We start from the raw sequence: 71017 nt of genomic DNA on the forward strand, positions 1-71017 counted from the left end.
CCCACCCCAGTCCCTTTCTTTGGGAACTTCTGCACATTCTTGGTCCCCAGCAAGGTGCCATGGTGAGGTCCCCAGTAAGCCGTGTCTCACAGCTGCTACAGGCTCACAGTCGGCTGGAGCCACAGCGTAGTAGACTGGAGGAGGACAAGGCTCTATGTCCAGCCAGCAGGTATGTGCGCCCAGGCACGTGGAGGTAGTTAGACGTCAACCTTGGGGGTCGCTCCTTTGGAGCTTCCACCTTGGTTCTTGCTTGCCGCATGCCTGGCTTTTAAATGTAAGTTCTAAGAGATTCAACATAGGTCCTCATGCTTTCATGGCGTGCTTGCTTCCTGACTGAGCCAGCTCACCAGCTCCCAACCAGTCGCTCTTATTTCCGGTCAACTGCCCCAGGGCCTTTGAGCCAGGCTGTACTCCTGAGCTCTTGGCTACTAATGTTCCTGATTCCCCAAAACTCCAGCTTGAACTCTAGACTGGGACCTGATTGTTCCAGAATCCAATCAACCTTCTTTCTGGGAAGAAAAAAAGACTCATTTCCCCTGTCAAAATGCAGGGACTGGCTATGCTACTGAACTGCTGGTTCCAGAGTGAAGGAATTGCCAGGCAGGGGATTCATTCAGAGGACAGGCTTCTACATCTGTGACCCTTTGGCAGCCCCAGAGAGTGTTGGGAGAGTGGAACTCTGTGCCCCAAGGCAATGGTGGGGAGGATGGTATGCGGGGAGACCAACTGGGTGGCCTCAGTTCTCAGCAGGCACCAGGAATGTTCAACTTACTTTCCTTCCTTTCTGTAATCCTTCCTGGGAGGCCTTGGATGTTCCTGTTTCATCAGGTGAAATCAATTGTGACCAATAGCTGCTTTGGCGTATGCTGGGGCCCCCAGATCCTAGGGTGGGAGGAGGGTGGGACATTCTGGGATCTTCCTGGCACTGCCTACTGTGCAGAGACATACCGGTTTCCGGGGTGGGGTTTGGAGAGAGGAGAGTATAGTCTGAGTATTCAGAAGGGCCCTCAGGCACAGAGGGTGCTCCCCAAACATCCTTCTTCCTTCTTTGCTTCCTTCTCTCTCTTTCCAGCTCCAGTTCAGCTTTCTAGCCCAGGGTGACTTGGCTGGCCGCAAGCATGGATTACCCAGCCCTGGGCCCCTCCTGCCATTCCTTTCCTCTTTAGCCATTGGCAAGCTTGGCATTTCAAAGAAAGTCTTGTAGGTTCCAGAGGTCAAGAAGCTCAAGGAGAGGACAGTTCACAAGGCTGAGGTCATTTGGTGTCTTCCCTTGGTGGCTTTTACAAGCACATTTCCAATCCATATGTAATATACATTTAAAATCACACACAGTTAATATTCCTATAGAAATGAATTGCACAAAGTGAACCTTAGCCGTGTAATAATACCCCAAGACAAGGAAAACAGACCCGAACAAAAAAACATTACCAGCCCACAGCTTGACTCCTCCCCAGCCCTGTCAATCATTTTCCTGCCCCTCCTTCCCAGGGAGGTGGTGTTAAACGAGCCAGAGGCTGCAGAGCTTGCTTCCCTCTGACCTTCTCTTGCTTGCATTCCTGCGGTTTTGAGGCTGCCCGAGTCAACTGTGGATGTCTGGTGGGGAATGATGATGTACAGTTGTTTATCTGTTCCTCGTTCAGGGGCCACCTGTGTCGGTAGCTGCAATCAGCCAAAGTGGGGCGTTTTCACACCACAGGAGCTGCCCACATCGATAGAATTTGATTATTTATTTATTTATTTATTTATTTATTTATTTATTTATTTTGAGACAGGGTTTCTCTGTGTAGTGTTGGCTGTCCTGGAACTACTAGCCTGGGCTGGCCTCCAACTCACAGAGACCCGCCTGCCTCTGCCTCCTAGATGCTGGGATTAAAGGTGTGTGCCACCATCCCGGCTAGTTTACTTATTCATTATGGAGATAAGATCTTGCTGTGTAGAAACAGACTAGCCTGGAACTCACATTTCTGTGTGCTTCTGCCTCCCAAGTGCTGGGATTAAAGTTGTATGCCATTGTGCCTAGCTGTTGTTTTTTGAGACAGTATCTCACAAAGTAGCCCAGGCTATCCTAGAATTTGTGGTTCCTGCCTCATCCTCTGCTGCCCCAAGCAAACACCTCCACACTCAGATAAAGCAATACTAGTAAAATAGTCACATCAAATTAAATTACAGATGACTTATTAAAAATCTACCAGTGCACACCTTGAATCATAGCACTTGGGAGGCAGAGGCAGGTGGATCTCTGTGATTCAAGGCTAGCCAGGTCTTCAGAGCAAGTTTCAGGACAGCCAAGGCTACACAGAGAAACCCTGTCTCGAAGCCCCCTCCCCCAAAAAAGAAGAAAAGAAAACAAAAGAAAAAGAAAGAATGTGTTGAAGAGATAGTTCAGTGGTTAAGAGCACTGGTTGCTCTTCCAGAGGATCCAGGTTCAATTTCCAGCACCTAAACAGCACCTCATGACTGTCTGTAACTCCAGTTCCAGGAGATCTAACACCTTCATACAGATATGTATGCAGGTAAATCAATGCACAGAAGAAGAAGAAGAAGAAGAAAGCCGGGCGGTGGTGGCGCATGCCTTTAATCCCAGCACTTGGGAGGCAGAGGCAGGTGGATCACTGTGAGTTCGAGACCAGCCTGGTCTACAAGAGCTAGTTCCAGGACAGGCTCCAAAAACCACAGAGAAACCCTGTCTCGAAAAACAAAAGAAGAAGAAGAAGAAGAAGAAGAAGAAGAAGAAGAAGAAGAAGAAGAAGAAGAAGAAGAAGAAGAAGAAGAAGAAGAAGAAGCACCTGCCAGCCCATCACCGCTCACAGCAGCCCCTTCCCCTTCCCTGCATCTCCTGTGAGGTCTTCATGCCCATAGACTGTCTTTGGTTTATTTATGGACCAGAACAGGTGGTCTTTCTGCTGCAACATCATTCCTTTCTTCATTGGGTTTCTTGGTATCTGTAGCCTTCCCCCCGAAGCCTTCTCCCTCCTCGTGACGTCACAGCGGCCTTTCTTTCTAACTCTCCACAGGCTTCTTGCTTCTAGCTCCCTCATGTGTAGCCCGTCATCTGATTTGGTTGCCACCTTCACATTCTTCAGCTAGGGTTTCCGGCCTGGCATATGGTGTCCTGTGCATTGACTTTGCGTGTGGACTCAGCTTTAGCAGGATTCCCAGGTAGATCAACAGATTCTTATTCTGAACTCCATTGAGGTAAGGAGCTTGGGGGCTCTTTGCATCTCTGGGCTTTTCAAAGTTCTGCTAAGGCCTGAATCCATTATCTTATGCCTGGGAAGGTTATAGTTACTCTTGAGGGAAGCAGCCTTGGGACATGCCCTGCTGTAGCAAATTTCAAATGCTCAGCTCGTGCATTTTAAGCAGCAGCACAACCTCCTGGTCTTCTTGCAACCTTCATCTTTAAACACCAAAGGCGGTCCAGAAACTTTCTCAGGGCAATGACCTTTAGACATGACCAAAGCTGCTGAGTCCCTGGCACTAATGTCGCTTTAGGTTTATATTCACTCTGTGGTGCCAAGGACTGCAAGTTTTATTTAGTGAAAACTTACAGCCTCCCAGACATCTATTTCCAAAGATACCCTGGCCAGAAGGGTGGGTCCCATCACTTCAGACTTTGAGGATTTGAATCACAGCTCTGTCAGCCCCTCAAGACTCAGCCCTGGTCTGATGACCTGTTAGTTCACTGATGACATATGACCGTCAATTTTATTGTTGTTTGTTTTTGAGATGGGTTTTCATATAGCTTAGGGTGGCCTCAAAATCACTGTGTATCTAACGATAATCCTGAATTTATGATCCTCCTACCTCTACCTCTTGAGTGCTGAGATTACAGACATGCACACAGACACAGTTTATCTAGTACTGGAGATCAAATCCTGGGCTTCGCTCATAATAGGCAAAAACTACCAGCGGGGCCACATCTCCAGCCCAGTGGTGGACAAGCACTTTACCCAGTGGGCTATCTATCCACGCTGCCACTGGTGAAGTTTTCAAACAGCTCAGCTGTAATTTGCATCCTGTCTCACAATCAGCAGTTGCGAAGTAGGCTGACGAGCATTAGCGAAACATCCTATGAGCATGCTCCATGCAGAGATGCGGCCCTGGCAGGTTAGCAGGGTGCAGGAAGAGAGAAGAGGTCATAAGGTGCCCTTAGCCTTCTCCAGGCGGGTGCTTAACTAAGATGGCCCTGAAGGCTGGTGTGGGGGAGAGGGACATAGATACTACAGCAGGAACAGCTGTGAACACTGTCAGGACAGGTATGACTGGACGGTGAAGCCTGCCAACAAATCTGGACACTGCCCCTGGCAGATGGGTCCCACTGCCCAGGCCCTCAGCGCCCCGCCTCAGCCTGACATGGGGTCTGAAGAATTAGTAAGCTTGGCAAGACTGCAAATGACCGGTCTCCAGACTGTTGGGCCGTGTGCCAAAAGACTCATTTCCAGTTCTGATAATGTGGGCTCACAGATAAGTCTACACGTGTGTACATCCTTTTACTAGAGTTGTTAGGGCCAGAGGCTGGGCCCTGGCAGCCCTAAGGAGCGAGTCTCTATCACTCTTCTGCAATAGGCCAAGGAAACTGACGGGTAATAGTGAAAAGCAGAAAAGGAAGATTTATTTACTGCGGCCCCATCAGAACAAGGAGCAGAGGCCCAGTGACTCCCTGCTGTGGTTTCGTTTTTGTTCTTGTGATAAAATACCGCAGTGAAGAGCAGTTTAAGGGTTGGCTTCATCTTACAATTCCAGGTCTCAGCCCATTGTGGCAAGTCAAGATACCAGTCCACGGCCAAGAGCAGAAAGAAGTGGAAACACGTATGCTTATTTGTTTACTGATTTCTGTACTCTTACTCTGTTTGGGACTCCCTGTCTAGGGAATAATGTCAACCATAGTGGGTTGGGTATCCTTATATCAGCTATCTTAATTAAGACAAGTCCCCATCCACAGACGTTCCCACAAGCCTATCCAACATAGGGATTGTACACAGTTCTTCACTGGGACTCTTCCCAGGGATTCTAGATCATGTCAAATCAATAGTTAAAGCTAAAACCACATGCCTCAAATCCATCTTCAGGGTCCTGTTATGAAGTTCGGGGTTCAAATAGAAGGCAGCATACATGGCTAAGTGGTCCTGGCCGAGGTGTCTCTGTTCTGATCTCTCATGCAAGATGGTCTGAAAAGCTGCCAGAATTATCTGAAATCTCTTGCTGAGAGGCAAGTCTCTGGGTGGCACCAGGTTTCAGCCTGTCTTCTTCCAGTATGGGATCATTGGGGAAATTCCACATCTGGGACTTTATTTTTCCAGTGGTTTGATAGCCAAAGGTCTTTATTCTTGCTGCAGCAGGAACAGCCTGGCTTCTGTTCCATGTCTTCTATAAATCATAACACTGCCCTAGGCAAGGCAGGGACATATTTGAGCTCGAACCCTGTCTTCATTTCTGGCATGGACAAATCTATTTTCTCACCTATATCTGCATCTGGGCTTTTTGGTAGAGCGGCAACCAGAGCTCCGTTTCATGCTTGATTGCTTATGCCTAGCTTTTTGTTCCTTGACACCTGCAGACAATGCAGACTGACCTGAAGAGCAATGATTAAAAGCTTACTGAAACCTGCACACACATCCTTCTAAGGTTTATAAATGTGTCCATTGTCCTTGGAGCCAGCACATCGGCTTCTTCCATATCCTCTCATACAAACACCCATTCACCAGCTTGCGCTGTGAAATCCCCAGGGGTGAGCTCATCACCAGATGTAGCCCACAAAGAGAAAAACCTCAGCCTAGCTCTGAGTCCACATGCAAGGACCGTGCATGAAAGAGGAGGTGAGCCATGGAGCTTAATTGGGAGGTTGGCCACACGTGCCATTCCCACAGGCATGGTGTGTGGTATCAGAAAGGACAGAGTTGATGTGAGAATCATCTATGAACATGATACAGACTGTGACCTCCCATATTACATAAACAGGAATCTGTATTTGGAGAAAGAGGACCCTGTGGTTGAAAAGAATTCAGCTAAAGTTCTGGGGTTCTCCTCTTGGCTTCTTTCTCAGTGTATGTGTGTGTCAGATACATGTATGGTCACAGAACTACCTCAAATGTCACGGCTCAGGCACTGTCCACCTTGTTCTTTGAGGCAGGATCTCTCTCTGGAACCTAGGGTTAATTCAGCTAGGTCCCTAAGGATCCTCTTGTCTCTGCTTCCCCAGGACTGGAATTACAGTGTGCCACCATGCCTGGTGCTGGGGATCAAACTAGGGTCCTTATGCCCATAGGGCAGTGCTTTACTGATAGACTTCTGGGGTGTCAAGGTCTGTTGTAGGAGGGCTGTTTGTTCCCAGATGCTCAGACCTAAAATAGCCACAAAGAAACTATATTATGTGCAATACTGTTTGACCAATAGCTTAAGCGTATTTTTGGCTAACTCTTGTATCCTAAACTAATCCATCTCTCCATTAATCTGTGTATTACCATGAGGCTGTGGCTTACTGGGTAAAGGGGTAAAGTTTCAGTCTCTGGTGGGGCTACATGGCTTCTCCTGACTCTGCCTTCTTTCTCCCAGCGTTCAGTTTAGTTCCCCCACCTACCTCTGTTCTGCCCTGCTCTGCTCTAGGCTCAAAGCAGTTTCTTTATTAACCAATGGTATTCACAGCATACAGAGGGGAATCCCACATCAGAGGTCTGGAATGGAACATCTGGTAGGCCTCTCTCCAAGCCGCCTTATTGTGTCTAGTTGTCTTCATTTTAGTCAGTGCATCTCCATTCTTCCAGTTTCTCAGGCCAAACCCTGGGTGTTGTCCTTGTTCCTGTCCTTCATACCCTACATTTCCTGCAAGGCCTCTGATAAGCAAAGCCTATGGTCTTCTCTCTTTCAAATATATCTAGCATTGATCTTGTCCCATCACCTCTCCACTGCCATGCCCTAATTTAAAGCACGTCATCTTTTTCCTAGTTGTCAGCTAAGTTTCCGCAGTTGTCTCTCTGTCCCCTCCATCCCTGCGACAGCTCTCGTCTTCCTCACTTGCACACGGGGTCCCATGGGCTCTGACACCTATAACCTCCCTCTTAGTCCATTGATTTCAGCCAATTCCCTGTTGTGAAGCTGCTGGAAGATGCTTGGTGAGGCAAGGTGGGAGGTTTCCTCCTCGGTGCGGGTCAGACTGCTGCAGGTGGGAGGCAGAAGCCCCCTCCTTGCCTGACTTACAGGTGTCATCCCTTATGCCTCTTCCGCTACTGTGGTGAGTATGTTCTCATGACCTGTGGTGGAGAGTGTATTTCCATCTGTTGCCCTTGAGAAGAGACTGAGTCTGACTCATAATGGTGCCTCCAGTGCCTGTCAGAGAACTGCCTTCTCTGTTCACGTAGTGTATGTGCATGTTCATGTGTGTGCAGGTGCATGTATGTACATATGCATGTGGAGGCTGGAGGTCAACCTCAGGTGTTATTCCCCAGACACTGTCCACTTTATTTTTGGAGATAGTGTCTTTATCTTTCAGTGGCCTGGACCTTGCCCAGTAGTCTAGGCTGGCCCACCGGTGAGTCCACCTGTCCCCATCTCTCAAGACTTGATTACACACATGCCACTATGGCCAGACTTTTTCTTTTCACATGGGTCTGGAGACTGACCACGCTTACACCTTTACTGACTGAGCCATTTCCTTAGCCTAGGATCTTTTAAATTAAAGACTCCCTACCCCCACCCTTACCCCCTTAGTGCAAGTACGGAAGCCAAGAGGCAGCAGTACTGGCCAGATTGCCCCTTCTGGTCTTAGAGATGCCACTTGCAAAATGGAGTTAGAGGAAATATTCATCTCTGAAGACTCTTGGATTTTCTTGGTTAAAAATTTCACAGGAATAACCTCAAGCCAGAATATTTCCAAACATCCTGGAAATTGCTCACTTTCCTGACTCTTTCCTCTGTGTCCAAATAGACACCAGGTTCTGCTTCACCTACCACGACCCCAGACTTTACTTCCTCATTCTACAGGCCCCCTTCTTCCCTTGGTTTCCATGTGGCTTCCGGTGCTTCTTCAACAAGGTGCACCTTCCATGATGAACCAGGCCAACCTGGCATTTCCCACAATTCCCACCTGAGTCTTCTTACAGGGTTAAGTGCTTCACCTGACCCTAGCTATCATGGTAGTGACCTTCAGCTGCAGGGGAAGTGGCTGGGTGGCAGCATGGTTCTGGAAGAGTCTGGAGGTTGCTGGTAGGGAGAGATGCTATGGAGCAGAGGTTTGACTGAGGCTTGGGAGGCAGTTGGTTGGGTTACAAGAGGTAGACAGTGCCAAGGGGAACACTGAGGTTGTGGGAGGGGCCAAGGGAAGAGGGTGTGGTGAAGAAAGAAGAGCAAAAAGAGTGGAATGGTTGAGGAGAGAGATGAGGAGGGAGTAGCGAGAGCAAGAGCGAGAGATTATAAAAGTGAGAGGAAGAGAGAGCCACAGTTACAGACACCAAGACAGAGTCAGAGATAGGGTGGGGACAGGCACCCAGGATCACAGATGCCTGGAGCATATAATGCTTGTGTCAGCTTCAAGAGGGTTTCTGTGGAAAACTGGTCCCCCTTCTAAGCCCTGTAGCGTGGATTTGACTTGGTCCATAGCAACTGCTCTTAGGAACATGACCCATCTGGAGCCCATGAGAAGTGGGCCTCTGCAGATCCTTGGACCTCTACATGGTCTGGTTCACAGTAGAGCTCAGAAATGTCTGGAAACAATTGCAATGGTAATGAATATTTGCTGAGGTTTCCAAATATTGTTTGACCTTACTCTGAATACCCTGCCATCACTCATTCTCCACTTATTAATAAACACTCACCAAGAGTCCAGGCTGTTATCTTGGACATAGTCAAGGAAGCCTCTACTTTTGGGGCACTTGGAATTTTCCTTCAGATACAACAGTCTGAATCTTGTAGCTCTCAGATAACACACCAGTGACCGGTGGATTGAGAAGTCATGCTGAAGGGTACCAAGATATTGGGGAGAAGAAAGACTTGAGAATCATGTGACTAGATGTTTCTAGTAATCTGCTTGTCTGTTCTTGGACCTGCAGGGGTTCCCATGGAGGACAGCAGAGAGGACTGAGGGCTTCACATCTCCTGGAACAGCATTTGTCTGCCGTTGTCAGCTGATGGATGTGGACACTGGGGATGGAACTCTGACTCTCTGAGGAAACAGTCCACATTGTGGAAGACTCCTAAGGATTGCTGCTGTCACCAAAGCAAGGTCAAAATGGAGTCCCCAGGCACCATACAGTTTAATGAAAGCTCGAGATCAGATGATCTCTCATATATATATATATATATATATATATATATATATATATATATATAGTAAAAATATATCTGAATCAGGGTTTTTCTGTGAAGCCCTGGCTGTCCTGGAACTCACTCTGTAGACCAGGCTGGCCTCAGACTCACAGAGATCCACCTGCCTCTGCCTCCATAGTCCTGGGATTAAAGGTGTGAGCCTCTATCACCAGGCAAGGAAAGCACTTTTAATATTCCTATTTTCATGTAAGAAAATTAACAATAAAGGTGCAGAATGATTTGTCTAGGTCTAGAAAATGGGTAAGAGGTAGAGATATTCTGAGTTTTAACTATTCTTGTGTTTGTACATTCCTAAACATATGTATATGTGCATGTATATACAATTGCATATATATATATGCTTATACAGACAAGAAAATAGAGGTAATAAATTTGAGAGACAGAGCAAGGGAGGTAGATGGGAAGGGTTGGAGAGAGGAAATGAAGGGAGGAAATATTATAATTTATATATTTGAATGTTATATTTTAATTTAAAAAATAAAAAATGGGCGATGGTGGCGCACACCTTTAATCCCAGCACTCGGGAGGCAGAGGCAGGCAGATCTCTGTGAGTTCGAGACCAGCCTGGTCTACAGAGCTAGTTCCAGGATAGGTTCCAAAGCCACAGAGAAACCCTGTCTCGAAAAACCAAAAAAAAAAAAAAAGAAAGAAAAAAAAAGAAAAAAAAAAAAGAAAAAAATACACATAATTGACCCAGAACTAGTAAGTGGGCTGAGAACAAGTACTCATCTCTGTGACTACTTATCTCATGACTCATGACCCTGCCTCATGATGGACGGGAGACTAAGTACATCAGTTCTTTCCTCCTCCTCCTCCTCCTCCTCCTCCTCCTCCTCCTCCTCCTCCTCCTTCTTCTCCTCCTTTTCTCCTTCTCCTTCTTCTCCTTCTCCTCCTCCTCCTTTGTTTTTTGTTTTTTTAGAAACAAGGTTTCTCTGTAGCTTTGGTGCCTGTCCTGGAACTAGCTCTTGTAGAGCAGGCTGGCTTCAAACTCACAGAGATCCGCCTGCCTTGCCTCCTGAGTGCTGGGATTAACATCAGTTCTTTCTTAAATTGCCTTAGTCAGGTACTTTGTCATAGCCACGAGGAAAGCCACCAAGTTGTCAGGGAGTCCACCTGTACGGGAAGTGCAGTGACAAGGAGCCAAGACCTCCATTCCTGTGGGGTATACTTCTGTTGGGTGCAGTGGGGCACAATCATTTTCAGCCCAGAGAGGGACAAGAGGCCATTCCTCAAGGGTACACCAGGAGAAGGGAGTAAGGAAGGTTCCTTGTCTTCAGGGATAGACCGCACTGGAGGAGACAAGGGACAGAGAGTCTAGTGAGAAGCTGGGGTAGGATCCCTGGTCTCATGACCCTGGAGTGGGAAGGAAAAAACTGGTGAGTGAGTGAGCACCAGGTGGGAGAAAGGGAGGACTGAGTGCTCTTGAGCCCCATGCACACCCATGATAGACAGAGAGAAGGGGTTAGTGAAAACACAAGATTAGCCTAGAGTCTGAGGTCATGGCACCAGCCCTGTCTTACTAGAGTGAAGAAGAGGCTGGGGGAAAGGAAGGGGCTAGAGAGGGAGAAGGAAGACATGGAGAAGGAGTAGGAAGGACTGGACAAGTAGAGAGCCTGAGGCCATGGCACCAGCATGGCCTAACAAGAGTGAAGAAAAGACCCTGGGGAGAGGAAGAGGCTGGAGAGGGGAAGAAGGGGCAAGAAGGACTGGACAAGCAGAGAGCTCCTTGATTGCTGGGTTTCATTTACAAACAGGAAAACATTTGACAACACTTATTGGGTCAGAGCCACTGTTTTTCTGATTGCTCCCACCCCCAACACCTTCAGCTTCTCAAATATCTCCAAGATATACGCTAGCTGGAGAAGTCAGCTCTCTTTAGAAGAGGGTCAGCCAGGTGGCTAATCTCCGAGTCTTTTCCAAGATTGTTTAGAAGTTAGTATTCTGTGGACAAAGACTTTGGTAAAGAATCAGGTTTACTCAGTGGACCAAAAAAAGGAGATATCCTGCTGGGCATGGCAGCCCATGAAGCTTAGAACTCGAGAGGCAAAGGAGAAAGTTTAGAATTTTAGGATCATCTTTATAGTGGGTTTGAGGCCAACCTGGGCTATATAAGACTCTGTCTAATTTAAAAAAAGAGGAAAGAACAGAAAAGAGGGTGTCTTTTGTGCCAATAAATGAGGTTAAAGTTAAGGTTAAGACTGGCGGGAAGCCTGATTCTTCAGGCTCCTCCACAGATCAGCTTCCTTTCAACCCTGTGAAGAGGTGGACTTTCTGGTAGTCATTCCATGGCATCTCAGGATCTCATGAGATCTTGAGCTTGAGAGAGAAGCAGTGAGATCTCTACTCAGCTCTTTCTCGTTCTTGCCATGAATTAGGGTTATAACTGAAGGATTTTGGAGACTCCTCAGCCTCATAGCTCTCTACTCTCATCAGGTCAACAGCCCATGGTGAGGCCCTGGGTATATAAACATGGGTCCATCACAGACTTTCTCTCCTGGAACTAGGAGCTAGGGGATGTGGGCTGGCAGCTGTAAATAGAGTGATCACACTTGCCGATGCATGAGGACACTGGAAAGGCGGGAGCTAGGGCTAGAGAAAGAGGAGAAGGAGCACACATTAGAGGCAGAGACACACAGAAGGAGATGGAGGCATGACCAGGTATGACAGGAGGAAGTAGATGCTGCCACCACATATACACATCAGCCTCAGGTTTCAACTCCACTTACTTCGTGGCATGGGTACCGTTGGTGTTAATTTTTGACTTTTGGGGTATGTCCTTGTTCCATTCCTGTTGGGATAAAATATCCTGACAACGTGGGGGAGAAAGGGTTTAGTTGGCTCACAATCCTGGGTTATAGCCCATCATTGCAGGAAATTCAAGGCAGAAACTTAAAGTATGACATTTGCAGTCAAAAGCTGAGAGAATTAATGCATGGATTTTTGCTTGTTTTATTCTTATACATCCAGGGTTTCTACTTAGTGCTTCGTGCCTCCCATGATGAGCTGGGTTCTCCCACGTCAAGAAAAACCCTTTGTAGACCTTTCCATGGGTCAGCCTGATCTATGTTAAACCCATCATAGGCCTGTCCACAGGCCAACCTGACCTAAGTAACCCATTGTAGACAGAAGTTTCTATCCTGCCGTGTCCCACAGTTCTGCAGTCATTCAGTCCCAAATAAGCACACAAATGTTTATATTAATTATAAACTGTTTGACCTATTAGCTCAGGCTTATTATTAACTAGCTCTTATAACTTAAATTAACCCATAAATCTTATCTATGTTTAGCCATGTGGCTTGATATCTTTTCTCAGTAAGGCATTCTCATCTTGTTTCCTCTGAGTCTGGATGGTGGCCAACTCTGTTTCATTCCTCTTCCCAGAATTCTTTTAGTCTGGTCACCCTGCTTACACTTCCTACCTAGACTGCTGGCCAATCATCATTTTATTAAACTAATATGAATGACAAATCTTTACAGTGTACTAAAGCATTATCTCACAGCGACACATCATAGGCCTGTCCATGGGTTAACCTGATCTAAGTAACCCATCAGGAACATTTTTTTTAGGTGATTGGAGGTTGTGTCAAGTTGACAGTTAAAGCCACCCCAGGGTACCAGAGGCTTTGGTGAGTAGAGGGGCTGGTCAATTAGGGCAATTTGGTTCAGACCCAGACATGTAACCTCACCTCTGGTTTTCTAGTCATTTCTCCCCCAGTCTTCCTGACTCTTTGGTGAAGAAGTAAATGAAGAGATGAGGAAGTTTGAAGGAGTAGCAGCCTGGGGACTAGTGAGGGATCTAACTATCCTCATCCTAGAGAAGCTGGGGTGAAGAACTGGGATGGCTTTACCTTCACATGGAGGAAAACCTGGGCCCCTTGCTTTTCTGTGCTCACCTTGGGTTTCTTGGTCTACCTGTCTGTGTCTTTGTAGAGTGCAGAAAGAGGCCCAGAGGCCCCAGCCTCTAAAGACAAAGTTTTCACTCCACTCTAAGTCATAGCAGTCCTAAAGGATGGGCCAAGTATGAGCCTTGGGCTCCAGTCCTTCCTGCCTGGGGCTTTCCCTGCTCCAGGAAAATTACTCTGGGCCAGCTGTGGTCACCCTCCAGGCTACCTAGTTGGTGCCTTCCTTCCCTGAAGACTCTCCCCTTGGCCCGGTCCACTGCACATTCATTTGCATAGACATGGTGGTTGTGCTAGCTCCACAATCAGGATTCAGTTGTCTTCAGAGACACGGGGTACTCCCCTGGAAGGAAGAACTGAGAATTCAGAATAGGGTGGGGTAGGGGGATAAGATGGGGAACCTCAGACTTTCCTGCTGTCCCTTGGGTCGCTGGGGATTGTGCATTGTGTTTTTGGAACGGCCCCAGGGAGGCTGGTCCCTGTGAAGACAGAGCCCAGAGAGGCAGAGGGTCCTGATTATGAGGTGTGGTGAACAAGGAGGAGAAGGAAGAGGAAGAACAGTGCTCAGCCAAGCAGACAGAAGTTCTTTGTCTCTGTGGTTCTTTGAGAATTGGGCAATATTTGGCAACAAGATATGTTGATAAATAAAGTCACTGTTTTCCTGCCCGTGCCCTTCAGTTAAGCTTCCTGCTGATAACGGTAGCATTTCATCTAGCCAGAGCCATGTCCTAGCTCCCCCAGGCCGTTGGCTTTACTCCAGGGGGTCAGCATGGGGACAAAAGCTAAGGGTGTTCTCTGGAAGTCACTCTGTGATAGGATCTCACAGGTCTTGAGGTTGGCAGAGAACCAAAGAACATCCATCCATCATCTCTTTCTCCTCCTTGTCCATCCTTGGCCTTCTCTTCAGGGGATCGGCAAAGGACTCGTCCGTATCAAGGCACCGGGTGCCGTAGGGGGGCAGGTCTAGATCTGCCATTGCATTGGCGATGTGATCCGAGAATGGTGTGACTAGAGTCCTCATCTGGACAGCAGGGCTAGTGAGGCTCCTCATGGTGTTTTCATGAGATCCAGAGCAACCGCCAGCATGGGGAGGGGCTGCACAGGGCCTGGACTGCAGAAAGGCTGGGGTCCCTGGGGCCCTGGCCCTGCATTCTGAGCTCTCTGAAATGAGCCCCATAGAAGGGAAAGGGTGCTGCTGAGGTTCTGGTGAGATCCTGAAGCTGTCAGTTCCGGCTCCATCCCTCACCCTCTGTGTGACCAGGGGTAACTATAGGTTCATTTATTTTTAAAACTGGGAACAGTGGCTGTCAAGACACGGAACCTCTGTTAGAGTCACTTGGGGTTAAAGCACCCCAAACACTTCTGGAGAATATAATTTCTCTGATAAAAACGGCATAGCCAGGAACAGGCACACACACCTACACTAGTATATAGCACCCAGAAGTGGTGCACAAGGGAGTGATACGTTGGCACACTGACTTGTGAGGAGCAAAACCCTGCTAATGACCTTTGTGAGTGTTCATAGAGTTTGGGCATCCATTGGGTCTGATCTCCACCTGTGGTTGGTTAACTTATCACCATGTCTGTACATACTTAAAAAGGGATTCCTACCAAAATGAGCAAGCTCACACCTCTGGCAGGGACATAAACCAAGGCTGGCATATTCTGCTAAGTGGTTGTATGGATATCTTGAATAGATACTATGGGATGATCCTTCTCCTATCTGGAGTGAGTTCTGCCCGAACGTCACATCCATGTCCGGCCCCCCCCCCCCCCCGCTCCCCGTGTCTGCCTGTTAAACACCAGTTAACAGCTGGGCATGGTGGCACACACTTTTAATATCAGCACTTAGGAGGCAGAGGCAGGTAGACCTCTGTGAGTTCAAGACCAGCCTGGTTTACATAGCAAGTACTACTAGGCGAGCCAGAGCTACATGAGACCCTGTCTCAAAAACCAAACAAAATGGGGGAAAAAGCGGTAAATATCAGAGCTTGCTTCTGTGTGTCCGTCTGCAGAATGAACACCTTCTCTGTGCTCACGGCATCACCCAGTGCCTTGGCACTTGGGAACTTACACTGCCTTTTCCTGCAGGCTCCTTGCATCTGGCCAGCTTCCAGCACACTGAAGATGTCCCATATATCAGGGCTAGATTGGTGGGTAAGCAAATGAATCCCTGTGCAGACTCCAGGGGGCAAGGGTTAGCCAGCGTTTCCCTCCACTGAGCTCCAAAACCTCCAGGTTGTAGCCGGGAGCTTCTGAGCTACTCTCCTCATTCACTCCTTCACCTGCCTCACTCAGTCATTCCTTCAGTTGAAGCCTAGGGCATCGAGCCAAGCTCCTCACTCAATCATTCCTTCACTTGAAGCCTATGATATGTACAGAGTCAGCTGGCCAGATAACCTGGAAAAATCTCCATGGCTTTTGTTGAGTGAGCCTGCCGAGGAGTGGTAAGAAATATGAGCTGTATGACGAAGCCACAGCACTCACTCAAAGAACTCCGTGTCAACACCAGAGATGCTCACGTACCATGTTATAGGTGCACGATTCATAATAACCAGGAAATGAAATTGGCTTAGATCCCACCAATGGGTGAATAAAAAAAGAGAAAATGCAGTGTAGACACACAATGGAATTCTATTCAGCTGTATGGAAAAATAAAATCGTGACATTTGCAGGAAGTAGATGGAACCAAAATAAATCAGCCTCAGAAAAACAAAAGCCATGTGTTCTCTGGTGCAGAATCCAAGTGTAAATTTATATATGTGTGTATGTTGTGTGTGTGTGTGGTATATGTGGGTGTTTATGTGTCTGTTTATCTATTTATGTGTGGTGTGTATGTCTCTGTGTGTGGTGTATGTCTGTGTGTATGTGGTATGTGTGTCTGTGTGGGTGGGTGTTTGTGTGTCTGTATGTGGTTTGTGTATGTTTGTCTATCTGTGTGTGTGGTGTATGTCTGTGTGTATGTGGTATGTGTGTCTGTGTGGGTGGGTGTTTGTGTGTCTGTATGTGGTCTGTGTATGTTTGTCTATCTGTGTGTGTGTGGCGTATGTCTGTGTGTGTATGTTATGTGTGTCTGTATGTGTGGAGGGTGTTTATGTGTCTATGTATATGGTATGGTGTATTTGTGTGTGTGATAAAACTAGAAAGGGGGATGGAGGAAAATGGAGAGTGGAAGGGAGACAGACATAGCAGGAGAGAAGGAAGAAGAATTATTTGGAGGAAGGGAAGAGACTGACGAGGGATGCAGGGGGAATGAGGGAGGGCAGCAGGGAGAAGGATGAGTACGAACAACTGTAATATTACAAACTGTAATAGCTCTCCATCAGGCAGTGCCTTATGTAACCACTTCGCCTCAGCATCTGGAGCTCCAGAAAGGGAAGGTTCCAAATCAGATAGACTTTAGTGTTCACCATTGTTCTGGAAAGTTCAGTCCTCAAGATTCCAACACTGGGACTGGAGAGACGGCTCAATGGCTAAGAGCACTGGCTGCTTTTCCAGAGGACCCAGGTTCTATTCCAGCACCCACATGGGGGTCACAGTGGGCGTAACTCCAGTTTCAGGACTTCTGACACCTTCTTCTGGTCTCTGTGGGCATTACATGCACACTGTGCACAAAGATACATGTGAATGAAACAGACACATACAATAAAAATAAAGAGATCTTTAAAAAAACATCTCAACATCATGACTTCGGGTTCACACAACCTCAGTCCTTCATCGTTTCTGGTTGTGCCTTTTGACTCAGCAGAAACTGGAGGTGCAGCCGTTCTCTTTAGACACGTTCTCAGCAGCACCACAGGAGTTGAACTTGCTTGGGGCCTGTGCATGAAGCAGACAGATGTGATCTGAAGGACCCCTCTGAATTAGACTTTCCCTGATACACTGAAACCATTGTTCTGTGTGCATTTCCCAGGAGACAGTAAAGAGGGTGCGTTTGCAGTCCAAGTTCTTTCTCGTGAAGTGGAAGAGGGAATGATTAAATGCGAGAACAAATGCTTTCTTTTCTTTCCTTTTCCTTCCTTCCTTCCTTTTTTTTTTTTTTTTTTTTTTCCGAGACAGGGTTTCTCCATAGCTTTTTTTTTTGGTTTCTGTCCTGGAACTAGCTCTTCTAGACCAGGCTGGTCTCGAACTCACAGAGATCCGCCTGCCTCTGCCTCCCAAGTGCTGGGATTAAAGGCGTGCGCCACCACCGCTCAGCTTCTTTCTTTCTTTTCTTATTTTTTGGGACAGGGTTTCTTTGTGTAGCCCTGGCTGTCCTGGAACTAGTTCTGTAGATCAGGCTGGCCTCGAGCTCACAGAGATCCACCTGTCTCTGCCTCCCTTTGCTGGGATTAAAGGTGTATACCACCAACTGCCGAGCCCACAAATGTTTTCTTTACCACAAATAGAGCATCAAAAATGCAGCCTCTAGTTTGTATTTGCTTTTAGACAAAGAGTTACATTAAGAGGCTTACATTTGCATGGGTATAATTTCATGCGTTTATCCAGGAAGAAAGAAGGTGCTCAACCTAGCTGATCATCAGGCATCACTGATGCCGCAGGAATCCCGCAGGGTCTTCATCATATTTTTTATTAGGTTTCTGTTTGATCTGCCAAGTTAATCTTGCACTTAGACATCAAATAGTCCCAAACTGAATCTTTTATGTCCGAGGAACAGAAGTTTCATAAAAACGTACTCCATACATAATACATAAAAATAGAGAAGAAATTTAATGTTAAAAGAGACATCTTTATATTAAATGAGTAATGTCTCCTGAGAAGTGATGTGTTAAATACAACTTCATTCGCGTTAAACAATATCCGATGAAATGCCCCCACAGACCTGCTTGTTGGTCAATCAAGATGGCAAAAACCAACCAGGACCCCTCCCAACCTGCCCTTTTCTAGTTAGCTCTTAGAGATGTGGGTTGTGATATTTCTTAATTCTTTTATAATCATGAAAAGGGAAGGCCAATTCAGGTAGAAAGATGCTCCCTTGCACCTACAGTTAGTCAACTGTGTATTTCGTCACCATTTTTGAAATGGTTCATTGCAATTATTGATGAAAGCAACTTCGATATTGCATTATACTGTTTCCAAACAAGAGACCCTGAATCTGTCACTTCAGACCCCAGCTGGGGATGCTAGCACAAACCCAGACTCTACTTTTGAGTCCTGCAAGGAGGAACTGTGATCTGACCCCGTGTTTGTGCCTCATCAAGACTCACACCCAGACATGGGAGGAGGCCCCTTAGGGATGAATATCCCTGCAGGCTTACCAGTACTGGCTCATTGGGATATCTTCTGCTCCGAAAAAAAAAATGTTCATTATTACCTGCAATCTAAGCATTGTCCTTGCTCGCCTCTGTAGAAAAACAGATTGCAGTCACAGGTGACCTGGGGCTTCCCTGGGGTTTTACTTCCTCATAGGTGAACTTTTAAGCTAAGTTCATATCTGTACAGATTAGGTTATCATGTTCTCTCTGAGGCCCAGACTGCTTCTCTGTTCGTATGGGCACCACACTTGGGGTGACACCCCACAAATGATACACGAATTGCTTCAATGGGTGTATGGCATGCAGTTGTGCCTGAAGACCTTTCATCCTGAGCCCCTGTGCATCATGGGAGCATATTTACAAAATGTGTTCTCAGGAGCAGTAACCTAGCTTTTGAATTTACAAATGGCATCTTCATGGGGGCTGGAGAAACGGCTCGGCGGTTAAGAGTACACACTTCTGCTGCAGAGGACCAGACTTCAGTTCCCAGAACCGTGCCGTGAGGCTCACAACTGCCTGTAACTCCAGTTCCAGCTCCAGTGGTATCTGAACCCCTGGCCTCCATGGTATGTGCATTCATGTGCACATACCACACCAGCACCCTTCAACACACATGCACACAAACACACACACAAACACACATACAATTTAAAATAAATATATCTTTTAAAGTGCTTCTCCTTAATATAATGCTTAAGACATTCATTAAAATGAAGTTGAAGTTTTCATCCCTATACCATACCATACCCTTCACAGACACACAGATACAGACAGACAGACAGACACACACACACAAAGGGAGGGAGGGAGGAAGAAAAGAAGAGAAGAAATCTAATGCCAGGCCTTCTTTCTCACTACCAAGTGAGGAGACACAGGCCAGCACTGGGTGGCATTCCTTTCTGAGGTCCTAGGCAGTTTGGGGGACTGTGTTGTAGGTTTCAGCAAGGCAGCATGGACCCTGCAGGAAGTCTGTGTGCAAGTCTAGGCTGACCCCATTGTCCCTGCAGCCATCTCCAGGATGCTGCTGCTGTCCAGGACTGAGCAGCTGGCTCCTTTTCAGAAGCCACCACTCCTTGTCCAGCCACGGAGGGAGGGGGTTTGCCTGCTCCAAGCTTAAGTGTCAGGGATCAAGGCAATCCACAAATAAAGACCCCTGCTCCGTGCTCCACCTCTAGAGGGCGCTGGATACAGAGAAAGGATAATACTCATTAAGGATCGTGATTGTGGCAATGATCCTGCAGAAGCTGGGTGGGGACTGAAGAAATCACTAGGTTTCCTGTACTATCAGAGCCCGTGTAGGAGGGACTGGAGTCCCTGCTTCCTCCTTCCTGGCTCCAGGAGCCTGGCCTCAAAGAGCAAGCATACCTGGCTGAGGGAAGCAGGATGGAAGGCAGACCTATTGGGCAACAGGGTGGGGCCAGTTCTGTGAGGTCACCCAGCATGGATAAAGGGCACCAGGAAGGGTGCCGAAACCAGGCTTGTTCTCTAGGTCCACCGAGACCACAGACATGAGGCTGTTCATCTCCGCCTTGCTGTTTCTTGAGGCCCTTGGTGAGTACAGGTACCTGGGGATGTCACCTGCTGGGAAGGTGGGCATCCCATCCCTGCCTCTGCCTGTAGGCACCGTGAACGCATACCTAACGGTTTGAACACACGAGTCCTTGCACCTGTAGTCAGGAAGGTGGTCAGTCTATGGGCACGGTCCTGCTTGTCCTTGTCTAGATTGGAGACAGGAACCTATTCCACTGGTTTAGGGCAGGGTTATGCTTGGGGCTGCTCAGAGCTCCCCAGAAAATCCCTAGGGATGCTGTCCCTTTGTGTCCTTCCAGAACTTTCAGTACCAAATGTACTGCTCTGTTTAGGGAGGAATATAAGACTCAGAGAGGATAAACTCTTTTTTTAAGACACACAGGGACCTGAGTTTAGATTCTAGCTTCTGCAAGGACGTGCAACTGTCGCAAGACATTGCCATTCTCACCTTTGATTTCTTCATTTTAAAAATGATGCGGCCTAAGGGGGGGCAGACTCAGACCTGTCTCAGGGAGTACTTGGGTGCTGTAGCAGTATCCAATCCCATTAGGATATACCTGGCTACTGAGGAAATGATGCCTCCTTCGGGAACGCTGGCTGCTGAGAGCATGTTCAGCTGCAGCACGGGGCTACAGAGGGCTGGGAGGGAGAGTGTTCTGTATTCAGCACCAGTATTTACGGGGTGGGGAGCTTGACATAGCACAGAGTCTTTTATTCACCCAGGAGCAGGAAGGACTGCTCGCATTGGCTTCTCGCCTTCCTTGTGCCAGTCCTTGGCTCCTTTGGTTCCCTTCTTTTCTGGCTCTTTTCATGTCCAGAGTTCATCCATTGCCCAGCTATACACCTCCCTATTTCTGCCCCTCCCTGTCCTCAGCGCTGTCCCTTATTGCATACGGACCGTCCTTTCCCTCACAGGTCCTCCGGCCACGCCTTCCCGGCTCAGTCACTTAGACATCATTCTGCTCTGTCCCTCCGCAGGCAGCACTCCCTTCTCCACCCTCCCCTGCAAGTCTTAGGGTCACTGCTTCCAGAGAAGGCTTCTTTGTACCAGCACTGGGGACCTTCCTCCCCCATGGTCTGGCCCTCCACCCTCTCTTAGCCCTGCTGCAATGGCACCCAGGGATCTTAGAGAGGCAGGCTAGTCCAGTGGTCAGCAGTGCTGGTGCCCAACTGCCTGGGTTCAAATTCTACTTAGCTGGAAAGCCTTATCACTTGATAAAGCTACAGAATGCCTGAGAGTGTGAGAGTGTTGACAGAAAGCACCCTGAGGGGTGGATGAGGTGACTCACTGGGTAAAGGTGCTTGCCACCAAGACTGAAGACCCGAATTCTAATCCCAGAACTCACACAGCGAAACTACTAATTCACTTTCTATCTATAAATTTATTCTTTCTGATCAAGTGTGGTGGCATGCACCTTTCAGCACTTGGGAGGCAAAGGCAGATCTCTGTGAGTTCAAGGCCAGCCTGGTCTACAGAGTGAGTTCCAGGACAGCCAAGGCTACATTAGAGAAACCCTATCTCAACAAAAGGCCTTTCTGACTTTTCCCATTAATGCAGTCATCCAATATTTTGTCTTGTATGCAGCGTCCCTCACCTAGAATAGATGAGGCTTACTCATGTTATAACATATATGTACTTCTTTCCATTTTATAGCTGAATAATATTCCATTGAATGGATGTGCAACATTTTGTTCAGCCATTCACTATAGTGTTGGAATTTAGGTAGTCACACAATTTAAAAATTTTCTTGATAATCTAAATAAATAATCCACTATAAATATCAATGCTAAGTATTTATGTAAACATGTGGTTTGTTTTTGTTTGTTTTGTTTTTTTTGAGACAGGGTTTCTCTGTGTAGTAGCTCTGGCTGTCCTGGAACTCTCCTTGCAGACCAGGTTGAACTTAAAATCACAGAGATCTGGCAGCCACTGTCACCTGAGTGCTGGGATTAAAGGTGTGCACCACCATGGCATGGTGGAAATTTATGTTCTCATTTCTATGTGCAATTGCCAACTTGTTTCCCAAAGTGGCTACATTATTTTTCAGTCTCAGCAATGCATGAAGTTTTCCATGTTTGCAATGTTAAGATCTAGTTTGTACATAAGTAAAACATGAGCTATAATCCCTCCCTGCTTCCCTGCCAGGTTCATCTAGGACAAAGCAGGTGGAAGTCAATAAAAACAGTTTTTGGACTGGACCATCTTTTGGCGGGTAGGAAACATATTAGCCATAAGAAGGAAAATAATCTAGGGACTCGGTCACCTGTAACTTGTTGAATCTCAGCCCTCCGGCCGGGACAAAGTTCCCTGTGGTTCCACAGCTTAGCTTAACTAGAGGAGAGTGGCTGAACGTGATCATGTAACATGGAGGAAGGAGGGCAGTGCCATGGGCAGTCTACAGAACTCCACCGGATGGCGAGGAGGTCTCCTCCACAGCCGCTGCTGGACTCCTAACTCCTTCCTCTCTTTCCCCCAGGACTCTGTCTGGCTAGGAAGACGACTGTTAGATGGTGTGCCGTGTCAAAACCCGAGGCACAAAAGTGTTCCAGGTGGCAGAAGGCAATGAAAGAAGTGGGTGGCCAGCCACTCAACTGTGTCAAGAGATCCTCTACCCAGCGGTGCATCCAGGCCATTCTGGTAAGTTAATACCACAACTCGAATAAAGGAAAGCAAGGGAGAGCAGCCGAGTACAACTGGAAAGTCTCATCTCTTCCTTCTGCTTTATTTTCTATCATTTGGGAGCAGTCCTCTTCATTCACAGGAACTGGAGTCTCTTGCTAGTGAAAGACAGACTGACATTGAGAGACCCCCTGTGGGGAACCTGGGGTCTTATTTCACATTGTTCACAAGAACAAAGCAGAGGCAGTCGTATCTGATGGATGTGTCATGTCTCTAAAGCCTTGAGAAATAAGGCAGACATGGGCATAAGTGCCATATCCCAACTGTTGGGCAGGGATGCTAGACAGTATCAAGACACATGTCCGCCTTCCAGTACCCGTGTAAAAGCTGGATGTAGTGGCTTTCACGCGTGGTCCCAGCATCCAGGAAATAGAGTCAGGAGGGCCTCCAGAGTCTAGACAAACTGGTGAGCTCCAGGTTTGTCTCCAAGAGTAAGATGGAGAGAGATGGAAGGCAGCTGAAGTCAAGCTCTGGCCTCTACATGTTCATGCCCTCTCATGTGTGAGCTCATACACTGCATACGTCCCCAAGACTGAAAATACACCTGGAGTCAAAACAGGTGATAGAGTGTGTAGACCAAACAACTTGAAATATAAATGGCTGTGACAGCATGACCAAGGATGACTGGAGTGGAAGTAGACAGGCACATGTAGAGGGTACACACAACTTCAGGAGTCAGAGCCCAGGGGATGCTTACTCTGCACAGCAAATGACTTCTGACCTGTGCCATCCTCTTCGAGGTAGGACATGTGGACATAAGGAAAACTAACTCACTCTGGAGCTCTGAAATACCATTTGCAGAGTTTGCTTTTCTCCTGAAGCATGTCTGGTCCATTATTTTTCTCTCTTCTTGTTCTTGTTCTTCCTGTTCTGGTTCCCCCTCCTCCTCTTCCTCCTCCTCCTCTTCCTCTCCTCCTCCTTCTTTTTGTTCTTCTTCTTTCATCTTCTTTCTCCTCTTCCTTCTTTGGTTTTTTGAGACAGGGTTTCTCTGTGTAGCCTTGGCTGTCCTGTAACTTGCTTTGTAGACCAGGCTGTCCTCAAACTCAGAGGTCCATCTCCCTCTCCCTCCCGAGGGCTGGGATTACAGGAACATGCCTCCACTGCCTGGTGTCTGGTCCATTTTCTTTCAGACAAACAAAGCCGATGCTATGACTCTCGATGGTGGTTCGATGTTTGATGCAGGAACGGCCCCCTACAAACTGCGCCCTATTGCAGCAGAAATTTATGGGACCAAAACTCGTGAGTTCTTCCTAGGGACTCTTAAACCTGGTGGCTGTGTTGTGGCCGTGGACAAGGCTCTGTGGAGTCAGAATGCATGAACACAAAGAGGCTGACCCAGTCAGCATCATACACTGAGGAGCTGAGTCTCTGGACTCTGGATGAAGACAGATCCTCCTGATGCATGTGTCTCCTTCCTAAGGGGCTTGGGTGGAGTGGGATCTCCCATCCGGACTAAGCTCTGTCCATTTTCTCTGTTCCCTTGCAGAACCCCAGACTCACTACTATGCTGTAGCAGTTGTGAAGAAAAGCAGTAACTCTCGTCTGAACCAACTGCGAGGCCTGAGGTCCTGCCACACAGGCCTTGGCAGGAGCGCTGGATGGAATATCCCCATAGGGACCCTTCGTCCATTCCTGAATTGGGAGGGGCCACCTGCATCCCTTGAAGAAGGTAAAGTGGTTTGGGGGATCCTGGGTGGTCTCAGGTGGGAGTTGTTATTCTCATTGTAGGCCCAGGCCACTTTGGCATAGATGGGCATCTGGGATGAGTCCAAGGTTGGACAGAGACTGACTGATCAACTAGAAACAGGGGCCACCACACCAATAGCTCTAGGAGACGTCAATGAGTGTTCTCTGGGCAAAGATGCACCGCTGGGTTCCCAAGACCACAGTACTGTCCTGTCCTGCAGGATGGAGGAAAGGGAGTCTGTCTGTGGGGGTCACTGCTGGGGGACAGGGCTGCAGTGGCTGGGACTGGCTCACACTCTGTGGTCTACTTCTCTGTGTTTGACAGCGGTGTCCAAGTTCTTCTCAGAGAGCTGTATTCCCGGTGCCAACAAGGATCGCTTTCCCAACCTATGTAGCTTGTGTACAGGGACAGGCGCAGCCAGATGCGCCTCTTCCCCAGAAGAACCGTACTCTGGTTATGCAGGCGCTTTCAAGTGAGTGATACCATCTCTTTTCCCCAGTGGTCCATGGCCATGCAGCCTCAGAGGAGGGTGACATTTCCCTTGGTCCCCATTAGTGCACAGCCTGCTGAGGATGGAAATGTGGTTCTTCTACAGCTGTGCAGACTGAGAATCTGAGTCCTAAGAAGTGGCTGGCCTCTCTACCGTATGTTCTTCTCCATCCCTTAGAGGCCCAACAAGGCCCCAAATTCTATACCACTTTGATGGCCGCCAACCTGGCAATGGTTGCTTCTGACCGCCTCCTATTGTCCTAGGTTAGCTAACTTCTGCTCTCTCCCATCTGATTGGGGCAGCTACTGTGACGGGGCCATTTTGTTCAACTCAGGTCTCTCTCTAGAGCAGGAGCGTGTGACCTCAGGATGACTTATTCTTCCACCCTCTCCACCTATGCCAAGACTCAGTGCCTCTTCCCCAGGCTGCTCCCGGCCCTCAGGCACTTTTGTCCAGTGACTTCCCTACCTCCTTGCTGGCCTAAGCACATTTGCACACTCGGTCTGGAGAGAAAGAGTTACATGGCCAGTGACTTGGCTGGGGACACCAAGTCTCTAACTGCTTTTGTCTCGCTTCCCAGGTGTCTGAGAGACAACGCTGGGGATGTGGCTTTTACCAGGGGAAGCACCATATTAGGTAAGGGCAAGGGAGAAGCTGTGGGTGCAGTCCCCACTATCATGTCCGTTCATCGTCATTCAGATGTGCAGGTCACCAGAGTCCTCAATTTCCAGCCACACTGTTATCAAGTTGCCTACAGGGTCCAGCTCTTATTTTAAGTTTTTCTTAAAAAAAGAAAAACTCCAAAAATTAATTTTTATTTTATGTGCATGGGTGTTTTGCCTGCGTGTATGTCTGTTCACCACATGAATGCCTGGTGCCTTAAGAGGCCAGAAGAAGGTGTCAGATCCCTTGGAACTGGAGTTGCAGATGGTTATGAGCCACTGTGTGGGTGCTGGGAATCAAACCCAGGTCCTGTAGAAGAGCAGCCAGTGCTCCTAACTGCTGAGTCACCTCTCCTGCCCCCACTTCACACTCTTGAAATCTCTCCTGCCTGCTCCCATTCTCTTTCCTCTCATAGACACTCCTACCAAAGAGCTTGTCCTGTCTCCTCCAAGATGGACGTGACTTTAGAAAGTGAACTTCACTGACTTGTGTCTGGATTCTAAGTCCATAAAGTTTTACTGAATGCTAAAAGCTACGTTGCCCCAAAGTCTTCCACTCAGCATTGAGGATCAGAGATTGATCCATGGTTTTACTATATGGGCAATTTGGTGACTCTGACAATAGTGGATGATCTGTGGAGCACTTCCGCCATATTCACCTCTCTACCACACTAATGATGACAGCCAGCGGCGCTGTCCTCCTTCCTGCCACACGCTGTCGTTGTGCAGTCAGAGGATATCCATTATGAACATGATTGCTAGGTACAGACAGGCAGAAAGCGGTGTTGTGCCCAGGATGACCCCAGACAGGTCATCGCAGTCCCAGGACCCTAAGGGAAAGGCCCCCACAACCCCAGGATCTCCAGAGAAGCGTAGCACAGTGGTGCATGCCTTTAACCCCAGCACTCAGAAGGCACAGTGCTGGGAATTGTTTTGTCAAACTTCTTTATAAAAATAGCACTTCCACTTGGACGGGGATTGCATGAAATTTAAATTGGCGCATGGAAAAATTAACGTACCTATAATGTTAAGTTGAATAGTCTATGACAATAATGTGGCTTCTCCCTTCTTGATTTTTTTTTCTCTTTTTTTAAAAATAAGGCTGAACATAGCACAGCCTGCTGGCCTTGAATTCCAAACATAGCTGAAGATAATCTTGAATTCCTGTGCCAAGTGCTGGTATTACAGGCACGCATCACAATGCCAGGCTTATACACCCTTTAAAAGCATCCTTGGATAGGCTGTGCTTTTTTTCTTACTATGGAGCTTGTGCAGTTTTCAAGTCAAAGTACCCAATTCTATATTAGTTTGTGTTCTGTTATTACTAAAAATTATTGAGTGTTACAGGTCGACCCTGTGGCATCTTACCCTCCGAACTTTCTTCTAGTTTTTCCACTGTCCTGTTGATTTTGTAAGCCTCCCTCTCTCTCTTTCTCCCCACTCTTTCTTTCCCTCCCTCCCATTGAGCTATATCCCTAGCACCTATCGTTTTCCTCTTTTTACTTAAACCAAAAAAGTATTTATTTGTGTGTGTGTATATGTGTGTACGTGTGTGTAGTACACATGCACACATGTGTGCAGGCCAAGTCCAGAGGAGGACTTCATAAACCTGCTCTCTTTTGAGCAGGTGTCTGAGACAGGTTCATGCCCTGAACCTTAATCTTGCCTTTCTGACTAGTCTGGGTGGCCAGCGAGCTTCAGGGATCATTTGTCTTTGCCTCTGAGTTTATAAGTGTGCACCACCACCACCCTTTATAAAAACAAGTTTTGAGGGTTTGAACTCAGGCTTTGCACTCATGTAGCAGGCACTTTAGTGACCGAGCCATCTTCTCAGGCCCAGATTTTTGCCACTGTTATTCTTCTGGAGATGTTGGTGAGGTAGCTTCCCTTGGCATACACCCCCCATCACCTTCTCTTTTGTTTTATGGGATGTAGCTCCGGCTGGCCTCAAACTTGCTATATTGATAAGGCTGGCCTTGAACTCCTGATCTACCTCTCAAGCACTTGGATTGTGTGTGTGTGTGGATACCATGACAACTGACTTATCAGGCCTGTCTCTTTGTAATGACCTTTTTTGTCAGAGGCTGTGGGAACCTTGACAGAACTTGATCCGCCTCCTTGAATCACGGAAGTAGCTGCTTTAGGGTTGAGTTTAGCACGCTCGAGTACTTTCTGGAGATTCTCTCTACTTTTCTCAGTATCCAGGACCAAGTCAGTCTTTTATGATTCAGTTTTGTCAACTCTGTGATCAGAATTCTGTTGGGGAGAAGGGGAGCCGCAGCTCATGGTCACGGCCAAAGGTTGGCTCATCTTTCCCCTTCTCCCTTCCTGCCAGAGGAACTACCAGAAAAAGCCGAAAGGGACCAGTACAAGCTGCTTTGCCCAGACAACACCTGGAAGTCGGTGGAGGAGTATAAGGAATGCCACCTGGCCCAAGTCCCTTCTCACGCTGTTGTGGCCCGAAGTGTGAGGGGCAAGGAAGACGCCATCTGGGAACTTCTCAGCCAGGCACAGGTACACCCACCTACAGTCCCTGAGGCCTGATTAAGTTTGGGATGTGTGTGGCGGGCTCCCCTTGCCTAACTTCTGCAGCAGAGAGAGCTTAAGGACTGTGGGCGCCGACCCTCCTCTGGATAGCAGAAACATTGGAACCTTTCCCGGTATCAGCCCCGGGCAGGCTCTCTTTGGCTCCAGCAGAAGCAGGGGACAAGGCGATATTCTTTGGTCCCCAAGGACCTCGAGACAAAGCAGATTTCCAGGGAGTAAGCTATAGATGAGCTTGTGTCTCTGCAATGGGAAGAGGCCCTGCGAGAGAGGATGTCACCTCCTGCTTCATTAGAATTATCCCCAAGTCCCGGGTAGCCATTCCCCAGTTCGTTTCTGGCCATAATTCTACTTTTCCGCCAAAAGGACAAGTTTGGAAAGAACAAAACATCGGAGTTCAAGCTCTTTGCCTCCCTAGCGGGACAGAAGGAGAAAGACCTGCTCTTCAAAGACTCTGCCATTGGGTTTTCAAGGGTTCCCCCGAAGGTAGATGTTGGCCTCTACCTGACCTACAACTACATCACATCCATCCAGAACTTGCATAAAAGTAAGTAAACCCCAGGCAGGAACCCAAGGGAGCACCAGGCAGGCAGGAAACTGGGTGAGCTCTGCTCTGGGGTGGTTTCTGCACCTCTGGTGGGAGCGTCACACATCCACGTGTCTTCTGTCAATCAAGTCAAGGTCATTGTGAGAAATGTCTCCAAAAAATGACCCGGACACCATATTCCTCTGTGTGTGTGTCAGGATCCCAGGCCCTCTTATTAAGTGAGAAACAGAGACACTAGCCAAGAAAACCGGGACCTGGGGGGTTACTCCAGAGGCTAGGTAGAGCACCCCTTGTGTGCCGGGATTTGAACTTGCCTGGAGAGATTACAATGGGCTGAGTGAACTTGTCTATGTTCTTCCTACTCTTGGGGAGAGGTAGTCTGAGGGAACCAGGAAGCTATGCTGTGGTATGTGATGGTGGTTAGGGCCTTATGGGTGGTCAGGGCTGAGTCCTCTAAGCCAGCTGTTGGGGTATACACTAGTTTCCATGTCATGGGGCTTTTATTCCAAGGAACCAGAACATTAGGCGCATGGTTACACTAAGGCCTGATGGATGGACTAGAAGTCAGGGAAGCCCACCAACAAACAGAGGTGAGGAACACAGAAAACCTTAGTTAAGGCCTGAAGCGGTTTGGGAGCTGTGATGGGGAGAAGGGAAGGATGAATGACTCCTACACAGATTCTTCTGCCTCAGAAGATCCAGGAAGGAACCTGATCCCCAGGGAGGACAGAGTGGGAATGAGGCAGTGCCTAAGTGTCTCTCACCATCGTCCCTCCCCACAGAGGAGAAGGACGTGGCCGCCACACGTGCCCGGGTCACGTGGTGTGCGGTGGGCAGCGAGGAGAAGCGCAAGTGTGACGAGTGGAACAGAGCGAGCAATGGCAGGGTGACCTGCACCTCGTTCCCCACCACGGAAGACTGCATTACCTCAATCATGGTAGGGAGCTGGGGTCACGTTTGGTGTAGGCAGCGGGCTTCTTGGGCGCAGGCCATGGGCATCTGCTTACAGTGAGGTTGGTCACTCAAGATGCCACTGTAAAGGAGGAAAGCCCAGAGCGGGTGGGCTTGGGGCCACGCTAGCACATTGCTCATGAAGGAGCAAGCATCTTCAAGGTCTGAAAAGCGACTTGTGGGATTTCTACCCTTTTCATTAAAAGAACAATTTAGGGTTATTGGGGTAGTTTAGAAAATATGGAAGATTTGCTTCTCTCTCTCTCTCTTATACACACACACACCCCACTTGAATGTAGTTTCAGAGATATCTACAAGAGTTTTGAAACTTCTCATTCCAGTTTTCTTTTTATGTACAGCTTAGAGCAATTCTGGATTGTATGGGTTATATACTTTGATCCATTTAAAAAATAAACAGTATATATATATATGTATGTATATATATGTGTGTATATATATATATATATATATATTGTGTGTGTGTGTGTGTGTGTGTGTATTTTCAAGACAGGGTTTCTCTGTGTAACAGTCCTGGCTGTCCTGGAACTCGCTTTGTAGACCAGGCTATCCTTGAACTCACAGAGATCCACCTGTCTCTGCCTCCTGAGTGTTAGGATTAAAGGTGTGTGCCACCACTGCCCGGCAGGAAACATTTTTTAATATTTATTTTACTTGTTGTGTACCTGTGAGTGAAAGAGTGTATTATGGGAGTCACATGCATGCAGTGGCCTCAGAGGCCAGAAGAGGACATCGAGTCCCCTGGAACTGGAGACAGCTGAGAGCTGTCATGTTGCCGCTCGAACTGTACTCAGGCCTCTGGAAGAGCAATGGGACCTTTAACTGCTGGGCCAATCTCCAGCCCCCTCTAATTATTTTTAATGTAATTGTAAAGAGATGGTGACTGGAGAAAGTAGCTTTGCAACCTTGACAATCTGTGTTTCTGTATGGGGTGTGGTTTATTCATTCTAGCCATGAGTTGAGTTGATGAGCCAGCTTCTGGGTACCACTCTGCTGTGCTAATAGGCAGATGTTTAGCTGAGAGCAGTTGTTCTCATCGTGTCTAGTCAGGTACAGGAACAGTTCTGTCCACAAGACAGAGAGTGAGGGTCTCAGGTGTGTGAGTGACCTGCTCTGTCTCTACAGAAAGGAGATGCCGATGCCATGAGCTTGGATGGAGGTTACATCTACATTGCGGGCAAGTGTGGCTTAGTTCCTGTGTTGGCGGAGAACCAGAGTAAGTGGAGCTGATGTCCATTCTGGGTCATTGCATACGAGGCTGACATGGGAGTCGGGAGGTGGGACCCCACTCACTAGATCTCGGAGAAGATGGGTGAGAGAAGCAGGAGAAAGAATAAATGAAAGGGGCCACCCTGTCCCTCTGAATTGACAGATTGTGAGTAGTTTACTTCTCGATCAAAACAAACATTTTTGGGGGAGGGTGAAATGAGTCATCAGATAAAGACACTTCCTACCTGAGTTCAACGTCCCAGACCCACATGGTGGAAGGGATTGATTCCCATCAACTGTGCTCTGACCTCCACACATGCGCCACACATGCCATGTGCACACATACACATATACACACACACAAAAGAAATAAATATGACTTAAACTTTTTTTCATAGAACAACACAGAAAAATATACAACTCAGTGACATTTTACAAATTGCACCCATATACTGGCCTCAGGAATCACCTGGTGCCCTGCTGTCAGCACAGTCCTAAGAGCAGTAACTCCTGATTTCCAAAGACAGAAATCACCTCATCTCTCTTTTAATTATGGGAGAAAGAACTGCATGTTTAATGTCTGCTGTGTCCCGCTCAGGATTGTTTTTGTGATATTCACTCACATAAATGTGTGGCTGTAAATCATTCAGTCTCATGGTTGTAGAATATTCTCCTGTATGACTCTGCCATAGTTCTTCACCATTGCCTGGGGATGGCATTTGGGGGTTATTATTAATAGCACTGCTATGGTCAGCCATGTCCTTGTCTATGGTGGAAATGTCTAGTCCCCCTGCATTGAAATGCCACATCATTCTTTTTGAATTTGGTCTTGTTTTGTGGGGATTTAAACGTTTATGGCTTCTCAGTAACTCTGGGTATTCAATGGTGTTCCGCTTGTCTTTGTTCTTCAGAATCCCCCAAAAGCAATGGCTCTGACTGTGTGGACAGACCAGCGGAAGGTGAGTCGGGGTCAGGAAGAGGCAGGGGGATCCTAACCTAATCACCAAAAGAGGCTGACCATCATTCACAGATACAGATAATTCATGGAGGAACAACTATAATTAATGTTTCTATGGACCTACACGCTTGGTGGGGAACTTCCGTGTGGTGACTCAGTGCAGGGTGATGTGGAAAGAGACATGTCACTCTCCACTTCTGTGTGTTTGAGGAGACAGTGGCCTGGAGAATTCCCCAGTGCCCGGGATCTCAATCTTAGCTAGAGACAATGATGGTGCAGATCCTGGCCTTGAACCCGAATGTCCAGCATCAGCAAGCCCAGGCTCTGTGTTCTAGACCCAGCTGCTTGTAGAGTCAGAGCTTGCTAAGTTTTGGAGACTTGGCTCTTGCCCTCAGAGGGGATGATACATTTGACAGCAGAACTCAATCCTATTAATGTCCTCACCATGCTGGGTTGGTTGTACTCAGCTGAGTGGTCCTCGTGCGCATGCCCCCAGCATTCATGCAGCAGCTGATCTAGTGGTCATCACTGCTCTTGCCTAATGCAGCTGCAGACAGCGATTTGTGCATTGTTGAGGCCACTCTCATTGGTCAGTGTCTGTGCCCACAGGTAAAGGTTATAACTCAGCAACTTATGTGGCTGTTTGGGGACAGTTCCCTGTAATCACTTTTTTTTCTGTAACTTCTTCTTCTTCCTTCTCCTCCTTCTCCTCCTCCTCCTCTCTTCCTCTTCTTCCTCCTCTTCCTCCTCTTCCTCCTCTTCCTCCTCTTCCTCCTCTTCCTCCTCCTCTTCCTCCTCCTCTTCCTCCTCCTCTTCCTCCTCCTCTTCCTCCTCCTCTTCCTCCTCCTCTTCCTCCTCCTCTTCCTCCTCCTCTTCCTCCTCCTCTTCCTCCTCCTCCTCCTCCTCCTCCTCCTCCTCCTCCTCCTCCTCCTCCTCCTCCTCCTCCTCCTCTTCTTCTTCTTCTTCTTCTTCTTCTTCTTCTTCTTCTTCTTCTTCTTCTTCTTCTTCTTCGAGACAGGGTTTTTCTGTAGCTTTGGAGCCTTCCTGGAACTAGCTCTTGTAGACCAGGCTGACCTCAAACTCACAGAGATATGCCTGCCTCTGCTTCTTGAGTGCTGGGAGTAAAGGTGTGTGCCACCACCACCACATGGTCCTGTAATCACTTCTTAAGATCAATTTTTTTATACTATTTTATTTCACAGCTCAGATCACTCTCCTTGTCATAGAACAACCTCCCCCCCCCCCAATGGTCAAAGATCTATGGTACTCTCCACTCATTTGCACCCTAGAGGTTAAGATCGCCTGTTACCATTGTACAGGGTACTTTGCCGTAGCAGCAGTTAGAAAGGAAGATACTGGCTTCAGCTGGAGCTCTGTGAGAGGCAAGAAGTCCTGCCACACTGCTGTGGACAGGACAGCAGGCTGGAACATCCCTGTTGGCTTGCTCGTCAACCAGACCAGATCCTGCAAATTTGGTGAGGATGTGGGATTGTCTCCCGAGAGGGTGGGAGAGTGCAGGCTGTGGAGCCTCAGGGAAGGGAGGGGGTAGGAGGTTTGCTGCTTGGCTGTGGCTTGCTGGTCTATTTTAGAATAATTGGGTTCTCCTGTGGTTACTTCCTGGCGCCCTGGAGGCACAGGCTGTTTGCTACAGAACACTTCCTAGTTTCCCCAACGTCACCCCACCCCTATGGAGATCCAGATCTCAATATCAGCTTGCTTCCCCTGGATACCTGCTCAGAGTACTTCCTAGTGTCCCCTAAATGCCTCTCAGAGCCCAACCTATCTATCCAGTGCCCACTTTGGTCAGCATAAACCATGCCCTTCCTGCTGCAGGCTTGGTGATGCCAGGACACATGGCATCTCTTGGGCGTGAGCCCCGTTGTGTTAGGATTAGGTCTTAGGTGCTGGTCGGGGCATATTTGGGGCACATAGTTGCTGTTCTTGCCAATCACCACGGTGCCTCCTGAGTCATGGGACAGTTGCTGCTGTGAGGTATGCAGTTCAGCTTTCTAGAGCCTGACATACGGTGGCTCTTCCAGCAGCGTAGGCTTCGGGAGTCTGACAGCAGGACCCTTGCTCAGGGGACAGGGCTTTGTGTCACCTCTAGTTCCTCTTGTCTTGGGTTAGATCACACAATGGGTACATTTAGGTTAGGTCTAGCTACAAGGAACGGAAGCCCTCCAAATGCCAGAGGCTTAAGCAAGAAGGGTGCTTATTTCTCTCTCACAGAAGAGAAGTTCAGGAGAGAGAGTGTTGTCTAGAGTTAGCACAGTGACAGCACAGTGTGGGGACCTGGGCCTTAAATACTCAGTTACTTCGTTGGATGTGGCTAGTTCAGTACTTGTTTTTACCATGTGCGAGCAGAGTGAAGAAAAGGGAGGGAGAGGGGACAACGGTGTGTGCCACGCCCACCGTGTGTGCATGCATACGGATGCCAGGGAAGAACCTTGGGTGTCATTTTCACGAAGAAGGTCTCACCAATTAGGCTAGCCTGGCTAGCTAGCCTGTCACAGGCAGCCTCCTAGAACCTCCCTAGGCTTGGAATTGTGAGTGCACGCTGCCACACCCAGCTTCTTTTGGTTCTGGCATTGAATTCAGGTCCTCATGCTTAGATGGCAAGCTCTTTAAGGACTGAACTTTCTCCCCAGCCCACACAACCCCCCAACAGCATGAGTATTGTTTTTTTTTTTTTTTTTTTTTTTTTTTTTTTTTTTTTTTTTTTTTTTTGGTTTTTTTTTGAGACAGGGTTTCTCTGTAGTTTTGGAGCCTGTCCTGGAACTCCCTTTGTAGACCAGGCTGGCCTCGAACTCACGGAGATCCGCCTGCCTCTGCCTCCCAAGTGCTGGGATTAAAGGCGTGCGCCACCACCGCCCGGCATGAGTATTGTTTATTAAGCCTCCGTAGTACATTTATCGATTAGAACAATGCCATAGATGAAGAACATCATTACGAATGACCACTTTTAATTTAAAAAATTAAAATATGTTCAACCTTCTGAGTTAGCAGCTAGCTGAATTGTTAATAATCTGATCTATCTTTTTGTAATCATAAGTCTGGTAAGATAGCTTGAGTTTCCTAATGCAGGTAAAAATGCAATAAAACAGTCATTTCCAAATGTAATAGTGTGTATAAAAAAATCCATGCCTTTTAAGAATGTTTCCAGAGAGTTGGCACCTGGCACTCCTGAGCATGTCATATACCATGGGTGTACCAGTTACTGGTATACCCCATACCAGTCACAGGGGTATACCAGCCGCAGGGGTGTACCAGTTTCAGGGGTGTACCAGTCACAGGGGTGTACCAGTCACAGGGATGTACTCAGTTACAGGAGTGTACCAGCCACAGGGGTGTACCAGCCACAGGGGTGTGCCAGTCGCAGGGGTGTACCAGTCACAGGGGTGTACCAGTCACAGGGATGTACTCAGTCACAGGAGTGTACCAGCCACAGGGGTGTACCAGCCACAGGGGTGTGCCAGTCGCAGGGGTGTACTGAGCCACAGGCCACCTTCTTTCTATTGAGAAGCTAGACATACAGGGAGAAGGCAGGGTTTCTATTTCTGATTTAAAAGTACAAATAAGAAGTCAGATGTGGACCAGGTGGACAGTAGGTGGCCTCTGCTGCAGAGAGCCCTCAGGCCATCATGCGCCTCAGCAGAGTTTCCGCTACAAAGCTGTGACAACAAGGCCCTCTGTGTGACTGTCCCGAGCACCACACTCTGAAGCTTTTCTGGTTGCTAGTGGGTCTGTGGCTGGTGGTGGAATATTGTTCCGTGATGATGAGTGTCTTTCCTCTCCTGTCCACATACTGAGCTGAAACCAAGATAGGCCACTCGCTGGGTAAAGACCTTATTGATGCTGGCCAAAAGCACTAAGGTACCCCTTCCTTCTGCCCAGATGAATTCTTCAGCCAAAGCTGCGCCCCTGGGGCGGACCCCAGATCCAATCTCTGTGCTCTGTGTGTTGGTGACGAGAAGGGTGAGAATAAGTGTGCCCCCAACAGCAAAGAGAGATACCACGGCTACAACGGGGCTTTAAGGTGAGTGAGTCTGGGACAGAGGCTGCCAGTGTGAGGCCTCAGCCCTCATCTCAACACAGGCCTCTGTGGCTCTAGGGGCCGGGTGTGGCCTGTCTTAGACAAGTCAGGAGCCAAGTGGGCAGCAGGAGCCAGAGCCTCCTATGACACCAGCATCCCAGAGCATGGAGGTTAGACGGTTAGACGAGGACCGCAGGGGCTCAGCTTAACCGTTCAGCTGGCAACCCATGTGGGGCTTCGGTGTTCTCAAGAGACATTTAGTTATCCCCCTCCCCCACTTGGGTCACCATTACATTTTATGCTTTCACTTTCTCCTTGACTTTGGCCTTCAAGGGGCTGGCGAGATCGCTTGGTGCTCTTGCGGAAGAACTGAGTTTAGTTCAAGGACCCCTATCAGGTGGCTCACAGCTCCAAGGGATCCAATGTCCTTTTTTGGCCTCCACGGGTATACACACACACACACACACACACACACACACACACACACTTTAGCCAGGCAGTGGTGATACATGCCTTTAATCTCAGGACTCAGGAGACAGAAACAAGAGAATCTCTGTGGGTTCAAAGCCAGAGTGAGTTCCACGACAACCAGAGCTGTTACACAGAGAAACCATGTCTTAGAAAACAAAGAAAAAAAAAAGGAAAAAATTAAAAACAAAGCAATAAAAAATTTAAATAAGTCCTTTTTTTTTTTAAAAAGAAATGACAAGGAGAAAGCCCTTTTACAGTGTTATTTTCCAATAGTAATATCAAAAATTAGCTTTCAGATTTCGTTCATTTTAAGTGCTGCATGGGTCAGAACGACTGTGCAGCTCACATGTACTGGAGTATTGTTCTCATGACTCTGCGTAGTGTGTGATGAGGATGTGGAGGCTCCTTCCCCGTCCCTTATTTCTTCACCAAGAGTATGCTTTACCACTAGATGGTGACACAGGTCCTCAGATGACAACGGTCAAACTGGACTTTGAGCCTTTAAATATAAATTTGATCATATTGCTCCCAGGAAACAATGAGATTTTTACTATATGTGGGTGATTTGTAAGCTTTCATTTTTTTGAAGAAAGATTTACTTATTTTTACGTGCCTTAGTATTTTGTCTGCATGTGTGTCTATGTGAGTGTTGGATCTTCTGGAACTGGAGTTATAGACAGTTGTGAGCTGCTATGTGGTTGTTAGGAATTGAACCCAGATCCTCTGGAAGAGCAGCCAGTACCCTTAACCCCTGAGCCATCTCTCCAGCCAAACATTGATTTTTTTTTTAAGTGTACAAAAATTGTCCTCAAAGATTCACAAATAGAAAAGCTACAGTAAGATTGCACTTAGAAATACTAAGTAGATAAGTTTGATGCAAACCCAAGGGCGCCCTGTGACCCATTTTCCTCAGACTTGCAGCATGATATTGATATCATTTCTCTGAAAATACCTGCGCATCGGTGCTCCTGTTTATGCTAAAAGACACTGCTTTGTCTTCTTCACAGTTAAATCTAGAATCTAGACTGGGGATATATAACAAAATAATCCAAAGCTAGAGCCAGGAGTCTTGTTTCCTCTTACATCTATCTAAGATTCATTTAGGCTAGCAAAGGGCAGGTTGGGTTTCATCATGGTATCTTCAGACACACGTGGTGTTCTGTTCCCATTTGTTCCCCTGCACTCTGGCCAATTGCTCTCTGTCTTCCCCAACTCGTTCCATCTTTGCTTCCCTACTACATGTGTTACTCTACTCTCTCTCTTTCCCAGCTTCTCTAAGATCTCTCCCTTCCAGGGATGGGGAGATGGCTCAGCAGTTGAGTCCTGACTGCTCTTGCAGAGGACCTACGCTTGATTCTTAGCAACCACAGGGTGGCTCACAGTCTTCTCTGGCCTTGACAGGGCACCAGGCAGTCATGTGGCACACAGACATTAAGGCAAACAATAATACCCATAAAATAAAAATAAATAAGTGTTTTTGCTTTTTTTTTAAAGATCTCTTTCTTCTCATGATCTTTATTCTGGTTACACACACACACACACACACACACTTTTACATTCAGGCTCCACATCTGAGAGAAAACATGTACTATTTGTCTTTCTGAGTTTGGTTTATTAACACGATAATCTCCAGTTTCATCTGCAGACATAATGATTTCCTTTTTCTTTAATCTTCCATTGTGAATGTGTAGCACGTTTTCTTTTTTTTTTTTTTTATTATTTTTTTTTATTTTTTTTATTCTTTTTTAATTAAAATTTCCAACTGCTCCCCGTTTCCCATTTCCCTCCCCTCCTCCCACACATTGCCCCCTCCCCCCACTCCCCTCCCCCATCCCCACTCCTCTTCTCCTCCCCCCAGTCCATTCCCCCTCCCTCTCGATACTGAAGAGCAGTCCAAATTCCCTGCCCTACAGGAAGACCAAGGTCCTCCCACTTCCATCCAGGCCCAGGAAGGTGAGCATCAAAACAGGCTAAGCTCCCACAAAGCCAGTTCATGTATTAGGATCGAAACCTAGTGCCATTGTCCTTGGCTTCTCATCAGCCTTCATTGTCCGCCATGTTCAGAGAGTCCAGTTTCAACCCATGCTTATTCAGTCCCAGTCCAGCTGGCCTTGAAGAGCTCCCAATAGATCAGTTCCACTGTCACAGTGGGTGGGTGCACGCCTCGTGGTCCTGATTTCCTTGCTCATGTTCTCCCTCCTTTTGCTCCTCATTTGGACCTTAAGAGCTCAGACCGTTGCTCCAATTTGGGTCTCTGTCTCTCTCTCGATCTATCGCCAGTTGAAAGTTCCTGTGCCATTCTCCTTGGCCTCTCGTCAGCTCTCATTGTCCGCCACATTCCGAGAGTCCGGTTTTATCCCATGTTTTTTTTCAGTAGCACGTTTTCTTTATCCTTCATCTGTTGCTTGTCGTCTTGGCTGCTTCCGTTTCATGGCTATTGAAATAGCCATGAGCACCCATAATCATGGCTATGTAAATATCTCTGTCCCTTGTGTATATGCTCAGGTGGGTGCAGCTGGGCCAGATGACAGCTTTAGTTTCACCGTTGTAAAAAACGTCCGTCGTGGCTGCTCAGGTTTCATGCCTGCATTCGTAACCAGCCTACAAATACTACTGGTTCTTAACGTGTAGCTTTCAAGTATTTTTTTTTTTTAATGACTTCCTGCTGTGGTATATGGCACTGCCTCCTGCCTGTCCTTCTGCTGCCTCAGCCCCAAGCTTTGTCCTATCGATGCTTGCATTGCTCTGACTTCTCCAGCATTGTTTTCATATTTAATATGTGGCACGAGGGTGTGTGTCCCTCGCCAGGCACGAAGGTGCCTAGGAGTTGATCTCACATCACCAGACTTTTGAGGCCAGAGCTTTTTATGCACTGAGCCATTTCCTCAGCCCATGTTTTTCATCCCAAATGCTCTGAAATTTTATTTCTCTATGCACATCCTCTCTACTTTATTAGATTGGGCAGTTGGTGGGCATTTCACTAAATCATTCGGTCTTGGAAAACAATTATTTTGTTGACAATGTCTATTCTCTTTTCTCTAACTTCTCTTGAAGCCTTGTTTTTTAAGCCACGGACTCCTGCGGATCACCATCTGATCTCCTACAATTCCTTAGCTAGTCTTTTACTTCCAGTTTTGGCAAAATTTGCTTGGTTTTATAATTTAATCTTATCTCATCTTAAAGCATGTTTGTGGTGAGAACTATTCATTTCTTTTAAAAATGCATTTATTTATTTTATATGTATTTTGCCTACATGTATGTCTGCATACTACCTACATGCCTGGTGCCCTCAGAGTCATGAAAAGGGAGTCAGACCCCCTGGAACTGGGATTATGGATTATTATGAACTGCCATGTAAATGCTAGGAATACAACCCGGGTCCTCTGGAAAAGCAGCCAATGCTTTTAATCACTGAGTCCTCTCTTCAGCCCCTATTTTTTTTTTTTTTTAATTTTAAAAAAATTTTTGGTTTCTTGGACAAGATTTCTCTGTGCCACAGTCCTGGCTATTCTGGAACTCTCTTTTGTAGACTAGGCTGGCCTTGAACTCACTGAGATCTGCCTGTCTCTAGACCCCATTTTTTACTTCCTTTGTGTATCTCTTTGTATTACAACTATTTCTGTTTTGGAACTTCCTTTGTTTGCTTCATGAATGTTTCATTTCATGATATCTTTAATGATATTAAGTAAGTGTAGTTTGTAAAAAAAATCCTCTCCCTTAAACTGTCTCTGAATCTTGGGGTATAATTCTTTTGGTATAACCTTCTATGTTCTCCCTTCAAATATCTGATGGTTTCAGCCTGTTTCCCCACATTAGAGAGTAAGGGGGGGGTGGGCGATTCTTAGTTCTCTACCAGTTTTCCAGTCTTGGTGGTACTGGGCCTCATGGTATGGCTCCTGGCTTGAGCATCAGAGTCTACAGATATTTTCTTGACTTCATCCGATTCTCCTGCTTCTTGGGAAGGATAGTCCTAATATCAGCCTGGGGGAGCACAGGCACTGACTTCATCTTCCAGAACATAGACTTTTCAGTTTATTTTTTTTTTTTTTATGCATGGTGATGGGGGATATTGAGATAAAGGTCTTACTCTGTAACACAGGCTTGCTTCAAGCTCACAGCAGTCCTCTTGCCTCAGCTTCCAGAGTGCTGGGATAATAGCCATGAGGCTTGAGCCGCTTGCCCAGCTCACCTTCTGCTTCTGAGACGTAAGGGCGCCTGTAGGAAGCTCTATCCAGTCACCCTGTTCTCAGCCGCTTTCAATGACACCTTGTCGTTCCAATTGCCGAGTCTTTATGGAGTCATGTGGTTCACGCCAACTTTCCTCTGAGCTGCTACCGTCCCACCTTATGCCACAGCTTTGTCCCTTCAGTTAGCCAGTGCCGTTTGGCCATTATCTTTCCAGATTCCAAAGCTGGTCATTGTTTCTCTTTTATAAGTTTACGGGTTAAAAAAGAAAATCTCACTGGTGTTGTTTCCCTGGCGTTTTAGAAGGAGAGAAGACGCACAGGCGCTTGCAGATGCCATCTTAAAATCTAAATTCCTGGAAATAGTTCCAACTTTTGCATGTTTACTTCCATGGTTTAGTTTTGGGAATGTGTGCCACAAATATTTATGAAAATTCTAATGGTTTCTCTCTTGTGGTCTATTTATTTGGGGAAATATTTTAGGTGCCTGGCTGAGAAAGCAGGAAATGTTGCGTTTTTGAAGGACTCCACTGTCTTGCAGAACACTGACGGTATGTGAGAACGTTTCATTTCCTCTTTCAAAGCAATCTTTAACACCATAGCACACCCTCATCTTTGGGTTTGTATTTGAGCAGATAACACAACTCTTTTCAGACTTTTGACTAGAAGGATTCTATTTATTTATATTCATTCATTCATTCATTCATTCAAGACAGGGTCTTGGGTTTTTGTTTTTGCTTTTTGGGGTTTTGTTTGTTTGTTTTTTTGAGACAGGGTTTCCCTGTGTGGCTTTGGAGCCTATCCTGGAACTCACTCTGTAGACCAGGCTGGCCTTGAATTCACAGAGATCTGCCTGCCTCTGCTTTCCAAGTGCTGGGATTAAAGGTGTGTGCCACCACCGCCCAGCTAGGGTCTCATTTTATAGCTCAACCTGGAACTTACTATGTACCTCACATGAACCTTGAACTCATGGAAGTCTTTATGTCTTGGCAAGTTGAGTTCTGGGAATTATAGGCATGAACTTGTGAATTCTAAAGTCTCTAGCATAGTAGGCAGCATGGGAACATCTGTGATATCACAGTGATTTTGAAGCAATTCACACACACATATACAGATATGTACACATTCACGGACACATGCACATACATACACATCCACACATATACACATTCACACAGACATGCATTTGTATATCTACATATACAAATTCGCACACATACACATCACAGACATACACATATACACACATTCACGGACATATGCACATATATACACATCCACACATATACACACATCCACACAGACATATTCACACACATCACCAGCCATAGTTGGTGGCACCTGCGAAGAAAATCACGGTCTGTCTATACTAGATGAAACAAGCACAGATAGTAATAGTAACTGAATATATGTAGATCAAATTTCCTTTTGAAAAAAAAAAATAGAGAGAGACCTTCCTTCAGCTTGGTCAGAAACTCTTGAGAGTCAGTGAGTTAAAATCCACAGGAACACGTAGGTTATAAAGGATAGTGTGCCAGCCATCATTTGAACAAGAACCTCCCCTCTGGTCTCTAGATTGGGAAAGCAAAACTAGGTGTTCAGCTCTTGCCTGACATTTGGTACTTCTCCTCAGCCTCCCCACCTCTGCCTCCGCAGGCGACTTGCTGATTTGTTCAGTAAGCTGTCAATCCTACCTCTTCTTCCTTTTCCTCTCCCGGTCTGTTGTTTCTGGGTAATGCTTGGGTTAGGAAACCCCGAGTCCAAAATTATCAGTATTAAGTAGAGGAAATTCCGGAGGACTCCAGAGAGTACTCCATGAGGACGGCGAGGTGTTTCCCAGGGAAGGAGAGTCAAGTGCAAGCTTGGTTGACGAGCCTGCGAGCCTGCGTGTGCACACTCAGGCACGCCTGCACTTACACCTGGAATTTAAGGCAACCTGTGTGATATTCAGGGATCAGACTGATGTGGAGGTTCTCAGGTACTTAATAGCTATATTTATTGGAATTAACTAAACACACTCAATAAACTCATGGAGTTCCTATTTTTTCCATCTTGTACTGAAATGAGAGGGAAAAGTTTATCTTTATTTGAAAGTCCGAGTTTGGAAATGCTTTCGAATTGGAAACTGTTTCAAGATTGACATATCTACCGTGTGGGAAATCCTGCACTTGACCTCATGTGCTGAGTCACAGCCTGATTGCAGTCACTCTGGAAACCCTGTGCAATTTGCACATGAAACATAATGGAATTTTTGCATTGCCACCTCCATGGTATTTCATAATGTATATGTAAATGTTCTAAAATTTGAACAAATTCCTAAGCAAAAGTATTTCTAATCCTAAACATTTGGAATAAAGGGTACTCAACATCTTTTCTTTTTTGGAACCTACTAGAAAATATATGGCTAGATAGCATTCTTTTGTAAAAGGAGGGGGCTGGGAAGATTTATGTCAGTGGGTAAAGTGCAAGTCATGCAAGCATTAGGACCTGAGTTCAGATCCCAGTACCCATGTAAGAAGGCAGATGAGGTATCCTATGCCTCTAATCCCAGCTCTGGGGATGCTGGGGTGGAGATCAGCCAGTCTAGCTGAATCAATGAGCTCTGAGTTCAGTGCAAGATTGTACCTCACAAAATGAGTAAAGAAGTGATTGAGGAAGATAGCCAGGTATCACCCTCTCACCTCCACACATACCTTCACAGGCAAGCACACCTTCACATATGTGTATACACACATACAACACACACATACATACACACAAAAACACACACAGACACAAATACTTAAAAGATGATTTAAAAGATTGATTGAGATACAACTTGAATATTGTAGCATCCGCCCATTGTCTGTGTACAGTTTAGTAGGGTCTGGCACATTCAGAGTGATAAACCACCAATATGGTCCCACTCCATAATACTCATCTGAACAACGTGAAGAACCCCTTGCCTTTGTTGGCAGACCACCATCTTTGCTTTTTCAATATCTGCTTCCTGTCAATATGACTTTGCCTGTTCTCATAAATGCAATCACTTGTGGCCTTTTGTAGCTGGTTTTTTTCAACCAAGCATCTTGATTTTGAGTGTCAGCCATGTTACTGCAAGTATGAGCTTTTCTCCCTTCGTTATTGAATAAGATCTTTTACATGGCTGGATGGAGATGCTTGCCATATCTGTAGCCTAATAGCTTGTGCAGGATCAAGCTTCGTTTCGTCTCCTGAGGCTCATCACAGCCTATGTATGCCTTTCAAAGGAGTCATACCAATACAGAAAGGATGCCTTGACCAAGACTAGCTGTGGCTAATGGCACCTTTGTCTCACCAGGAAAGGGCACTGAAGAGTGGGCTAGGAACTTGAGGCTGGAGGACTTTGAGCTGCTGTGTCTTGATGACACCCGGAAGCCTGTGACTGAGGCTAAGGACTGCCACCTGGCCATAGCCCCAAATCATGCTGTGATATCTCGGACAGACAAGGTGGAAGTCCTTCAGCAGGTGCTGTTTGACCAACAGGTATGGGCCACCAGGGTCCCCGAGCAAGTCCTTCACTGCATGAGCTCCTAGAGGAGATGTCCATCCATTTAAGCCTTTCTTTCTAGCCCCTCTGCTTGATTCCCGGGGATAGCATTTGCTCCATGCTGGGAATCTCTCTAGGGGATGAGTTAGGCTCTTTGGTCCTGGACGTGAACTTGTGTCATGGTCCAGAAGAAACTCTGTCCTTTCCTCCCTGCTCTTTCCTTTCATGTCTTATATTAGCGAGCAGGCCAGGCAGGCAATGCTTACGGCAAAGTCCATAGAGCAGCAATCCCAGAGATCACTCCACGTGTGGGAGACACAAGGTCCTCGTACTTACAGATAAGCACCAGGAAACCAGGAATGTCAATCACGCATTGTGCTTCAAGGAGATGTATAAGACGTATAAGAGAGCTGGGAACTGATGTGTTAACCACCTGGTGACTTCTGTGCTATCTGCATGGCCAGGCCACACTGACCCCAGACTCTTCGGTTTATCTCAGTCCATCTATTGCACTTTCCTCCCTGAGACACTTATCAGGAGCATTGTGTGCCTTGAGCCAACTCCCCCAGTTAATCTGTAAGCCGATCTTTATGGAAGATGTCATTTGTATTTTACAAGAGTTTTGATGCAATCTTAAGCTTCATTGTATTGTATATATGGGACGGAGCTGATTAACACCAGGAAACATTTTCCAAATTGCACTGTGCTTAAGTACGCCAAATTGTACGCCTGGAGTAAACTACTCCGTTTCAGATTTGCGAAGTTTGATCAACACTGGCTGATGAGTCATGTTGAACCGGACTTCCTTATTGCTTTCCCATGGATTGATACTCTGCTGGCCGTGGTAACTGTAGGGACCCCTGCACCCATGGATTTAGGGCTGATTGTGTTCTGGGGTGCCCTGACCTAGTCTCACATGCTGGACCTGGGTATACCTTTTGAGCCCAACAGTCCTGGGCGTGGAGAAAGGACTGTTGCTGAGAGGGGCTGAGTATCCTGCAATGGCCCAGTTCCTAGAAGCACGGGAGTTTTCCAACTCCTGTTGCTCCTCTGGACAGCTGGAATGATAGAGTGTTCTAGATGATCAGCTTTTGGGGCAGATCTCAAAAAATTCGTCATCTGACCTCTGATCACCAACAAGATGTTCTACAGGAAGCAAGAACAGATTTAGTAGGAGGAGAGATGTGGAAGGCAAGGTCGGAAGTGAGGCAAAGACTGGGCCTTGGCCAGGGTGGGCAGGCTTCCAAGGGCAAGGTTTGGGAAGAGTCGTGCAAGGCAGGGAAAGGAACACTGCTGCCTTTCTGCTCTGCTCCTTACCCGGGATGAGAACTCTTGACTTTCCCATCTTTTCTTTTGACTACTCATGGACTGTTGGTTCTTTTGACACAGAATCAGTTTGGAAGAACTGGATCGAGGTGCCCAGGGGAGTTTTGCCTGTTCCAGTCTAAAACCAAAAATCTTCTGTTCAATGACAACACTGAGTGTTTGGCCAAGCTCCATGGCAAAACAACGTATGACAAGTACCTGGGACCGGAGTATGTCATAGCCACCGCTAATCTGAAGCAGTGCTCAAGCTCCCGTGAGTGGATTCTAGATGGAATTACTGAGGAAGCAACCTGGCAGAATGTAGCGGGCTTTCTTCTGGGCCGCCAAACCGCTCCTAAATCATGACATGGAGACTTCTTATTAGATACGAATGTTAGACCTTAAATTATGCTTGTCTCATTAACTCTTATAACTTATTTTTAACCTGTTTCTTTTCACCTATACTTCGCTTCAGAGCTTTTAAACCTTTCTTTCATTCTGTATGTCTTCCTTTTTCTACTTCTGTATCTGGATGGCTGGTGGCTGCCTGGCTGCCTGACCCCAGTCATCTCCCAGTTCTTTCCTTCTTCTCTTCTCCTCTCTCTCTCTCTCTCTGTCTCTGTCTCTCTCTGTCTCTCTCTCTCTGTCTCTCTCTGTCTCTCTCTCTCTCTGTCTCTCTCTCTCTCTCCTAGATTCCTCCTCCTACTTGTTCTCTCTGCCCATCAGCCCCACTTATCCCTCAACTGCTTAGCTATTGGCCATTTAACTTTTTACTAGATCAATCAGATGCCTTAGGCAGGTAAGGTAAAACAGCAACACATCTTTGCCTAGTTAAATGAATGCAGTATAAACAAGTGTAATGCACCTTTACATAGTTACAATAATATTCTGCAGTATAAACAAATGTAGTAGCACATCCTTACATAGTTAAAGTAATATTCCACAACAGGAAAAGGTCAAAGTTCAGAGGCCAAAATACATGTAGAAATACAAATTTCTTAAAAACTTAAAATGTAGAGCCAAAACGATGGTTTAGGAGTAAGAGTACCCACAGCCCTTCCAAGTGATCTGGGTTCAGTTCTAAGCATCTGTCCATGTGGCAGCTCACAATGTGTGTAATTCCAGTTCCAGGGGACTTAACACCCTCTTCTGGCCTTTGTGGGTACCAGGCATGCATGGGATGCTCAGACATACATGATGCACGCAAAACACCAATACACATAACAAAATAAATTCAAATATAGGAAGGTATATAATTTAATTCTTGAACACCATTTGGAAGAGCACCTAGAGATGTAGCCCAGTTAGTAGCGTATTTGCTTATCATGTATGAAGCCCTGGGTTCAATCTCTAATGTAGTATAAACTTGTTGTGGTGGTGCACACCTGTAATCCCAATACTTAAAAAGTAGAGGCGGGAGGATCAGATGTTCAAAGTCATCCTTTGCTAAATATGGAGATTGAAACCAGTCTGAGGTACCTGAAACCCTAACCCTATCTCAAAAATATATTTCAAATACATATACATTCACACAGAGAGAGAGAGAGAGGAGAGAGAGAGAGAGAGAGAGAGAGAGAGAGAGAGAGAGAGAGAGAGATCGTTGAAGGACTTTCAGAAGTGATTCTCAAGTTTCAGCATGCACTGACTCCCTGTGCACAGTGGCCTTGTGAATCCCTATATCTGGTCCCCCACTCAGAGGCAGAGGCCTGGCAGACGTTGTGGTCCAGGGGTAGGAACAGGCCCAGAATCTCTTTGTTAGCTGTTCTAAACTTAGGATGATTTTGTCCCCAAACATTTTTGATGACCACAGTTTTGTAGGTACTGCTGGCACTTGGTAGTAAAGCTGGGTAGTTAGCAAACAATGCACAGGATACCCCATCCTACAAAAAGGTTTATCAGGTTCCCCATGCTGATTGCACAGAGATGAGGAGCCAAGTTCTGTATTGATTGGCTTCTTGGGCTACTGTATTGCAGGTTGATCTAGGGCTACTGGATAAACCATGTGAACAGGTAGCACTGGTGTAGAGGCCACGTGCCCAGAGCTGCTTCCCATGCATGGCACAGTGACTCACCTAAGGCAGATGCTCAGCCACTGTTTGCAGACGAAGGATGAGCAAATAGATCGCTCTTCACTGTGCACATTTTAGGAGTCAGAGGACCACGAGTGTCTTGTGGACCTGAGAGGTGTGAGCTGATTCACTTAGAGGTGAAGTCAAGTGGCCCCCAGGTCAGAGCAGGAGGCCACAGCTCCTAGAAGAGGCCGCAGAGAACACATGGGGGATGAGGCAAGCCCTGACTCACAATGGCAGGGCAAGGGCTGGGCTAGTGTTTTCAAGACCTCTTTGATTTATAGATTTGAGAAAAAAAATCTGTTCCTGAAAGTCCTGCTTTCTGTGTCCCACAGCACTCCTGGAAGCCTGCGCTTTCCTTACCCAGTGAAAACACCGAGCCAATGGCCAAGTCTTCCCAGGGAGCTTCAGCCCAGATCCATGGCGTCTTGGGGCCTTGCAGAAAGGGGGGTTCGCTGATCATCTCTTCTTATAACTCTCTGCTGTCACTTTAGGTAGAAATAAAATGAGAAATTGTGTGGGCTTTCTCTTCATATGAAATATCACTCATCATGCCTCAAATTTTACATGGAAATCGTGTGTCTGACCGAAGGCTTCTGCACACTTGGGCTCTCCTTGTGAGCTTTCCAGGCCCAGCCCTTCTTTGTTCTGAAGTTCTGGGCACGATGCCCATTGATCTGGAATCAGGGGACAAGCCAAGTGATGATTTCTTTCCAAAAGAGATCTGCTTTATTCACACAGATATCACAGTACAGACACATATGTGTGTCCCAGATCACATGTGCCTGTGTATGCACATGTGTATCTCAACATGTGCATGTATGCTTGTATACATGACGGTGCATGCTCCTCACACTAATGCTCATGCATGTGTGTGCACATGCATGTGAAAGCCAGAGGACAATCTTGAAGGTCACTGCTCAGGGACTGTCTACCTTTCTCTCTTTCTGAAAGAGGCTGTCCTAGTTGGCTATTGCTGTGATAAACACTTTATCCACCAAAGTGACTTGAGGAGGAAAGGGTTTGTTTCATCTTACAGCATGCAGTCCATTGTGAAAGGAAGGAAGGAAGGCCAGGAACCCAAGGCAGGAATCTGGATGCAGGAACCAAAGCAGAAACTATGAAGGAGTGTTGCTTACTATCTCGCTCCCGATAGATTGCTCAGCCTGATTTCCTATAGCAACCCAGGTCTACCTACCCAGGGGAAGCATTGCTCACAGTGGGCTGGGACCTCCCACATCAATCATTAATTAAGAAAATGCTCCACAGATTTGCCTACATGCAATCTTATGGGAGCATTTTCTCAATTAAGGTACCCTCTTCCTAAATGACTTTAACTTGCGTCAAGTTGACAAAAGACCTAGCCAGCACACAGGGTCTCTCCACTGGCCTGGAACTTGTGCTTCAAAGGCTGGGTGGTGTGCCCTAAGAACCTTGCCTATCTTTAAAAATATGGAATCTGGGGATCAAACTCATGCCCATATGCTTTCAGGGTAAACACCTTACTGACTGAGCTACTTCCCAGCCACCCACTCACTAGTTCCCCTACCCATTTGCTCCAATGAGATCATCAGAGCACAGACAATGGTCCTGTAATTCTACTCCGTCATGCATTTGCCCAGTATTCACCATTGCTAACAAAAATGGGCATCTCTGTTGCCACCTGCAGATTCTTCTGGAATTTTTAGAAAGGGGACCAAGACTCATTTTTATTTTTTTTATTTTTCTTTCCATTTGCTACATTGGATTAAGGCTAGACCTGTACCTCCACTAACTTGAGTCTATTCTATGAGAAACATTTGATGGTAGAGTTTAGTGCTTGCAAATGTAAAACATGGCAATTTGTTGTGGGATATATTGATCACACTCTGACACTCCTAAGACTGCCAATAAAGTTTACCGTGAATCAGAGGATGGAGCTAGCTAGTAACTGACCAGAATCACCCATAGAGGTTTTGGAGGACCCAGGACATATAGAGAGACACAGGAAGTAGTATGGAGGAGTTAGAAAGAGTCATGGCAGTTTGGATTAAGAAAGAAGAGAGAGAGAGGCACTCACTTGTCACTTCTCCACTACTTTTGATCAGGTTTTAACCCCATATCTGACTCCTGAGTTTTTATTAATAATAGAATAATTTATATAATAGCTATAATAATTAGACAATGTGAGTCTGCTTGAATAAATCAGACACTAAAGTGAAATTAATGATCTATCAGTGGGCTGGATGTGGTAGCGTGTTGGAGGAAGGCAGCTTGTTTGTCCTGGCCACTTAGCCCAGAAATAATTACATAGAAACTGTATTAATTAAATCACTGCTTGTCCCATTAGCTTTAGCTTCTTATTGAATAACTCTTACATCTGAACTTAACCCATCTCCATTAATGTTTGCATCACTACGAGGTCGTGGCCTGCCAGCAAAGTTTCAGTACATCTGTGTCCGGTGGCGGCTCCATGGTTTCTCCCTGAGTCTGCCCTTCTTTCTCTGAACATTCACTTTAGTTTTCCCCACTTAGCTCTTTCTGCCCTGCTCTGCTATGATCTCAAAGCAGTCTTTTATTAACCAATAGTATTCACGGCATACAGAGGGGAATCACATATCACCTCCCCTTTTCTGTTTAAATAAAAAAAAAAAGGAAGGTTTTTAACTTTAACATAGTAAAATTACATATAACAAAACAGGTATCAAGCAAAAATTACAGTTACAATATTTATATATCCTTTATCTTTTATCATAACTAAGGAAAACTGTAACTATAACTATAAATTCTTCAACTCCTTCAAAGACCCCAGAAGGATACAATATTACCTAAGTTAACAGGAAGTGTATTGTAAGCAACTTCCAAAACTCTAGAAATGACAGAGACATCTTGCTGCCTGGACAGTCACCCAAAGTTCTTCTGTACCATTGGGGCATCCATCTTCAGCCTACAGGCCCATAGTATTCTGCAGTCTTTCCCATGAAGCAGAAATTTCAAAGACAGTACCACCTACATTGGCAGTTTGTCAGCAACTTTCCTTTGTGTCCTGCAGAATGTCTGGCAGATTCTTTCGTGTAGCAGGAACCCCAAAGGATGGTCTCACATTTAGGCAAGTTCAGCAGTCATTTCTCTGCGAGTTCTGCATGTCCAGTTCATCAAGCAGTCTAGGCAAGAGCAGTTTCTTGCCCAAATGGCTCCCAAAAGCAGCTACATAAGGAGCCTCTTCAATGCCTATCTTCCTCTTGAAGTAGTTGGTGTTGCCAGTAGCAGCTGTGTCTCATTTTCATGAAAAGTCTTAAATTCTTAAAACATTTTAAATGCCATATTATGAAGGTCTCTGAAAGATTTGAAGAATTCCTATCTAACTATATATTTATATATCTATATCTATATATCTATATATATCTAGAAAACCTAACTAACGTGACTACAAGCTTGACTATTATAGATGATTATCTATTGACCTGTATTTCTTAATTATCTATTACATTTTTAAATGAGCTACACAAACATAATACCTTAATCAAGAGCAGAAATATACATATAACAAAACTGATCTTAAATTTGTATCAATAAACCAAGATCCATACCAATGTAAATTTCTATATTATACCCCCAATTAAATGTAAAGAAACATTTACAAACAATATTTGGGAACACGGGTGTAGTTTTTCCTCTAAACTGCTTCTTGCTGTTTATTGGGTGAAGTAATTTTTTGAGAGGTGTTCAAGGTGACCTTTCAGGGGTTCTTGGTCCATCAAACCACTTTAGTCTGGAATGATTCCATAGGTTCTCATCTTCTGTGGAAACAAAAGAAGAACCTCTTTTCCAAAGCAATATATCTTTTGTTTTTTGTTTTTTGAGACAGGGTTTCTCTGTGTTACAGTCCTAGCTGTCCTGGAACTAGCTCTGTAGACCAGGCTGGCCTCGAACTCACAGGGATTCACCTGCCTCTGCCTCCCAAGTGCTGGGATTAAAGGCATGCGCCACCACTTCAGCAATTTCTTTTTAGACTCAAATTGTGAAGTACAGATACCTTTAAAGTACATATGTTGGTTACTTAGCTCCTTCACAGTCAAAAATTTCAAAGAAAACACAATAATATACATAATCCAGACTCTCTGTGAATTTTCCATCTTTTTGTGGCTTATTTTTCTTTACTCCTTTTAATCTGTCTATTTCTTTTTTATAACTTTATACTCTTTTTCTTCTCTCTCCCAAGCCTACATACATTTATCCAACACTATGACCCATTTATAGGTTTTTTCCAGTCTGGATTTGTCTTTATTGCATATTTGTAATTATTTTCTGATCAGAAGTGCTTCTTAAAATGCTAAGTACTTCTTAAGAATCTAAGCCATTGCTAGGGTATATATGGTACTCCTGCTTGCTCCACACAGTCCAGCATGGCGGAGCTGCTCACCGCCTCTGAGAGCCATGCACAATGCCCCATCCCTAGGCAAATAGGCAGTCCATGTTGCCATCAAGCAAGCCATAACATGCTGCTCACAAACCCCATTCAAATGCTCAATCTCCTGAAAGAACCAGAGGTCATGCTGGCAGAATGACCCAGAAAGCCGGCATTTCAAAATGGTGTGGCTTTTTTTCTGCTACCGCTGAATCAGGAAAACCTCTCTTGAAGGAGCTGCTGCACGCCACCAACAAACAGCAAGAAGCTGTGTTAAACTCTGCATTTTTGTGTCTAAAATTCCTTTTCAAGCCCTCTCAGGTTTTAAGTGGATTTTAGTCAGACATGTTGGTGCCAATTTGTTAGAGGAGGCCACTTGTTTGTCCCAGTTCTTAGCCCTGAAATAATCACACAGAAACTGTATTAGTTAAATCACTGCTTGTTCCATTAGCTCTAGCTTCTTATTGGCTAACTCATATCTTAATTTAACCCATCTTCATTAATCTGTGCATTACCATGAGGTTGTGGCCTACCAGCAAAATTTCAGCATGTCTGTCTTCGGTGGCAGCTCCATGGCTTCTCCCTGACTCTGCCCTTCTTTCTCCCAACATTCACTTTATTTTCTTCCCACGTCACTCTTTCTGCTCTGCTATGGGCTCAAAGGAGTCCTTTATTAACCAATTGTATTCACAGCATACAGAGGGGAATCCCATATTAGTAGCATATGTCTTTAATCCCAACACTCAAGAGCCAGAGGAAGGCAGATCTCTGTGAGCCCAGCCTTGTCTACATTGTGAGTTCCAGGACAGCCAGGGATACATAGTAAGAACCTGTCTCAAAACAAACAAATAAACAAACAAACAACAACCAAAATTAATACCAAACCCAAACAACCCCCCCAAAACCCCTAATAACAATGAAAAACACCCATCAATGAAATACCTTTCCCTGATTGAAACAAAATCTATCTAGTATCACCCGCTTGTGGGAAGCCATACTGCTGGAGCTGAGGACCCCTAGATAAAAGCCTAGTGGCTTACCAACAAAGGATGCCTCCCTTTTGCATCTGTGGCCCCCATGGGTAAGCAATGGCTCTGCCATTTAGCCCCTTGGTCTGAACCCAGGGTGAAGTATAAATCTTCATTTGGGGCTTGTTAGACTTGCACATGGGAAGTGGAAGAAAGATGGATGTGCCAGACAACTTAAACTCTTAAAGTTTCTATTTGATCCCCATTATTTCAAAGCCAAATAAGGTCGCATGGCACAATGTAAAAGAGATGGGCTGGCAGGACACTCTACCCCCTCCATTTCAGAAGCAGAACTTTCAGTTATTTCAAGGCTGCTCCCTATCCTGAACGTGGTTTGAATATGAGATGCCCCCCATAGGTTCATGTATTTAAACACATGGTCCCCAGTCACAACACTCTTATGGAAGGATGTAGAACTTTTCAAAAGTGGAATCCTGCTGGAGAAAGTGGGTCACTGGGGTTTTATAGCCTGATCCCACATAGCCAATCCCACTTTCTGTCTGTTTTCTACTTTCTGTTCTTCTAAGAGTTGAGGTGGAGTCCCAGTTGCCCTCTGTTGCCACCATGGAGTAGCCTGCACTGTTCCTACTCCTCCATGATGGACTCAAACTCTAGGCCAGAATAAAGCCTTCTTCCCTGAAGTTGCTTTTTCCCCCCAAGGGTTTGGTCACAGCAACAGAAAAAGTAACTAAGGGGCTGGAAAAATGGCTCAGTTGTTATGTGTCTTCTGCTCTTCTACAGGACCCAAGTCTGGCTCTTAGCACCTTTAGTTTTAGTTCCAGGGGATCTGACACCTTCTTCTGGCTTCCATGGGCACCTACACACATGTCTACTCTCTCTCTCTCTCTCTCTCTCTCTCTCTCTCTCTCTCTCTCTCTCTCTCACACACACACACACACAAAGAAAAATAAAATAAATGTTTTATTAAATTATTTTTAGAATTTTGTGTGTATGAGTATTTTCTCATGCATTTATGTCTGTGAACCCTGTGCATGGCAGACACCCTTGGAGCCAGAAGAGTGTCAGATTCCTTGGAAGTGGAACTACAGATGGTCATGAATCATCATTTGGATTCTGAAAACTGAACCTGAGTCCCCTGTAAGAGCAGCAAGTGCTCTTAACCACTGAGCCATCTCTCCAATTTATATAAAAACAGTGTGTGTGTGTGTGTGTGAGTGAGTGTGTGTGTGTGTGTGTGTGTATTTTTTTAAAGGTAACTGAGCTGGAGAAATGGTTCAGTATGTGTGTTGGACAATCCACAACCAAAGGTAATTTCAGCTCCAGGAGGAGTCAATGCTCCTGACCTCAGCAGTCACCTCCGTGCATGCACACACAGACACAAACACACACACATGTACACACACTTTTGGTACCTCAGACCCACAACTTCAAATGTAGAGGATATTAGCAAGTCTCCAGGCTCCTCAGCAGCTGTGGACATGAGCACCACCCTGCTCCTTACACTGAAAGTGATAGTCCTGCTGGCTTCCAGTGCCATGCCCCAAAATAGATTCTCACAAGTGTCTGAATGGCAGGGTGGAGCCAGAGAGTCAGTGTTAGAACTGGTGTCTGCTAGGGAAGCCTCTTGCAAGGCCATGTTACTCAAGAGAAATAAGAGTGAGAGCACAGAACTGATTCCCTTGGAGTCTTAACAGTGATACCCAGGATGCAGGAACAGCCACTCTTTGTGGACTTTCCTGTCCTTTCCTTTGGTAACAAAGATCCTAGAATGCTGTCTGCTGAGGGGAGAAGCACATGGAGAGAGGACAGGAGCCCCAAGATGAGCGGTAACTAAGGGGAAAGCTGGGAGGTGGTGGAGGCAATAGCCAGGGGGCATCAAGGCTCTCAGGGTCTGTGGTCCTCCTAAGGGAGGTCCTGGGCGTTCTGAAGACATATTGCTTAACTTTTAAGAAAGAATGATACCCTGAATATTAGAGGCTGTAGGAACTTTTGGCTAAGGCAGGGATAGATGGGAAAAAAGAAGAGGAAATTCATCCCCTTGGCTTCTGCTTTGCTAGGGCTATAGTGAAAACTTTGTGGTCATCAGAATTGTGAACTCCGAAGTGGACGAGAGAAGCGTGCATCTGTGAACGTTGCTGAGGCTCTGTGCTTCTCATGTCCTTATGGGAAAAAATCCCTAAATAATACCTCTAGTGAATGATTTTAGACAGACACATATATGTAAAATCTAAATGTGTGCATGTAAAGTCCAAGACCTATCCTGGCACTTCTACACAATGCTGGTCCCACGGGCTCGTGCCTCACGCATCGTCCATCCTCACACTCAGCTGAGTGTGTGCTTCTCTTACTTTTCTAGTTACCGTGGTAAAACCCTGGCCAATCAGTTCAAGGAAGACACTGTTTGTTCTCACTCAGTTTGAGGGTGCAGCTTACCATACATAGTGAGGCGGGCAGGAGTGTGAGGCAGCTGGTCACACTGTGTCCCAGCCAGGAAGCAGAGAGCCATGGATGCTGGTGCTCAGCTCACTTTCTCCTTTTTATTCAGCCAGGAAACCCTGCCTAAGAGATGGTGCTGCCATCTCAGAGTGGATCTTCCCCCTTCAGTGAAACCTTTCTGGAAACTCCCTTAGGACAGGCCCAGGGGTGTGTCTACACTGCGTTTCTAAACCAGTCACTCTGCTGCTGAAGTCTAACTATCACAGAGTGTGTTCTGCTCAGCGTCATGTTGTCATTTTCTCACACCCATGTCCTGGGGAGAGCTCTGAACTTTGGATTCAACACAGCCTATCTGTAGATCATTTTCTGTTTCTACCTGTGGCAGGCCTCAAGGCTTTTCCAGGATGGTGTCATGGTACAAAGAGTCAAAGTCCTAGTGAAGTCTCCCAAGGCCCTTGCAGTCCTGAGCAGGTCCCTTGCTTGTCCTCTGTCTCCCTTGTGGAAGAATGTCAGAAAGGTAACGACATTCTGTTAGATATTTGCCTTCAGAAACCTAGAACAAAGCAATGCTTTCCTGATTTGTGATTCTACCTCAGGCCACTTGTCTCAAATGTTGAATTTTTAAGAGCTTAATTAGGTTAACTGCACAGCAGGAAAACAATCAAACAAGTGAAGATCTAAACAAGGCCCCTTAGCTTCCATTTCCTCTTTGTTGAGTTAAGGGTGTTGCTTCCTGGTGGCACGCTAACACTGGAAAATGTTCAAACATACAGATACAATGCCTTCCACTCTCTCTGGGCCAGGGAACAGGGGAGAAGGAAGAGAAGGCAGAAGCTGACCCGAAGTCACAGTGTGAGAACACATTTCCTGAGCCAGAGGAACTCAGGGCAGGTCCTGCCTTTCCCAGCCCGCCCTTCCTTACCCGTCTTCTGCTTCCAGTTCATAAAACTGTATGAAGAAAGCCAAAAATGGCCCATCAGCCTTATCCTCCGCTGTGAACCAGGCCTTGTGAGAAAAAGTCATGCCTTCCCATCTTCCTAAGATGGAAAGAACAGGAGGAGCCCATGCCTAATGAATGCCCTGTTACCCACGGTAGGGGTAAGGGCCAAGCGTTTCCCAGTTCTTGGCAAGTTATTCATATAACTGAAATGAAAGTATATACAAAATTGCAGAAATCACAAGGAAACTTCATTTAAAGCAAAGCAATAGAAAAGACCAGAATGAGAGGAGCAGTAGCCTCATGAGTGAAGACACTCAAGGGCCCCAATTATTGGTTTTGTACTTCCCTTGACTAGATTCATGAGAAAGATGAGTTTGGTGACTAGGGGGATACAGAGGGCAGTTCTCTGTTTTGACTGATAGAGTAAGTCATACAGTCATTTTTTTTCAACAGTGCATGTCTCTTTCCAAAACGTGTCTGGTTTTAATCATATGCACAGACATAAGATGATAAACAGGGTGCGTTGGTTAGTTTTTGTCAGCTTGACACAAACCTAGACATACCTAGAAAGAGGCAGTCTCAGCTGAGGAGCTGTCTCCATCAGATTGACTTCCGGGCACATCTGTGGGGCATGTTATTGATTTCTAGTTGATGTTGGAGGGTCCAGCCTCCTGTGGACAACAACATCCCTGGGCAGGTGGTTCTGAGCTGTACAATCAAGGTATTAGAGCCATCAAGGGGCAGCAAGCAGTGATCCTCCATTGTCTCTGCTTCAGTTCTGGATTCCTGCCTTGGCTTTCCTCACTGACAGACTGTAACCTGTAGGCCAAATAAAGTCTTTCCTCCCCAACTTGCTTTAGGTCAGAAAAGCAACTCGAGCATGGGAGATTGTCCCTAAAACTTGAGGACATGGTTTTGCCTTTAATGCACATGTGCTCAAATCCAGTTTAGGCTTGATGAACTTGCCCTCAGCTAAGATGTATTAGGAATATTTTTGAACAGAAACTGTCAGAACTTGATAGAGAAGAGAAACATATCCTATTCTTGAGAGAGGGGTATAGGTATAGCCTGATGAAGGTGGGATCTGAGGTCATTAGTTGCATTTTTCAGAGAGGGGCATGTGTGCATAGCATGTGTAGGGAAAGGAGCTAGGCTGCCCAGAGTGTTATGGGAAGGTAAGCACACATAATTCAAATTAGGCAGAGTCCTGGCTTACTACGCTGCTCCCTATGCTTCTCTACCTCATCCTACACAAGGCAGGAGCAGTGCCACCACACTGAGAAAACTCACAGGGTGTCGCACAGTGCCATTCAGAGAGGTGAGAGGGCTCTGGGACCCTCTGTACAAAGTCTTTGGAGGTGTCCTTGCTACCCGGAGTTGCTGGCTTCAGAATGTGGGCCCTGACAAGCCCCAAGCAAGCCACATTCAGACTTGCAGCAGAGGTGAACTAGGACAATGGTCAGAGCTCCATCCTAACCCAGACTGCCGTGCTGCAGGCCTCTTGCCTTCTACTCTGACCTGACCAAAACCTCAGATTAGGGTCCAGAGAGGCAAAGGAGGACACGGGAGCTCTTTGTTCTTCTTCCCAATGTGGCCATATTAATCAAATCTCTCTCTCTCTCTTTCTCTCTCTCCTGCTTCTTACCATTTCTTCTTTGTGTAATTGACTTGTTGAGGACCAGTTGGGGACAATTCAAGACAAACCAAGCCTGGTTTGTTAGGAGTCTGTCAAGGCTCAGACTCTGCTCCTAATAAATCGGGTAACACAGTGACACCCTCACCCAAGTCTATACTTGGGGTCCTGACATGTGGTTCAGGTTTAAATAGCAGGCAAGAACTCTGCATAACCACACCCGGTCAAAGTGTGGTACCAAACATCATCACTGTCTTCAGTCCCGTCTCACCTACCAGGTAGTCTGACCAGTGTTCAGAACTGTGTGAAATCTCTTCCCAGAGGACAAGTTCCCCATTTAGCTGACACCAGCTCCCCCTTCTCTATCATGAGACTCCTGGAAAATTCCAGTTCCCTTCATTGTTTCGGTAGTCTGAGATCCAAAAAGAGAGAGGTACACATGTCTTCATTCCTGCCAGGATGGTTACGCCCTTTCCTGGGAATGTGTGGTCCCTTCCCTAGGCAATGTGGTCTGGAGGGCCGGAAGGCTGGATTTCGGTGCCCAAACACAGGAAAGTCTGTCTTTGTATGGCTGCCATGGTAAGATTGAAGGTTGCTGGCTGGCAATGCCCTCACCCATGCCTACTGCAGCATCTAGTTGGTCCCAAAATGATGAGCCTTCCTCATAGACAGTCAACCAGCGGTTTCTTCTACTGGCAAATAACTTGCAAGCAAAACAGAAGCCCTGGATGTTTGTAAAACTATACTAGCCATTTTCTGTTTGCTTTCTACTGTGTGTTAAGTTTTATTACAGTATTTGTGGGAAAATAGAAAAACTAATGCTATTTTTAATTTTTGTGACATTTTTGTGTCTGTGCATGCATGCATGGGTGTATGTGTGTGTGTGCATGTGTGTGTGTGTCTACAAAAGCACACAAATAGAGGTCAGAAGACAACCTATGAGAGTTGGTTCTCTCCTTCCACCCCATGGATGGCAGGGACCCAGCTCGGGTCATCAGCTGTGATGATAAGCACCTTCATCCTCAGAGTCATCTCACTGGTCCGCAAGTATTATTTTTATTTTTAGGGAACAGTCTGCTTGGTCTGACACAAAAGGAAGGTCTTGATAGATTTAGTTTTGAGCATACCACACCCTACTCTTGGTTCTCAGCATCTGTCTTACTTATGGCTCCAATTAGAGTTTCCAGGTCTTTCCACTTTCTGAATTTCACCCTGGAAATTCAGACAAGGCTGATGTTCATCCCTGTCAGTAAGTCTTAGTGAATGATGGGTTTTCCTCTAGCACTTCTGTCTAACACAGAATAGACGTGGGTAGAGAGCCCAGCCCACTTCTTTAAATCCGTGTAGACATTGTATTCTCAGCCAAACTCTCTCGAACTTTCCACCCACACTGTTTCCCTAAATCTCTTGCAACTACACTTCCCGTGGGGTCCCATCCGCATTCTCCTCCTCCCTAGTCAGGGGTAGGGATGGGATGGTGTGGTCCATGGACAGGCATCCCTTACGCTGCTGGGGAACTCTATTTGAGCATGGGATGGAAGCCTGAGCAGCAAAGGACCCTAGGCTGTGCTCCGAGACGGCTTGCACTAACACACTGGTGTGCCTCGGAGGCTTTGAAGATCAACGATATGGGGCACGCTTGATACACAATAGATGACATGTTTAAAATCCCCAGTTTGGTAAGGCACATGTAACGGCCAGTGAAAACAGCACAGCTAACAAACATATCCACTAGGCCCCTAATAGGCAGAAGTCACCTGTTGCTCCGCCTTTTAGGACTTCACACCTGAAGCTGTGGGGTCCCACAGTCTGCTACTGTTTCTCCATCCATCTGTTGAGGGGCAGGTGGACCGGCAGCACTTTACGGCTATATAAATACAGCTTTCATGAAGGTCCATGTATGGGTGTGTATACAGGCAGGTTCTCATCCTCATTTTTCTTGGGTAAGCATTTAGAAGTGGAATGATGGGGGCTGGAGAAATGGCTTAGTGGTTAAGAGCACTGACCGCTCTTTCAGAGATTCTGAGGTCCTGAGTTCAATTCCCAGCAACTGCACGGTGGCTCACAACCATCTAGAATAGGATCCAATTCTCTCTTCTGGTATGTAGGCATAAATGCAGGCAGAGCACTCATAGACTTAAAATAAAAAGGCACATAAATAAATAAAATTTAACAAAGAGAAGAGGAATGACTGGTAACTAGGAAACTTGTATCTCTCCCCAAACTGGTTGTATCATTTTAAATTCCCACCAGCAGGGTACAAGAATTCCAGCTTTAGTTACTTGGAGATGCCACCATCAGTTTCTTTCTTTTCAAAACTTCTTTTAGATGTGCGTGGTGGGACTGGGGGTGGGGGAGTAGCACATGCCTGTATGTGTGTGCATGTACAAGCACACACATGGAAGTCGGAGGACAATTTTTCAGAGTTAGCTCTCTCCTCCCTCTCTGCTGGCTCCAGAGGTTGAACTCAGGCCACCAGGCTGACACAGCAAGTGCCTTCAGTCATGGAGCCGGGTGCTGGCCTTCCTTTCTTTTTCCTTCCTTCTGTGATAATGATGACCGTCATTGACCTATGACCCGGGAGAACCCTTTGTCCTGGGAAGGACCCCTGGGTGAATGCTCTCCTTATTCTCTGCCTGTGCTTGCCTCTAACTTCCTTTGAGGCCTGTGTCCCCATCTTAGCCCTAGAAGAAGAGCTGTGGCCACAAGCCCTCAGCCCGGATGGAGTGTGGGGCCCAGCTCTGAACTCCAGAGGCAGAGAGAGGGGCCACTCAGAGATCTCAGGTGTAGCATGTAACCTGGGCGAAGAGCTGGCCTCGCTGCCTGGCGGGTGGAAGCCTGCCGTGTAACTCAGCTACAAAAGGAAGTGGAAATTCTTTGTAGTCAGAGGCTAATGAGGCCCGAGGTATGTGTTATATTTCAAAGGTCACAGCGCTCATTTAATCCAACCTTTCTAGACATACTTTGACATCTACTCTCGTTAGGTTTCCGCCTTTGTGTTACAGTCAGCAGCAAGTGATTCTAAAACCTTGGAAGACCCACAGACTGGAAGAACCAGGGGAGCTTGGGTATGGTGACTAGCCAAGAGCTTTGGGTACCCACAGGACCGATCGCCTTACCTTTGGTTTCCACAGCCTCCATCAAGAAGTTCTTTTCATGGCCTGAGGGAGCGTGTGCCTAAAAAACTGCTTCCCTGCTAATGTTTGCTTCTAAGTTGTGCACCATGGAGCTGGGCATGGGGGCATATGCCTTTAGTCTCAGGACTTAGGAGGCAGAGGCAGGGGAATCTCTGAATTCAAGGCCAGCCTGATCTATAAAGAAAGTTCCAGGACAGCCTACAGGGTTACATAGAGAAATTCTCTCTCTCAAAAAAAAAAAGTGCCCAACCATGCTAGGTCCATGCTGCACTGGGGACCAAAGACTGCAAGGCAGGGCTGACCTTCTACCAACTGAACTACACCCCAACCTTCAAACGGGGCTTTAGAAGTAGTATTCATTTGTTCAACAGCAACAAAAACCAGGTTGGGGGAGGTCTTGCTATGCTTCCCAGGTTACCATTACGTTTGTGGAAATCCTCCTGCCTCAGCCTCCTAGGGTGCTGGGATTACAGACATCTGTCATCACCCCTGGCTGACAATTATGAGCGCCTGGCACACTTGGACAACTTACAGGTTCTGGGGCAGTGATCTCTGGGTTTGCTCTTGGTTCTACCGCTTTGTAGTTATGTAACATTGGACAAATGACCAAGCCTCCGTTTCTTAGAGCTACGGGACTAAAAGCGCCCACACTATAGACGAGCAGTAAGGAGGAAGATGAAGTTCACCTTTATAAACAGCTTAGCCCCGTGCCAGAGACAAACCCAATAGTTACAAATAAATATTTATTAACCAGTCCTCTTTCTTCTTATATTCTATTTTTGTACAAACATGTAAAAAATTAGATAAAATAATGCGAAGAGACAATAATATCAATGTTTATGTATCCTGCCTCTGAGGCACACTATGGTAGAGTTCAATTATCTGGTCATGATCACTCCTTGACGTAGCTCGCTGAGAGTCCCCGTGCCTTTGAAACGGGGCATCATTGCACCGCCGGAACAGGCTGCAGAGATACTTCGTGAAAGCCTTGTCAAGAAGCAAGCAAATGAGAGGGTTAACACAGCAGTGGGCAGTGGCAATGAGCTGTGTGACCTGAATGCTTGCTTCCAGGTGGTAGCTGTTCTCATCCTGCAGGGATGAGTGTTCCCGGAACTCGAACAGGAAAAGCACAACACTGTACGGTGTCCACATCCAAAGGAACACACCCGTTATGACGGGCGCAAGCTTTCGAAGATCGTTCTGCCTCTCCCTGGTGGTCTGCGTTTTCCTCATTTGCCCGCAGCAGAATATAAACACCAACAGAGGAAAACCAAGAACCAAAATGTTCATCTTTAAAGTCAGAAAATGCTTCCAGAATGGCTCTTCAATTGGCAAAAAGTGAGGTTTGCCAAAGGCACAGTTGGGTTTCTCTCTTTCCCTCTGAGGCCGATAGAGCACAGATTCAGGCAAAGAGAGTGCAATAGCTATGACCCATGCCAGGATACTTGTAACAACACTACCGGGCACCGATGTGAGGGTGGAGGCCAGCCTCCCCTGGGAAAACACCTTGTACCCTTGCATGAGGAGAAGGATGTTGAAAAGCGTCTCGCTGTATAAGCCTGTGGAGTGGAGGCCAACAAGAACTCTACAGGTCCCATTGCCAGGGCTTTCCCCAAGGGCAGCCGCGTGTGCCCAGAACGGCAGCGGGAGCAGGAAACACAAATTCGCAGCTGCCAGGTTTAGAAGGTAGATGCTCCCCACATTCTTGAGTCCTTTGTACCGCACCAGCATAAACGCAGCCAAGGCGTTGTCCAGGAGACCCACCACAAACACAGCGCAGCAGAACCATAGTACCTGCTGGGCGGAGACAAGTTCGGGGGTGAGGGGTTTCTCTGTCACACAGCAGTCCGGGTCATCCTTTATGAAGACATCATAGTCGTCCTCTGGGGCCACCGTGGAATTATCCATCCCGGGCTGCCCTGCGGGGAAATCAGAGATTATGTCTCCCCTCCATCCTACAGCAAAAGGTTTGAAGTAAGTCTGCCCCCTCTCCCACAGTGGCGGCTATGCTCATTCTACTCATTAAGAACCCATAACATACCTTAAAATAATCTTCGACAACACCCAGGGTCTGTGCTGATAATGTGACAGCTCTGCCAGGCACAAAAGGACGCGGGGACATTACAGTCACTTCATTTCTTTTGGTTAAAATGAGATTCGCTTACTAGGAGCTAGAAACTAAGAAGACAAAGAGTTAAAAACAACCTGAGAAGTCGGTGCCCCTCCTACTTCCCAGCTATTAAAAAAAAAAAAGTTTCCTTACCTTGCTCACGGCTTGAAATGAAACAGCTAAAACAGCGGCAGCGGTCTTGGGGCAGGCTGCTTGATATTTTCCTCTCCGGGGACATAAACAGATGTTTGCAAAAGTGAAACCGTACTGGCCAAACACGTGGACAACTAGTGAGATAAAGATAACCACTTGACTGAGTTCCCAAGAGTGGAGAAGGGTGCAGCCCCAAGATCTGCCATCCAGGGGGCTGTGGGAACACTGGGGTCAGGGAAATAGCACTTCCTTCTGAACAGACTGCTCCTGACCCCAAGGAGCTAGAGACAGCACTGTTTATCCCTCGGAGGCTGGCCCCTTCCAGGCACAGCTTCAAGAGCCAGCTGGAATGAAGTTCTGAAGTCTCTCTCAGGAGCCTCTGTCAGCCTCGGAGAAACTGAGAAGTTGCTTTCGTCTCTCCCTTTCCCAGTATCCCATGTTTGACTTTCAGGTACCTTTTAGCCAGCTGTCTTCCAGGCTGTCTCAGATAAGGGCGCTAAGTCAAGCCTGCTCCCAGTGATAATAAGAGGGTGACGTCAGAAGCTGCGCTCCGCCTCCCCACCTCCTGGGCTTCTGACAGAAGTTCTCTGAGTAGATAACAGCTTCCAGAGCGCCAATGTGTCCGCAAACACCAAAGTCCTGACCCTCAAAGGCAGCTGTCACCAGCACCGGTGACCTGCAGGGAAGAACAGGGAGTGGTGGGGGTAGGGTTTTTGTTTGTTTTCCTGCTGTCTTTGAGAAGAGCTATGTGCTTTTCCTGTTACAAAATGTGCTACAAAATGATTTGGGGAGCACGGGCGGGTGCTAGAGTGATATCAGCAGGAAAAGAAATTAGGAACAGGGGTGGAGAAGGAGCGTTGACCTCCCTGCTGAGGAAAGTAGAGAGCTGCAGGCAGCCAGAAGGAAGCAGTTACCACTGGAACGCGGACCTGCTTAGGGAAAGCCCCAGAAGAAAATCCTGTGTGAGGATGTGTGGGGCATGATCAGGGAGGAGATACTGTGAGGAGGGGAATGACGACAGGCCTTGGAGTGGCGGGAAAGGGCAGAGGAGAGGGATGCCGTTTGAAGATGAGGATCGTAGAAGAGGAACCTGGAAAAGCTGGAAAAAATATATGAACTGCCCTCAGGCCAAGGACTCTTTGCAGCCACGACTGAACTAATTTGGGGGGTCAGTTGATGTCTCCTTTGCATTAGCAACAACGGGTCTGATACACGTGATACCAAAAGTGAACCTATAAAAATAGAAATCAATACTGAGGAGACTAGTAAGAAAGAACAGAGCCCAGATAGGCAGGATTGAGCCTTAAGCTCCTAGCATCCTGGCAGAAACAGAGACACGGGTTGGTACGGTGAGAACCCAGAATGGAAGAGCTTCCCAATAAGGCCTCTCCCCCGCAGGGGAGAGCATTTAGGGGTGAGTGGGACTCGCCAGGCCTTAGGATGCTCTCTCTATTCATGGATGTGGCTACAGCAAGGGTCATGTCAGCTGTCACGCTCCTCCTGAGATCTCTGCCCTCTGCAGCTAGATGCCTCGGAGTCACACCGTGACACCTGGCCTGTGAGTGAGTAGGCTAAGTGGCTCATAGTTCACTCCCAGACGGGGGCAGATTCACAGATGTACACGCTGCTCCTTAGATTGGAAAGTGGGTGTGGGTAGCAGGTATCCTATGTGCTTTGTGTCGCACGATGATGGGAAATCGAAAATGTCTCCAGGAAAAGGAATCGTCTGTAAATTCAGGATCATTCCAACTGCTCCGTCACTGTGGCCTCCACTCTCAGTATTGATTTATTTTTGCTTGATTCCCAGCATCCTGTCTGTCCACACTCAGGCCACAGGTTTTTTTTTTTCAAGTTAGCATACAAAATAATGTGTTTTGTTATGACATACTCATACACATGTGTCACTAGTCTTTGTCTTATCTGTCCTCAACCACAATGCTCTGCCTAGTTCCCCGTCCCTTCTTAATGGTCCTCTTTCAACTGTTTCCCCCTCTGCTTTTGTGTCACGTGGATTCTATCATCCCCTCTTTCTTAAAGAGTTCAAGAATAAGAATATAGAAATGTAGATTCCAGAAATAAAGAAATGTAAACTTGTAAGCCTAGGAGAATAAAGGCAGGCTGTCAGCAGCTTAAGGATCAACTATTAACAGTGGGTTACTTTGCTTTACAGCCCATAGCTCTGTCTGCAAGGCTGAAGCAGCCCTCTGCAAACTGAGGGTCAGCAATGTGTATTTGAATCTGAGTTCTACCTTGAGATTGTAAATTCTTTTGTTCATGCCTAATGCTTGCTTCTTGCTATAAAAAGGGGAGTTGGGAAACAGCCCATTGCCACAGCCTTACAAGTCCATCCCTGGCTGTGGTCTCAGCTAGCTGATAAGCTTTTGTGCCCTATGGAGATTTATTTTTTTATTTTTTCCTGGAATAAAGTTTGCTTCTGGTTTAATAGACTTTGGTGGTCTGTCCCCCAACTTTGCGTCACCCCTGTGGACCCAACATTTCTCTTGTTCTTTCCCTAAGATCTCATCCTCTCCTCTCATGGCCTCCTTTTTAGTCTCGTATCACACACACACATACACACACACACGCAAACACACACATATACACACTCACATGCACATTCACATACACACATGCACACACACTTACACACAAACACATACATACACATGCTCACACACACACATACACACAAACACATACATACACATGCTCACACACACACTTACACACAAACACATACATACACATGCTCGCACACACACTTACACACAAACACATACATACACATGCTCGCACACACACTTACACACAAACACATACATACACATGCTTACACACACACATTTAGATCTAGATTCCACATATGCAAGAGTTTGGCTTTACTTCACTTTACGTCACGACTTTCAGTTTCCTTTCCCTGCACACTTAATAGTTTCATCTTCCTTCCTGGCTGGATAAAATTCCGTTGTGTCTACACACCACAGTTTCCTTATCTGTTCATCTGTCGTTGGGCATCTAGACTGGCTCCATTTCCTAGAGGCTAAGAATAGGGCAGCAGTAAGGATGGTTGTGCAAGTATCTGTGAGGTGTGGTGACAGCGTCATTTGGGTATCTCCCCAAGAGTGGCACAGCCGGGTCACACAGCAGTTGCTTTTTTTTTGTTTGAATGTTTGTTTTAACTTCTAAAGTGATGTTGTTTTCTGTCACTGATGGGGAGGCAGCCTAGGACCACATGCTGGTCAAGTGCTCTATCCCTGAGCCACCCCTCCCTCAACTCCCGCCCGGTTGTCACACTGATTTCCATCTTGGCTATACCAGCTCACATTCCCGGCTCCTCCCATACTCACCAGTGTTTCTTGTTGCTTGTCTTGAAGTCTGTGGGAAAGAAGAAGCTGCATCTCCCACCCAGAGGTCCAAGGAAAGCTTGCTTTGTCATCTGAACGCACACGGAAACTTGTCTTGGTCGTCTTGGTCAGCTTTCCATCACTGTGATGCAACATTTGAGACAATCAAGTTTAAACGGAGGAAAAGCTTATTTGGACTTTCTGAAGTTTCAGTCCATTCTCACTCTGCCCGCTGCCTCTGGGGCTGTGCCAAGGCAGTGCCTCATGGTGGGAGTACATGGCAGAGCCAGCTGACTGCCTAGTGTTAGCTGGGGAGGGAAGGAGAGGGGAAGGGGCTGGGACTCAACCATTCCCTTCAAGTACAGCCACCGTCACCCCACGACCTTCTTCTAGGTTCCACCTTCTGGAGGTCCTACCGCAAAGTGCCCAGACTAGGGAGTCTTTCCTTTTTACACACGAGTCTTGAGGTGGCCTTTACTGAAGCCACAGCATCCTTCCTTGTCAAACCAAAGCACCTTCTAAAGTTTTGGTATGAGGCTCAGTAGATCTTAGCGTTGAAGGTCTGAGTTCCTCCTAATCACTGCAACTCAACCCTGCTGTCAGTCTTAGGCGCTAGACCATGTGCTTACCTGCCCCCTCCTCCATGTGAGTCAGCCTCTTCATTCAACAAACATTGCTATGGGCCCAGCACGCACTCAGCCCTGCTCCAGACTCAGAGATGATAAAAATCAGTGAACAGAAGAGGCAAAAGTTCTCACCTTCCGAGAGCTCATATCCAACAGATAAAGAAAGACAAAATAGGTAAATTGTATTGATAGTTGGTAGGCAAGAGGGTCTGCAGGGCCAAGCAGAGGGAGTAGGGATAGAAGGGGCAAGAGATTGAGAAAACAGGCAGGGAGGCTGCAAAGGATAGGGTCCCTTGAACAACAGGCATTGTGTTCTATTTCCTTGTTACAAAGTTCTTACTTCAGAGGAAGCAATGCTTTTACCAAAGATTCCGAGACAGTCTTCTAGTATACTGACACTCTATTTAAATAAAAAAAATATTTTTGGGGCTGGAGAGATGGCTCAGTGGTTAAGAGCATTGCCTGCTCTTCCAAAGGTCCTGAGTTCAATTCCCGGCAACCACATGGTGGCTCACAACCATCTATACTGAGGTCCAGTGCCCTCTTTTGGCCTGCAGACATACACACAGACAGACTATTGTATGCATAATAAATAAATAAATATTTAAAAAAAATTTTTTTTTTGGAGACAAAGTCTCACTGTGTAGTCCTGGTTGAGTTGGGATTTGCTAGATAGACCAGGCTGACCCTGAACGCACAGAGATCTGCCTGCCTCTGCCGGAGCTGGGATTAAAGGCGTGCGCCACCACCATTCCTGGCTTAATTCTTGATTGTAAAAGCAAAGGATACAGTGCACCGGCTATCCCTAGAGAAGGGCCCTGGATGTCTACCAAGTCCCCTTTTTTGGGTGCTCCAAGACAGCGTGGCTGCCACGGCAGCTTCTGCAGTGTCGTTCCTGGGCACGTTAGAGTTCTCCTACTCTCCTCAGTAGCCTGTCCCCTCAGTTAGTAACCCTCTCTATATAATGTCTCCTGTTCAAGCTGCTGGTGTGGCTTCTGACTGGCACATTCCATTCCACTCAGTGTCAGGAGGGGAATGCTGGGAAGATGAGTGCTGAATGATGTCATTCTCAGGGGTCTATCTTGATAATGAGAGATGAGCTGCATAGAAATATGATACCTTAATCTATTCTCTTCAAATATCTGCATTCTCATGTCTATCTCTCTATCTTTCTATCTATAGTCTATATTATCTAAATACTATCTCAGCATCTACTAGATATCTATTTTTTTATCACCTATCTATACCTATCATTTATGTATCCATTACTGAGCATCAGACCGGAAGAGTAAAGAGCCGTGCGTTATAATCCCAGGGTCATTTGTTTGTGCCCCAGAGGTGGGACTGGTTAAGGGGAAATATTGGAACTCAAGAGCATGGCGTTTTCTTGTCTGCTGACCTGTGACTAACTTTCCATGAAAGAACACTGGTATCAAGAGTCAGACTCTGGATTGGGTTCCTAGGAATCCAGAGCTTTGAGAGGCCAAAGTGTGACCAAAAAGTTTGTCATGCAGGTGTTTCCAGCAGACTCGTCTGGAGAGGATGGAGCGAGGCAGCACCGGGCAGCAGAAGAAAGGACCATCATGTGGTAACTACTGACCTCTCAGCTGGCCCTACAGCTGTGGAGCTGTGGTGGCTCTGAAGAGCTGCCGTGAACCTCAGTGATCAGGTCATGTTCCTGCAGTCCCACGTCAGCTGTTGGCCTTAGCTTTCTCCTGGGAGCTGGCACTGCCTGGAGGGCAGAATGAGGGAGGCAGATGCAATGGCCCCGAAGAGGGCATTTGGGCAGGTCCCACAGCATCCTCTGTGGCTTGGAGGGCTCTAGACTTCCTAAAAATTGTGTTTGCCCCAAAAAACAAGAAATGGAAATGAAAATTTCCAAACCCACAGTGTCGTAAGCCCAGTAAACCCAGGCGGGGGCTTGAGCATATTTCAAAGAGGAAGTCACATGTCTTATGAGGCCACACCGCCTGTTGCTGCACGTGATCATTTGGCCGGCTACTCCCTACTGTCACCTAAGTGCGGAGAAGTCAGGGGGGAGCTGAGCTGTCCCCCCAGCCCCACTCCTCCAGCTGCCCCTCTTTTCCTTCTCCCCTAGTAAGTTAGTCACTATCCAGTTCTCACAGGGCTGGGTGAGACTATCAACCGCATCTCACCTGAAGAAGAAATGCTGCTTCTGCAAGGAGAGGTTAACAAAAGCCATGGAAGGGTCTGGAGAGGTGGTTTTAGTCAGTCCCCAGAACCCATGTGAAAAGGTCTCGGCATGGTAACACATCTACACCCCCTAGTTCTCAATGCCCAGCCAAGCTGAATCAGCAAGTTCCAGGTCAGCGAGAGATCCTCTTTCAAAAACATAAGGTGTCCTGGGGAACCACACCCAAGGTTGACTCTGGCTTCCACATACAGACAAATATGTGCACAAAATGCACACATGGATATGTACACACAAACATGTACATATATGCAACACACAAAAGCATTCTCATTTAAAAATATTTCTTTTGGAGCTGGGAATATAGTCCAGTGGCTGAGTTCTAGATTCCATTCCGAGTAATACACGTGCATGTGCATGCGTGTGTGCGTGCAAACACACACACACACACATACACACACATTCATTTTAATTATGCAGGGAAAGGGTTTGGTGGGGCCTTCTCTGAAGCCTGGATGGCTGTCCTGGGTTCTTCCCAGGCCCAGACCCATGTAAACCAAGCTGGGCACTGTGAAGATCTTGCTTCCTCCTTGCCAGCCCCCTCCAGCCATGGTCTCTGGAGCTCCTCTGAGGCTATACTGCCACGCCTGCCCCAGGCCCAACAACATCTAAGTATGTGAGTTAAGTCAGCTCCTATCTGCCCAGAATCCACAGCCTATGTCTTCATCTTGTCTCAAATGATTCAGTCACACCCTCTGGAAAGGATGTAGAAAGGAACTCCCATCCCAGTAAGCCAGCACCTCCAAACCACAAGGTTGGTCCTGTGCTCTGGAGACAGCCCAAGACTTGGAGACTAAGGCGATGCTCTGGGGAGGAAGGAGAATCTATGTCTTTGTGCCCTGCTGCCAAAATCAGCAAGGACAAGCCAGGCAGGGGCTGAATGGTCAACTGTTCTGACTGCATCTTGTGGCCAGGGTCTGTTTCGTCCGCTTTTACTTCGCTTCACCTCTATGCAGCATTTGACATGGCTGGTGCTTCTGCAGCCTTCTAGAACTCCCTTCTCTTCAAAGACATGTCTCTGCTTTTTTGTGAAGGCAGCAAACTGGAGGTAAAGTGGGAATATACACTCTCAAAGCCTTGTTCCCAAGGGCATACTTCCTTAAGCAAGGCTGAATCTCCTAAACATTCCCCAAAAGCATCATTAACAGGGGAGCAAGTTGTTGTAGGAACACACTTGTTTGTTCCGGCTGCCCAGACTCGAAATAACCACACAGAAACTAATCAAATCACTGCTTAGCCTATTAGCATGAGGCCCAGTGTAACTTCCTGAGCCTAGCTCGAGATTGAAGACCTGTCTTTGGCCATGACTTCCACATACAAGTGACTCATCACAGCCTGACCTAAACCTGCCTCTGCTCAGTCACTGCTAACACGGCAGAATATTATTGGCTCTACCTCACCTCATCCCAAGACTCCCACCTCCTATCACAACCCTATATAAGTTCCTGCCTCATACAATTAAACAAGAACCTACTTTGACAGACTCCCAACTCAGTGTGTGTCCCCCAGTGGCCAGGGGGAAAGTCTGAGTTCTCGACACTCACCATCCTACTCAGCCCTAGGAAAAAGTTCAGCAGGTCTGGCTCTGCCTCCGTCCTTTCTGCCAGAAAACCTGGCACACTCCTGCCTTTGAGAAGACTTGAGAGTGAGGTGTTCTGCCCCCTAGTGGGACTTGAGGGGGCATGAAGAAGGCAGTGGATATTGTAGGAGAGACACGCATATGTTGTTGAAA

The 71017-nt window shown here is 46.7% G+C and overlaps 2 protein-coding genes and 1 long non-coding RNA gene across 3 annotated transcripts; 1 reads left to right on the forward strand and 2 right to left on the reverse strand.

Annotated features, from left to right (window-relative positions):
- The first annotated feature begins 19971 nt into the window (after positions 1–19971).
- On the forward strand, positions 19972–47842 carry Ltf (lactotransferrin). Its single transcript, XM_057767774.1, has 17 exons — positions 19972–20023; positions 22480–22640; positions 23813–23921; positions 24169–24351; positions 24694–24841; positions 25440–25495; positions 27857–28035; positions 28432–28612; positions 29395–29549; positions 30707–30797; positions 31702–31749; positions 33068–33223; positions 35643–35784; positions 40920–40987; positions 43756–43940; positions 45334–45523; positions 47654–47842. Exons 1-17 carry the CDS (start codon positions 19981–19983, stop codon positions 47686–47688), a joined length of 2130 nt encoding a protein of 709 aa, XP_057623757.1. The 5' UTR covers positions 19972–19980; the 3' UTR covers positions 47689–47842.
- Positions 47843–61589: 13747 nt separating this feature from the next.
- On the reverse strand, positions 61590–63014 carry Ccrl2 (C-C motif chemokine receptor like 2). The gene is made up of 2 exons (XM_057767770.1): positions 62882–63014; positions 61590–62759 (listed from the first exon to the last, which is right to left on the reverse strand). Exon 2 carries the CDS (start codon positions 62746–62748, stop codon positions 61678–61680), a length of 1071 nt encoding a protein of 356 aa, XP_057623753.1. The 5' UTR covers positions 62749–62759; positions 62882–63014; the 3' UTR covers positions 61590–61677.
- A 3098-nt stretch (positions 63015–66112) lies between these two features.
- LOC130873168 (uncharacterized) lies at positions 66113–67126 on the reverse strand. Its single transcript, XR_009057009.1, has 3 exons — positions 67077–67126; positions 66451–66589; positions 66113–66143 (listed from the first exon to the last, which is right to left on the reverse strand). It is a non-coding gene; the product is annotated as an uncharacterized LOC130873168 (long non-coding RNA).
- Positions 67127–71017: the final 3891 nt, after the last annotated feature.

This window comes from Chionomys nivalis, chromosome 4 (assembly GCF_950005125.1).
Source record: "Chionomys nivalis chromosome 4, mChiNiv1.1, whole genome shotgun sequence".
In the NCBI taxonomy this organism is placed as follows: Eukaryota; Metazoa; Chordata; class Mammalia; order Rodentia; family Cricetidae; genus Chionomys; species Chionomys nivalis.

Excerpts from the sequence above, each read along its gene's own strand:
- Ltf (XM_057767774.1), top strand. The coding sequence starts at position 19,981 with ATGAGGCTGTTCATCTCCGCCTTGCTGTTTCTTGAGGCCCTTG. Across the intron at positions 40,988-43,755 it reads TGTCTTGCAGAACACTGACG|GAAAGGGCACTGAAGAGTGG; the intron begins GTATGTGAGAAC and ends TTGTCTCACCAG. Across the intron at positions 45,524-47,653 it reads GAAGCAGTGCTCAAGCTCCC|CACTCCTGGAAGCCTGCGCT; the intron begins GTGAGTGGATTC and ends TGTGTCCCACAG.
- Ccrl2 (XM_057767770.1), bottom strand. The coding sequence starts at position 62,748 with ATGGATAATTCCACGGTGGCCCCAGAGGACGACTATGATGTCTTCATA.